Source organism: Cololabis saira, chromosome 9 (assembly GCF_033807715.1).
Source record: "Cololabis saira isolate AMF1-May2022 chromosome 9, fColSai1.1, whole genome shotgun sequence".
NCBI lineage: Eukaryota > Metazoa > Chordata > Actinopteri > Beloniformes > Belonidae > Cololabis > Cololabis saira.
This window is the reverse complement of record NC_084595.1, coordinates 8,938,983-9,000,091: the sequence shown is the minus strand read 5'-3', so window position 1 is coordinate 9,000,091 and position 61,109 is coordinate 8,938,983. Positions and strand designations below refer to the sequence as shown.

The 61,109-nt window shown below is 36.6% G+C and overlaps 4 protein-coding genes across 4 annotated transcripts; 2 read left to right on the top strand and 2 right to left on the bottom strand.

Annotated features, from left to right (window-relative positions):
- Positions 1-10,547: 10,547 nt before the first annotated feature.
- Positions 10,548-13,935, bottom strand: LOC133450915 (cytochrome c oxidase subunit 6A, mitochondrial-like). Its single transcript, XM_061729814.1, has 3 exons — positions 13,818-13,935; positions 10,940-11,082; positions 10,548-10,832 (listed from the first exon to the last, which is right to left on the bottom strand). The coding sequence occupies exons 1-3, from the start codon at positions 13,918-13,920 to the stop codon at positions 10,743-10,745; spliced, it is 336 nt and encodes a 111-aa protein (XP_061585798.1). The 5' UTR covers positions 13,921-13,935; the 3' UTR covers positions 10,548-10,742.
- Positions 13,936-19,751: 5,816 nt separating this feature from the next.
- LOC133450857 (hepatic lectin-like) lies at positions 19,752-24,409 on the top strand. Its single transcript, XM_061729760.1, has 7 exons — positions 19,752-19,862; positions 19,958-20,038; positions 21,943-22,035; positions 22,637-22,745; positions 22,913-23,114; positions 23,762-23,877; positions 23,981-24,409. Exons 2-7 carry the CDS (start codon positions 19,960-19,962, stop codon positions 24,132-24,134), a joined length of 753 nt encoding a protein of 250 aa, XP_061585744.1. The 5' UTR covers positions 19,752-19,862; positions 19,958-19,959; the 3' UTR covers positions 24,135-24,409.
- Positions 24,410-29,806: 5,397 nt separating this feature from the next.
- LOC133450914 (phospholipase A2, minor isoenzyme-like) lies at positions 29,807-32,376 on the top strand. Its single transcript, XM_061729813.1, has 5 exons — positions 29,807-29,952; positions 30,599-30,691; positions 30,809-30,965; positions 31,053-31,180; positions 32,213-32,376. Exons 2-5 carry the CDS (start codon positions 30,625-30,627, stop codon positions 32,335-32,337), a joined length of 477 nt encoding a protein of 158 aa, XP_061585797.1. The 5' UTR covers positions 29,807-29,952; positions 30,599-30,624; the 3' UTR covers positions 32,338-32,376.
- Positions 32,377-38,989: 6,613 nt separating this feature from the next.
- On the bottom strand, positions 38,990-48,188 carry LOC133450913 (5'-AMP-activated protein kinase subunit beta-1-like). Its single transcript, XM_061729812.1, has 8 exons — positions 47,890-48,188; positions 46,081-46,304; positions 44,722-44,891; positions 43,805-43,898; positions 43,599-43,713; positions 41,170-41,303; positions 40,982-41,050; positions 38,990-39,892 (listed from the first exon to the last, which is right to left on the bottom strand). The coding sequence occupies exons 2-8, from the start codon at positions 46,216-46,218 to the stop codon at positions 39,815-39,817; spliced, it is 798 nt and encodes a 265-aa protein (XP_061585796.1). The 5' UTR covers positions 46,219-46,304; positions 47,890-48,188; the 3' UTR covers positions 38,990-39,814.
- Between the last annotated feature and the right edge of the window lie 12,921 nt (positions 48,189-61,109).

The window sequence follows — 61,109 nt, the reverse complement described above, 5'->3', positions numbered from 1 at the left end:
GGCAGATTTTTCTACTTATTTAAAGTGAAAATGTACTTGAAACAGGTGAAAATTGTCAAATAAGTTATTTTTCTGGTGATGACTCTAAATGTTGAAATAGCAGTAAAACCACATTCATTGATGAAATGACATAAGGGATGGAAAGGGGGGATGGCAGTTTTACAGGGGGGATGACTTGGGCCGTTTTTATTTCAGGGGGGGATGCCTTCCCCCCTCATCCCCCTCAACTCCAGTTCTGCATGTAACAGCCAGAGTGACTGATCCTCCTCTCGTCGCTCGACTCATCATGGCTGCGTAAACGGACCGTGGACGCGCACATCTCCTTGAGAAGCTGCTGCTGCAAAGACGCTCCAGCCTGCAGTCATTTAGTGGTTACGGGGTTTTCTTTACGTCCCTGCAGGACCAGACCCGGCGGTGTCCGGCCGCAGCTCCGCGCGTCCCCGCAGGCCGGCCTGCGGCGCCGGGCCTCCGGGGCCGGGGACGCGCAGGGGGATTACGGATGTCTGGACACCTGTCTGTCTGTCTGTCTGTCTGGACACCTGTCTGTCTGGACACCTGTCTGTCTGCAATCAAACGTAGATTAAAAACTCGTCTCTTTGGTCTGGCTTTTATGTAGCATCAAATTTTATAGTTTTATTCTGTTTAACATTTTTTAGAGGTATATGTTTTATTTATTTATCTATTTCTTCTAATGTGTTTATTATTATATTTTATTGTTATGGACTGATTATTTTTCAACCTTAATCCTTGAACATTTATCATTATTTCATTTTAATTAACTATATTGTATGTCAGTGTGCATTGGTCTCCCAGTTTTTATTTTTGTTTTTATTATGCTTATTTTTCAGTCAAAATGTCAAAGCACATTGTATTTCATGTACCTGGATGAAAGGTGCTATACAAATAAAATTTGATTGATTAATTGATTGATCACTCCCGCAACCAGTCAGCTATTACAGTGCATCCGGGGAGTATTCACAGCGCTTCTAACCACATTTTGTTATGTTACAGCCTTATTCCAAAATTGCTGATTATGTCTTACAGTTTAAGATTAAGATTCCCAGAATATTCAAATTTTTTGAGATAGGATATTCAAGTTTTCTTAAGCTGTAAGCCATGATCAGAAATATTTAAAAAAAAAATAAAAGGCTTGCAATATTTCAGTGGATTTGTAATGAATCCAGAATGTATGACATTTTTGCATTACAGAAAATAAAGGACTTTATCACAATATTCTAATTTTCTGAGACAGTCCTGTATGTACATATGATGTCTTTGTTTTTTATTTTTAATAAATTTGCAAAAATCTAAAAAAAAACTTTTTCCACATTGTCATTATGGGGTGTTGTGTGTAGAATTTTTGAGGAAAAAAATTAATTTAATTAAATTAAGAATAAGGCTGTAACATAGCAAAATGTGGAAAAAGTGAAGCGTGAATACTTTCCGGATGCACTGTATGTTCGTGCTTCAGACCCAGAAAAGACATGTCTAAAATAAATCTGCCACCATCAACATGTTTGCAGGTCACACTGTTATTACAGTAGACTGGGCTGATTCATGTTTTTATTGTTTTATTGTGTTTTTTTTGTTATTTTAACAAATTATTTTGTTGTAGTGCATATAAAAGTCATGACAAAATGAAATGCAAACCATCAGTTTCAGTTACAACTCATAAATATGTCAAAATGCATATAAAAATAAAACAGCGCTATATTGACCTTAAATATGACTAGTTTTGAACAATGCAACAGATTCATTTGAAGTTTGATCATAAAATCAAAGATTTAAAACAGATTATAGATAATTATAACCTCTTTTTACAGACAAAAGAAACAAAAGTGATCAGATGTTTACACTGGTGTCTAAATCAAATAGACCATTAGAAGAATTTAGCAGAAAGGCTGCTACCATGTTAATGTTCAGGAACCGCATGTTGCTGCTGCGGGACATCTGCTTATGACCACGTATTTACCTGCAACGTCACACCTGACGACAAATGTCCAACCAGAGTTACTGTATCCACACCGTACAGCAAGTTTAGCAAAAACCGATCATGGCCAATCAATTTGTTAACTTGATATTATTCCAACTGACCATGTTTCACTTTCTGGAAAGGAAAAAAAAGCCTCTGAAATATGCAAGAAGTCAATGTGAAAAGAGTCTGATATGAAATTTAAAAAAAGGTTTGCATAACTATGCAGATACTGTCCTCTATAGTTGGAGAAATGTGTCCACGCTTGTAAAACAGCTCAACAGTGACTATCTGGGGTTGGTTTATTTGCTCTGTGACTAAACACAGCGGAGGTATTTCATTGTTGCTTGTGTGTTTGTCGGCAAATTATGGCAAAAATTGCAGTCAGACACCCTGAAACATAGAGGAGAAGTGGAAAACTGAGAAGAAAGCTGGAGCAGAGCCAGCTAACTTTCTTTAAAACTACACAGAAGGAACATCAGCGTTGGTGGAGGATTGGTCCTCCAGCTGCCCCCGTGGTTGTTTCTTTGTCTAAATTCATATCTTGAATTAAGAACCCAGTGTGACCAAAAAGTGTCAATGCACCATGTGGTGCATAAATCTGCTCCACCTGAACACCTCGATGAGAACATCTGCTCCAAAAATACACATATATACATACAGTAATATATATATATATATATATATATATATATATATATATATATATATATATATATATATATATATATATATACATACACATACACATACAGGACTGTCTCAGAAAGTTAGAATATTGTGATAAAGTTCTTTATTTTCTGTAATGCAATTAAAAAAAAACAAAAATGTCATACATTCTGGATTCATTACAAATCAACTGAAATATTGCAAGCCTTTTATTATTTTAATATTGCTGATTATGGTTTACAGTTTAAGATTTCCTAGAACAGTGTCTCCCAACCTGGGGTCCGGGCCCCCCCTGGGGGGGCACCAGAGATCTCTGGGGGTGCGCGAAACTTTGTCTGCTTTGAAATTATGCAGTTGTAAAAATTATATTTGCGAATGAGTCATTCATAAGACATTGTTAGGAATAATTTATGAATGTCTTGAATATTTTTTGTTTTTTATACACTGGTGACAAACACAGGAAATTATTTCATTCCTTATTATTATATCATTACTCAACATTTAATCTACTCCGACAGGTTGTTAAAGGAAAAATGTTAAAAAATGTTGGTCTCATATTAAAAGAGACATTTTTCAGAAATATTTTTATGTCCTTTTATGTCCTTTTGTGCGTATTTTATACATTGGTGACATTGGAGAAAAACAAAGTCATATATGTATACAGAGTAAACCAAAGAGAAATGTATCAAAAAAAACATAATTAATGTTTATTTTTTCAATTAAAGACTACTTTGGTGCTAGTTCGTACGGGTCGGGGGGCCTGGCTGGTCTTAGACACAAGTAGGGGGGAAAAAAGGAAAAAAGGTTGGGAACCACTGCCCTAGAATATTCTAGTTTTTTGAGATAGGATATTTGAGTTTTCTTAAGCTGTAAGCCATGATCAGCAATATTAAAATAATAAAAGGCTTGCAATATTTCAGTTGATTTGTAATGAATCCAGAATGTATGACATTTTTGTTTTTGTAATTGCATTACAGAAAATCACAATATTCAAATTTTCTGAGACAGTCCTGTATATATACATACAGTAATATATATATATATATATATATATATATATATATATATATATATATATATATATATATATATATATATATATATGTGTGTGTATTATTAAAACAAAAACCAATCAGAAAGGCTCCATCACATGTTGCGGGCCTGACCAACCTCCTGTCAGAGCAGAAAGCTGGAGTTTACCACGGCCAACACCTGCTGCTGCAAACAACATATCAGGTTATGATTCTAGTGAGTGGAGGAGGTCACTACTGCTATCTAATTGCTGCTCGTCGCTTTATAACAGTATAAGATTGTATGTGCAATTGTACAATCACACAAGCTGCTTATCAAGTAAAAGGATCTCTTTTTCCAGCTTCCTCATTTTCAGTGCTCTGTATGCCATCTCCTGGTCCCGGCTCTCCATCTCCTTTTTGAGGTAGGAGCAGTAAAGCGCCCGCACGTCTTCTGGCTGCTTCTGTAAAATAAAAAATAAAACAACTCATGCACTTCTGCTGTTCTTCTCAGTCGTCACATCTCAGTGCTGAGTGGTGAACCTCACCTTTGCACCTCTACCAACAGCTGCAGCCCCCACGGAGCCCCCTACCGAGTCATTCCCCTCCTGGAAAGTGCTATTCATATCCTATGAGGGAAGGGAGGAAAAAAAGTATAAATCAAATGTCAACTGCTACAAAAGAGGTCCACTTAAACAAGGTTCATGCACATTTTAACCAACAAATTTCCATGACTTGGCAGCAAGTTTCCATGACTATACACAACCTCCAAAACAGTGGTCCTCAACCTTTTTTCAGCCCTGTGAAATATTCTTTCAGTCAAGTACCCCCTAACCAGCGCAAAGCACTTTTGGTTGTAAAAAAAAGACCTAAAACAGAGCACTGTGCCATCAGTAACTGATTTATTAAACATAAAAATATTGCTGCTACGCTTCAACTACGACTCCATCGTTGGTCCAAGTGATTGACAGGTGAAGCCAGGTGATTGACAGGTTAGGTGGAACCATCCAGGTGTGGGGGATACTCTGGGGTTTTAGGATAATAAGTTGAATAGCCTACTCCTGAAGATAAAATTCATTTTATGAATTTAGACTTATATTTTCCTCAATTATTTATGAAATATTTATTTTTAAAGGATTTTTGCATGGATACTACTTTTTAAATATATGTATATTTTAAAATCTCACGTACCCCCTGTAGTGCCTTCATGTACCCCCAGGGGTACGCGTACCCCCATTTGAGAACTGATCTAAAACATCAATGTATGAATGAAATATAGGAATAAAACTATGTAAAAAGTCACCACAGTGGAGATCTAATGACAATTATGGTTTTATACAAAAATCTGTTTAAACTAACACTCATATACCAGCAATATGTTGTAGTATATGTAGTATATGTTTTATAGTAATCAAATATAACTGTAACTGTAATAATAAGTGTTGGAGAATATGGTCACTCGATCCGATCTGCATGATGTGCAAGATGCTACAGTAGGGACATCACACGTGAGAAGACTTTTCGATACGAAATATTTATTGATCAATTTTAAATCTACCTTATAGGCTGTTATTACTTTATTTATTACTTTTATTATAAAAATAAATTCCATTACTTTTCCAAAACTTTTGGGGTGAACTTATGTTTCCAAAACTTTTCCAGCCCTTGAAAATTACATTTTCAAATTCCATGACTTTTCCAGGTTTTTTCAAAACGTACGAACCCTGTTTAAAGGTACTCACCCCTTCAAAGTGAGTGTCGCTGATATCCGTCTCGTCCCCGCTCAAACTCTCCGGTTCCGTCTTTGTTACAGGCAGGAGGAGGACGGGATGGCCCGACACTGGAATGGTTGGGGCAACATTAAAATGCAGAGGTGTCAAAAGTATTCACATTCATTACTCAGGTAGAAGTTTAAATACTTTAGATACTAGAGTTTAAAAATACTCCTGTAGAATTTGAAGTATCAACTCAAGTTTTTTACTCAAGTAAAAGTATAAAAGTACTGGTTTCAAAACTACTTAAAGTATAAAAGTAAAAGTAATTTAAGGGGGAAAAAAGCCATTAAGGACAAAAGCCATTGAAAATGAATGTATCTTAGTATAATGCAAATATATTAAAGAACCATATATGTGTACTATTGAGCATTAACATGTGTTTCAGAGAGCAGGAGATATGATGACTAGTTGCCTATAAGTATTGTAATGGTGCAAAAAGTCAAACTTCAGAGGCATGTTATCATTTATCCTAACCTTTATTGGAATGTACATCCAAGTTTAGTTGCAGGAATCTGAGGGAACGGATGTAAGAACAAAACTGGACAAGAACATCTGAAAGAACCACAACCAAATTCACTCTATCCGGATGGAGCAATTTAACTGGATAGGTTTTATTTTCAAGGCCGAAATTAAATAGAGTAACAAGGCTGTTTTTAAAATGTAAGGAGTAAAAAGTACAGATAATTGCGTGAAAATGTAAGGAGTAAAGGTAAAAAGTCATCTGAAAAATAATTACTCCACTGAAGTATAAATAACCAAAATTTCTACTTAAGTAAGGTAATTAAGTATTTGTACTTCGTTACTTGACACCTCTGTTAAAATGAGCAGCGGGTAAACGTCAGAGTGGCTGTTATCACACGTGAACACGGCTTACCGCTCATGAAAGAGCTGTCAGATCCCCCTATGGGCCCGATACAGGCTCCTCCAGGTAACACCAGTGAGTTGTCCCGGTGATGCAGCACGTCGTCCTCCGCAGACGTGAGGGACGGGGTCGCCGACCCCCCCTCGTTCCTCATCACCTCCGCCCTTTTTCTTTTTGCTGCATGGAAACGATTTGATAATTCACTGTAATTCAGATCAACACTTAAGAATACGTCACTGTCCGGTTAGAATACCTGTTTGGACTATGTTCTTGTGCTTGACCTTCACTTGCTGCCACGTCCTTTTGTAGCCACTGTCAGAAACTCTGGGAATCACCAAAAAAAAAGAGATTTTATGACTGTTTTTTATATCTGCAATGCTAGACTGAGAGAAATGGTGACATTTCATTGGGAGGAAAACTGATGGGTGTCATATAAATGTCTCTCCTTACGCGTTTATTTTGTCGGCTATCCTCTGCCAGGCTTCCTCTCTCAGTTTGGAGGCACTGGTGGTGTTGGATTTAGCTGTTAGGATCTCTCGCTCTTCTTCGTACAACTTCAAAATAAGTTCCTGCTCTTTAGAGCTGAAGAAATGTGCCCTCTCCTGTTTTCTAAGAATCTGGAAGTCTATAAACAACAAGTGAGATGTGCATTTAATGTGGCAGCCATATGTCATTCAGATTCAGATTCAGACAACTTTATATTAACCCCTATGGGAGGTTCCCACATCTCTATTTCACTCACTCAGCACTGTCATATACAAATAAAACACCACAAAAACCAAACACCCATATAAAGATAAAAAGATCAATAGAATTATATGAATACAAAAAGAAAAGAAATGGGGAAAAAAAATAGAAGAAAAATATATGTGCAAATATATGTGCATACACTGGAAACATGTATAATATAACATACAGGACTGTCTCAGAAAATTAGAATATTGTGATTTTCTGTAATGCAATTACAAAAACAAAAATGTCATACATTCTGGATTCATTACAAATCAACTGTTTTATTATTTTAATATTGCTGATCATGGCTTACAGTTTAAGAAAACTCAAATATCCTATCTCAAAAAATTAGAATGTTCTGGGAATCTTAAACTGTAAGCCATAATCAGCAATATTAAAATAATAAAAGGCTTGCAATATTTCAGTTGATTTGTAATGAATCCAGAATGTATGACATTTTTGTTTTTTTAATTGCATTACAGAAAATAAAGAACTTTATCACAATATTCTAATTTTCTGAGACAGTCCTGTATATATATATATATATATATATATATATATATATATATATATATATATATATATATAAATATAATATATATTATATATACATATATATATATATATATATATATATATATATATATATATAAATATAATATATATTATATATACCGGTGTATATATATATATAACAATTCTTACAATTTATAAGTAATACAAAAGCCAAAAAGACAGATCGTATGATAGAAGGTAATAATAGCAATATATAATTTACTCAGAATGCTATAGTTATATATATTAGTAGTGTAATATAATATGATACATGTTTTCTGCACACTACAATATCTGTTATGAAAATATTGCACAAAGTTATTGCACAGTCCAGTTTGTTTGTTGGTCAGACTGACTGACTGACCCCTGGTTTGGTTATGGTTTGTATTTTTGTTCTTTGTTTTAATGTTTCTTGTTTTATACACCTGTACAGTGTACAGTGTGCTCTGTGCTCTCCTCACCTCTGTCCTGGCTCATCATTGTGATCCGTGTCTCTGCGAGCGACTGCTCTCCCTGCGCGGCGGCGCGGGTGCGCGCAGTTATCCGAGATGTTTCAATGCTAGATTTACTAATCAAATCGTAACCTTACGATCGCGAGGAGAGACAAAACCCGAGCCGAGCAGATGCCACAGTGGGATCCAGCGGACGACACGCTTTCTGTAACGGTCCAAATAAAAGCAAACGGAGGGGAAATAAGCGGTGTTCTCAGACAGAATATCGACAGGCTTTTGTTAACCCAGGATTTTCTAATTCGGCTTAAAGCGCGTTCACGTGGAAGAGGTGGAGACTGTAACAAAAGCGAGTCACATGTCACAACTCGTCACCCGCACCAGTATCTGCCCTATCTGGGATGAGGAGACCCGACTTTGGTTCATTGTTTCCCTCTTTTCTCCTCCTTGCAGCAGCTGCAGCTGAAAAGCTGCGTTTAATAAGACACAACACGGTGGAAGCATCATGCACCGTCGCCATGGTTACCACCTCTTATCCATCTCTGCATCCAGTAGTCCTTCATACTAAGGAAGAGTATTAGGGCCATGCAAGAGAAAAAACATTTGAGAGTGGAAGATTTTTTTTTATTGTGCACTTCGAGACAAAAGTCTAGATCAGGAGTCGGCAACCCAAAATGTTGAAAGAGCCATATTGGACCAAAAACACAAAAAACAAATATGTCTGGGGCCGCAAAAAATGAAAAGTCTAGTATAAGGCTTAGAATGAAGGCAACAAAGCTGCATGTAGCTATATAAGTTATTATTGGGGGAAGTTTTTTTTTCATTATGCACTTCGAGAAAAAAGTCAAAATGTTGAGAAAAAAGTCGAAATTAATGTTGAAGTACAATCTCGAGAAAAAAGTTGAAATGTCGAGCAAAAAGTTGATATTTCGAGAAAAAAGTCGAAATTTCAAGATTAATATTGAAGTACAATCTTGAGAAAAAAGTCAAAATGTTGAGAAAAAAGTCCAAATGTCGAGAAAAAGTCCAAATGTCGAGAAAAAGGTCAAAATTTCGAGAAAAAAGTTGAAATGTCGAGATTAAAAAAGGAAAAAGGAAGAAAAAAAGAGAAAAAAGGAAAAAAAGAAAAAAATAAGAAAAAAAAGAAATAAAAAGAGAAAAAAAGAAAGAAAAAAGAAGAAAAAAAGGAAAAAAAAGGTCAAACATTTTTGAAAAAGCTCCAAGAGCCACTAGGGCGGCTCTAGAGCCGCGGGTTGCCGACCCCTGGTCTAGATTAATGTTGAAATACAATTTCGAGAAATAAGTCGAAATTTCGTGAATAAAGTCGAAATTTCGCCTTTTTTCTCCACATTTCAACTTTATTCACGAAATTTTGACTTTTTTTTTCGAAATTCTACTTCAACATTAATCTCGACTTTTCGACTTTTTTCTCGCCATTTGGACTTTATTCACGATATTTTGACTTTTTTTCTCAACATTTACACTTTTTCTCGACATTTCGACTTTTTTCTTCAACATTTCGACTTCTCTCGAAATTCTACTTCAACATTAATCTCGACTTTTCTCTCAAAGTGCATAATGAAGAAAAAAATCTTCCTCCTCTAAAATATAATTTTTATTTTTCTCCTGCCTGGCCCTAATACTCTCCCGTATTCATACAGTTTTGTAGCTAAAGGTTGTTTTTTCTTTTGTTGTGAAATTGTCAGATTATAGCTGAAAAATCGAAAATGTTCATGTGGCTGAATCCTCAGTTCACATGGCATCAACTGGGTTCTTGTGTCGTGACAACACAAAAAATGTATCTATCTTTTTGCTTCCTCAAATCTAAACCACGGTAAATTTGGTGGTTAATCACATTCACCGAATCCCTTTTCATTTCTTGCAGACTCTCCGGTAGCCTGACACCTAAAGGCTCAGTTAAACCAAGGACAAACTAAACAGAAACCCTCACCCCCCTTAAATACTGATACTTGCTTCTTAGTGCTATAAATGTTGGCATGCCTGAATTTAGGTTTACTGAACTCAATTTATATATAAATAAAATATGAGAGATGTCAACAGAAGCTGGAATTAAAGTAAAATGAAGCAGGAGTAAAGTTCAGACATATATTTTTTTTTTAAATGTAAAATTTTGCTTAAAAAGGTGACAGCATGCAACACCATAACCATTTAATAAGTCATTTAAGGTATCCGTTAATCCAAAAATACCAGCACCTTTTAAACTGCACTCATGCAGCATCAAGTCTTAAAAAGGTTCACCACAGGTGTTTCTGACACCAGTTATGCGCCTTATATGTTGTAAGTATGCAATGACACCAACAATAATCTAACATATTCAACAATTATCAGACTAAGTACACAAGCGCAGTTCAGTTCTCTGTAATTTCACCACATAAACCTGAGCATTTCCTATAGTGAGGTGCCATCAACTTCTCGGGGAGATAAAACATTTTCTATAAAACATTAACTGGAAATTGAAAAACTTGGAGCACAACATCACAGGAACCAGACAGAAAAACGAACTGAGGTAATAGTTACTTTATTTATGTTAAGCTCACATTGTGTTTTCATGGTCCGGAGCATTGGAATTATTAGATCAGGTGCCCCATGTGAAGAGCACTGGGGTAGAGTAAAGAGAAAGTAAACTGTAAATGAGTGTGTGGTCCAGAAAGAAATGCTGAGAGAGGACTTGAGCCAGTTGTGACACGTGGAAGAGGTTTAGTCCTCATGTCCCTCGTAACCATTAGGAAGGGCATTCAAATGTGGGTTGTGGAAGAGGGATTTGTTGCCATCTCCCCAGGGGAAACGCTGAAGGGGAAACAAAGATCAGGAAAACAGAATTAAGTAATTCATTATCAAAAGCTGGCAATTAAAACAGTGTTGAATGTGCATATTTTATAGTTAAAGTGTCAGACCTTGGAGCGAATGCGAAGGTGGGAGTATGGGACAAATTCTGGCTGCTCGTGGCTATGCTGCTGCTCTTTCAGATACATGTTCAACATGCATACCGCCACGCCAGGCAGGGCAATGACAAAAGTGAGGATTTTCCATGTTTTAGCTGGGGAGAAAAAAATATATTTAATTAATAAACAAAACCAGTTATCTGCTCAAACAAAAATAGATATTATCCCACTGATACTGGCATCTGGAAGTATCAGCTGCACCATGAATTAAAAATCACAGATTACAAACAAGTCAGAGGAGTGAGAAATGTGGATTTTCATGTCACTTTTGAAGAAAACACCTAAGATATTTTTCTTATGTTACCCTCAAGCTGGGATGGACATGGGTCAGAGAATACAAGGCTCTTACTGACAGGTTTGGGGTGTAAAGACTTATCTGTGAACCTCTTTCAACAAAAGGACCATTAGTCAGAAGCTACAATAAATAATTTCAGCATAGGTCAATAATAATGTCCATCATGTTCTGTTCGGCACTGAGAATTAAAGTAGTATTGAACTGAATACACACAGCTTAACCTCAGCGGGGTGTACAAACAGCATCATTAAAATGTATGGTCGCAACTTGTTATCTCATTGTAAACTCAACTATTATTAAAACAAAACAAAGAAAAAAAAACACATTTTTGCATTATAATCTTATACTTTATGTGTGTGCATTTTTCATTCTCAATTTTGGTATAAAACACAAAACATTTATACTGTCCTGGTAAAATATCTTGTATGTTTATTCTAACACATTGTCTTTAATGGCCATTTATCATTTTAGAGGAAACCTTATCCCAATTTTTTCCTCCTCAAAAAGTTACACAAATTTCCTAAGGTCTTAAATAAAACATCTGCGGCATGTTTTGGGCAAAATATCAGGAGAGACGGCGCAATAGTTTCATTTTAGTCATGTCTTTGTTCATCTCAGCCAATCTTAGGGATGTAATCAATGAATTAACCTGGAACCACCGCTCCATGCAGATGTAGATCTTTAGAAATTAATGTTTTAGTCTTGTCCTGCCAGTTTCAAAGAAACAGGAAATACTGCAAGATATGAACCTGCATGGACGAAGATATTATTAAACTGGATATTTCTACGCTGACCTTGGTCTGCCCAATGAATAGCGATATTTTTAGATTCAGGTTGCTCATAGTTCAGTGACAGGCTTGTGGTATGTTTGGGTTTTTGATTTGGTAGTCTCTTAAGTGAGTCAAAGGATGCTGCTAGGATAGAGTTAATGGTCTTGGACCAAAATACATGCTGGATCTGTTAGTTCCCTATGAAGCTCCCAGACCCCTGAGCTTCATCTGGATCTGGTTTGTTGTGGTTCCAGAACCAGAACCAAGCAAGGTGAGGCAGCGTTCAGTTATTCTGCTCCTCACCGGTGGAACAAACTTCCTGTAGACCTGAGGTCTGCTCCAACTGTAGATCCTTTAAATCAGGACAAAAATATTACTGTTCACTGAAGCGTACTCTTAAATTAAATACTTACCTGCTGTACTCTACTGCCCTTACTTTTTAACAACTTGTGCTTTTTATTATTTTACCTATTTTCTCATCATTTTATTTTATTTGTTATTTACTGTTTAATTCTGTCTTGCTGCTTTTAATGTTCATGTAAAGCACCTTGAATTACCTTGTGTTGAATTGTGCTATACAAATAAACCTGCCTTTCCTTAAGCTCAGTAAACAACGTATTAAATGTATATTACTTGCCCTTTAGTGTTTATCATTACATGCCTTGCTTCTAACATACAAGTAACCTTGTTATATAGTGTTTCAAAGTTTCCTTTTCCCCGTGTATCTTGCACTTTCCTAACAGTCCTATCCAAATCATCCCCCCCTGAAATAAAAACGGTCAAAATCATCCCCCCTGTAAAACTGCCATCCCCCCTTTCCATCCCTTATGTCATTTCATCAATGAATGTGGTTTTACTGCTATTTCAACATTTAGAGTCATCACCAGAAAAATAACACCAGAGAAATAACTTATTTGACAATTTTCACCTGTTTCAGGTAAATTTCACTTGAAATAAGTAAAAAAATCTGCCAGTGGGACAAGATTTATCTTCATATTACAAGCAAAAAAAATCTTGTTCCACTGGCAGATTTTTCTACTTATTTCAAGTGAAAATTTACTTGAAACAGGTGAAAATTGTTTTTTCCAGTGATGATTCTTGTTTTAAGTGTAATGAGATTTTTTTTTACTTAAATGAGACATTTTAACTAGAAATAAGAAATATTCTTGTTAAGATTTTGAGTTTTTGCAGTGATCCATTTTACTTATCCTGTGAAGGACAGAGTCATATTGATAAGTTCAGAAAACTGTTTTTTATTGTTGTGTTTTGATGTATTTGATGTAAGCCCAGTGGATATTTAAAGCTTACAGAAGGCTGCATTTAATTGCTGCTATGTCATTCCTGCAGTATTTCTGCAGGTGTTTTGGTCAGAGCTATTATTTGTAATACATTATATTATTTGTAATCAGCACAAATTATCTCTCCCCATATGATAAAATCAAGGTATATATATATATATATATATATATATATATATATATATATGTATTAACTGACCTCGGGGGACACCGACACCGCTGCTACTTTAAAGTCAAGGTACTTCAAATGATGAAATACAAGTTAAAAGAGTCTCCGTCCCGTGTGTGATTGAGTTCAGGTTTGAAAGAAACGACTTTCTGCGTCAGAAACTCGTTTTAAATAAACGTCTCTGACTCGAAGCTGCTCCTGGAGGAGCTAACTTTAGCCCAGCAAGGTCACACTCAAAACACCGCGTTAATCACACCTAAAGAGACCGGTCACACCGGGGACCGGGGGGCACTGGTACCTGCTTGCTCGCCGTGCTCTGCTGCCACGGCAGAAAGCTGACGCCGAGTCTGGGCCAGAGGAGACCGGAGCAGGAGCTGAGAGACGCGTCCGAGAGCCGCCATGTTGCTTTCTGGGAGACGAGACACCGGAAGCTGGGAGATCACGTGACCGCGCAGGCGCAGTAACGACAGCAACAGTATTTTTTGTTTTTTTAAACTTTATTGAACAAAATTCTGTAGGGTATACAATAAAGGGCACATGAAACAAAAAAGACATCGTTTCCAAGGGCGTAGGTTTGCATAGGGACGGTAGGGACATAACACTACCAACTTACAGGAGGCTCAAATTGTCCCCACCAACTTTTAAGCAACTTTATTTGCATTATATAATGAGTTCAGATATATAGGTAATTTAGATTCTTCCCAAATGTTGTAAGGATAGAATTGACCCTACAATTATGAATTATTTTAAAGCAATGTATTACTCTTGTGGTGAAGGACAATGTAGGCTAACATGTAGTTCCATATATAGGTTAAGTAGTAGTTAAGAGATTTATGTTCAAATATTGCAATTTAAATTGCTAATAAAATCCTAGAATATTCTGGAAGTTTTCAAAATGTTTCTTTAGTAGTTTTTTGAAAACAAAGGTTTGAATCGAACCGTGTATCAGGTGAATCAATACACATGAAAGTTAGTATAAGTCAATAAGATTTAATTTGCATTGATCATTTATCAATTAATTAGGTTCATATTCGTGACAAATGTAGCCCTGACCCCCATTCACCCAATCTGTTTGGTCTTATTAATGTCCCGTCCCCAGCAAAAAGTGTACATGCAGGTTATGCCGTTATATCGTCCCTACCAATGTTGAGACCAAACCTACGCCCTTGATCGTTTCATATAAGCTTTTGGCAATATGATTTTTTTCACCCATCAGTTTAAGAGACGCAAAGTACAGTTTACATTCATTTTTCAGAGGGACAATGGAGGGTTTGCTGTTATTCCATTTGCATTTATGTATGTGATATTTACCTAGTAAAATAACTATGTTGACCATGTTTGATATATTTCTTGGAAGATTATCCATATAAATTAAGATTTAGTTGGAGTCAAAAGATGTGTTGTCAATCCCACTGTTTTCCTGCCAGAATTTTAATGGGATTGGGCAAGAGTAGAAACAACAGCAACAGGTGCTTCCCTTCCTTTTAATTAGTTAGTTAATTAGTTAGTTAGTTGTGTTTCTGATCTCCTTTCCTTCTTCTTACTTCGAAAATAAAGGAAATCTGAAAACCTAAATTATGTCAGTCTGCTACAATTATTAGTATTTTCCCCGTAAATTTCCCGTTTTATATTATAATAATTTTTCAAAAGCATTCCTGTGCCTCTCCAAACTGAATTGTCACTAGCTTTATTTATTAGTGGGAGCAACGGGAACAAACTCGGAACAACAACTCAGATGGAGGATGTATCAGAGAAGACATTTCTGCCAAAAAAGCTAAGACTTCGTTTAAATATCTTTAAAAATGGGATACCAAAGCAGGATGGGGCAGAGAGCCACATGAGTTAAAATACAGAGGTGTATAATCCAGGTGCCATAAATTAAAAACGCTGCCATGTTTCTGGATCAGCCTGTACATTTAGAACAGGGGTTTTCACCATGGATCTATAGGTTTTCACTAACGACCATCTACCTGCAGAGGAGCTGCTTTAGTGATTGGTTGGAACAACTGCTGGACTGGATTTTTACTTTATGGCACCTGGATTATACACCTCTGCTAAAATGACACATTAAAAGAAAATGTAAATGTTTCACTTGAAGACAATCAATGTGTATATTAATTGAAAATATTTAAAATAAATAAATGTGCTTTAATTCCCTTTAGTGGTTTCATTTGGGCTCTATTATATAAAAACAAGAATGTCCACAGCATTTCAGTGTCAACAAAGGTCACTATCAGATTCTGAGCACATAATTGTAGTTTTTAAGTAGTTGAGGGGTAGTTATTTTAGATTTCTTGTAAATCTGTCTTAAAATGTAATACTGGACCTCGGTTGGGCTGGTGGGGCGGCTGGTAGTGGAAAATGTCCCTTATTTTTAAATCCAAACCTTGACAGGTATGGCCTGGACATTAGAGGAAGCCTAAGGCATCTCTTAGTGACGCATGTTTCTCTTTAAAAGGGAGATGGTTTTGTCAGCATGTGTGACATAGAAGTATGTGCAAAGTTTTAGGTCTCTTAAACACATTAGTGGGGAAAAGAAAGAACCTGTACACCTCATAGTCATTTCTTCAACCCTGGTCCTCAAGGCCTCTGTTCTGCATGTTTCAGATTTGGCCAAATCACAATCAGACATGGTCTATAAACTAGTCTGTCAATGGTCCACAAGTTTGAGCCAGGCAACAGAGTGTGCCTTTTTTCCCCTCACATAAGATTTTCACACCGTTTTGACAAGAGTGTAGGAGTGCGGTGGATGTAGGCAGAGAAACGACGGAGATTAATTCCTCTTTGGAGAGCACTCTGCCCAACTGTTGGATTTGTTCCTGACAATCTAGATCGGGGATCAGAAACCCGCGGCTCGCATGCGCCTCTTTAGCGCCGCCGTAGTGGCTCCCTGGAGCTTTTTCAAAAATGTTTGACCTTGTTTTTCTTTTTTTTTCTCTTTTCTTTTTCTTTTTTTCTTCTTTTTTTCTCTTTTTCTTCCTTTTTAATCTCAAAATTTCGACTTTTTTCTCGAAATTTTGACTTTTTTCTCTACATTTCGACTTTTTTCTCAACATTTCGACTTTTTTCTCGACATTTTGATTTTTTTCTTGAGATTGTACTTCTACATTAATCTCGACATTGACATTTTTCTCAAAATCTTGACTTTTTTCTCTACATTTTGACTTTTTTCTCAACATTTCGACTTTTTTCTCAACATTTCGACTTTTTTCTCGACATTTTGATTTTTTTCTTGAGATTGTACTTCTACATTAATCTCGACATTGACATTTTTCTCAAAATCTTGACTTTTTTCTCTACATTTTGACTTTTTTCTCAACATTTCGACTTTTTTCTCAACATTTCGACTTTTTTCTCGACATTTTGATTTTTTTCTTGAGATTGTACTTCTACATTAATCTCGACATTGACATTTTTCTCAAAATCTTGACTTTTTTCTCTACATTTTGACTTTTTTCTCAACATTTCGACTTTTTTCTCGACATTTCGACTTTTTTCTCGAAGTGCATAATGAAAAAAAAATCTTCCCCCAGTTACAGAGGTGGACAGAGTACTCAACCCCAGTACTTGAGTAAGAGTACAAATACTACTGGTCAAAATTTACTCCGTTACAAGTAAAAGTAGCTCAGTCAAAATATTACTCGAGTAAGAGTAGAAAAGTACTTGCTTTTAAAGGTACTTAAGTATCCAAAAGTAAATGCTTTTAAATTTACTTTAAGTAAAAGTAAGAGTAAGAGTAAATTTCTTATTTTCCACATCAGTAAATTACTATATTTTTTCTAAATTAATTTAAGGATCTTTTAACTCTTGTTTCTGAGAATTCGATGTTGAGTTGTTGAAAGCAGAGAGGTAGTTCTGCTTCGGCAGACACAATAAACATTTAAAAATAAATGTCTGTGTTTTGTCTGTGCCCTCGTTTTTTACTCGGTCGAACTCAAACATTGAGTTAAGATACAGCCAAGGATTTTGTGAAAGTCTGGCTCATTATCAGACTCAGACGACTCAGCGGATTGTCTTTCTTCTCCTGACGCAGGCGTAGCCATTGTTGTCTTGACTTGTTGCGGCTCTGTCTTGACAAACGCAGGCTACTTTGGCGGTATCGTTTTGAGGAGGCTTGATGTATTTCCGCTTTACGTACATCCCAGTGGAGAGCGTGCACTGTGATAGGTCTCCTCCTTTGATAAAAACAGCTTGTGTCCAATAGGATTTTAGGGAAGAAGAAAAAAGAGCAGACCTGAAAGTAACGAGTACTTTTCTGCCTTCCTAGAAATTTACTCGAGTAAAAGTAAAAATATTTGTCTTGGAAATGTATTCAAGTAAGAGTAATAAGTACCAAAGAAATCTAATACTCAAGTAAAGTACAAATCCTCTGGATATGTAGTTAAGTACAGTACTCAAGTAAATTTACTCCGTTACTGTCCACCACTGCCCCGTTATAACTAATATAGATAAATGCAGCATGTGTTACCTTCATTCTAAGGCTTATACAAGACTTTTCATTTTTTGCGGCTCCAGACATATTGTTTTTTTGTGTTTTTGGTCCAATATGGCTCTTTCAACACTTTGGGTTGCCGACTCCTGATCTAGATGGTCCTTGTTGTTTCTGGGTTGGAGCATACAATGTCAATTTCTTCCAAAGAGATCTTGGATACTGATTTGTCTGTGCAGAATAAATGTTTCCATGGTGTAATATCCATCCCAAATGCCTCAGAACGTAGAAATGTCAACACTGCTTCAGGACAAGGCTAGAAAAATGCATCTTATTGCACAGAAGGTTCTAAATGGGAACTATGAATGTTGAACCATCTTGTCGGAGTAATCCCTTGCACGTGTAATTTAATCAGCTGTCATGCGATAGTTCTTGATGCAGTGCTTCTTGAATGATTTATTGATCTTATGTATTATAGATGGAGAAGATTAAAATCCCGTCCTGATCTTTCTTTGAGGGCCACTGTTTCACATTTCAATTATTTTTTTTCACAAATTTGTTGACATAGTGGAGCTCTTCTGCCCATCACTACTTCTTAGGAAAGTCAACGGATATTTGCTTTAGTACCTGCTGTTATTCCCTGTTGGAAATAGCATTACCATATTTTTATTCCACCTCTGGCACTAAATTGTCCCTATACCAGCTTTCTTTAGAAAGTGTTGCATGCCTGATGTTTATGAATGAAATTATATTAACAAATGAAATAAAGTTAGAAGGGAAACAAATGAAATATCTTGGAGTCACACTGTCTGCAAACAAATTAAAAAATCTAATTAGATTTCAGAATTACTGGGTTATTTTCATCATTGCATTTCTCATTTATTCCATCTTTTTCTGAATTGGGATTGGACCTCCTGATAACTATCACCCCACTGTGGGGCTTTCTGGAAGAAATTGCTGAAGGTTTTTTGAAAATCACAAGAAAGAGTGACCGATTTATAGTTTCAGTCTATTTCACTATCTTCATGGATAACAGCAACAACCGTGAAACACTCCTGATTAGTTCCTTATATAAAAGGTCACATTATTCCCAAATTTTCGAACATATTCCAGTTAAAAATGTCCTCGATGTTTGTTTCTGATCACGACTGGAGACTTCCATTAATTTGCTTCTCTGTAGCAATCGACTCATCAACAAAGACAAACATTGCAGACATAAAGTCACTTGTGGGTCTACATATGAATATTGTCATCCACGTTGGACAATATTTCTATTATCATGTCTTATGTCATCCATATACAGGACTGTCTCAGAAAATTAGAATATTGTGATTTTGTGTAATGCAATTACAAAAACAAAAATGTCATACATTCTGGATTCATTACAAATCAACTGAAATATTGCAAGCCTTTTATTATTTTAATATTGCTGATCATGGTTTACAGCTTAAGAAAACTCAAATATCCTATCTCAAAAAATTTGAATATTCTGGGAATCTTAATCTTAAACTGTAAGCCATAATTAAAATAATAAAAGGCTTGCAATATTTCAGTTGATTTGTAATGAATCCAGAATGTATGACATTTTTGTTTTTTTATTTGCATTACAGAAAATAAAGAACTTCATCACAATATTCAAATTTTCTGAGACAGTCCTGTATTATCACTATATATCAACATGTCAAAGTAAATGACAATCCTTGCATATTAAATTCACAGCTTTGGAAGCACGAGGCTTAAAGTTGGCGAGACGTACTGAGCCATTAATGGTTAACATTTGTTGCTTGAAACCAAACAAAAGGGATTTCATTGACCTCTTATCAGCTACTGCACTTGGAATTTGGGACCAAGTGTATTCTGTGCTGAATACACTGATTATCAAGATAAACCCTGAAAACGGCAGGATTAACACCGGTAAGAACATTGTAATGACTGATTTTAAAAGTGAGAAGTAAAAAGAAAAAAAAATTATGATACAAGTCAATTTTTTATTGCTGAATGATTTTCAGTCATGGAAAGTCAGTATCACCACTTTGGACAGGACGATGGCCAGTCTGTACGGGGAGAGCACAACATCAGCACACAAACAGGTAAAATCACAACCCCAAAACTATATTGTCAATGTATGGAAAATATGCAAGAAAGATGTAATGATTTTTAGCTTTAACTCTAACTTTTATTTCACGTGCAACAATTTCTATAGACATTCCAAAATAAAATAAAAATAATTGGGAATATAAGACTTTTCCACTTTTAAATCTTCGTGTCTTGTAACATTTAGATTTTCTAAAAATTAAACTACAAGAAGAATCATGCAGAAGTAATTTCTCCGGAAACAGTTGCTGTCTGAAGTTATTGCAGCGGTCAAAATGATCTCCCATGCCGGCTTTTACTGCAGCAGAGCTGAAGAAGCCTCGGACTGAAGACATGTTTCATCAGTGTCGAGTGTAAAAGGGAGGGAGGTCATCCAGTTTGTTCAACAACTCATGAAACATTTTCTTTGACACAATCACCATCAGGGGCTTCATTACAGTCCTTGGCATAGAGCCACACGTCCAGGGTTGCCACCCGTCCCTTAAAATACGGAATCTTTACGTAATTGGGAATTAAAAGTTGCGTTCCGTATTGAACCTATACGGACATATATTATGCTCTTGTTTATTGATGTCATAATATACAGGTGAAGGTCTGAAAATTTGAATATATTGCAAAACTTAATTCGTAGTAAATTCATCTAAAGGTGAAACAAATATATTATTTCCCACTACATGCAAAGTGAGATATTTCAAGGCTTTATTTGTTATAATGTTGATGATTATGACTCACAGTTTATGAAAACCCCAAATAAAAAATCTCAAAAAATTAGAATATTTTATGAAATCAATAAACAATTCAATCATCATAAATTATAACAAATAAAGGTTTAACATATTTACCTTTGCATGTAATGCAACATTGAAAACGGCATTTTAAGTTGAATTATTGAAATAAATTAACTTTTACACCATTTTCTTCACCTGTAGCTTTATTCTAGGCTGATGTGGACGTACGTAACATAGGAGAATATTTCAGTTGTATGGTTGTCTGTATGTACAGTCATGCAAGTTCAATGCTATTAAAGCACTTTAAACTTTAAATCAAAGCGTTTTGTTTTTTCATATAAAATAAACACATTTCTATGCAGTTTAGAAGTTTTGGGGCTGCTGAAATTGGGGTGTCCCTTATTTCTATTTGTGAAAGGTGGCAACCCTAGCTGCTGACCAATCAGTCAGACTCAATAAACCCCAAACTCTGATGTGTTTGTCAGCTAACTAATTAATCGTGATTGTGGAGGTATCAGGCTGTGGCTTTTTTGGGAATTTGTTACATAACAGTGGAGGATAAATCATGACAAATGCGCTGGAGAAATCAAAGAATCTGTGCTCACAGTGCTGCCTGCTTTGTCCAGGTGAGGGTGAGATTACTGAAGCAGGTGTACGATGGCGTCAACTTCAATCCCATCAGAGTGAATGCTTTCCACATTAACTGTCAAATACTGGACTGTCTCAGAAAAATAGAATATTGTGATAAAGTTCTTTATTTTCTGTAATGCAATTAAAAAAACTAAAAATTAAAGCTTAAGATTAAGATTCCCAGAATATTCAAATTTTTTGAGATAGGATATTTGAGTTTTTTTGAGCTATAAGCCATGATCATCAATATTAAAATAATAAAAGGCTTGCAATATTTCAGTTGATTTGTAATGAATCCAGAATGTATGACATTTTTGTTTTTGTAATTGCTTAACAGAAAATCACAGTATTCAAATTTTCTGTGACAGTCCTGTATACAGTCAACATACTGTCAATACTGACTTCAAAATCAAAGTAAATGTAAAAGTCCATGAGGCTATTTTCTTTATTCTAATTCTTTGGTCTTGACCTTTTTTATTAATATTTGTGCAATTAAGTGCAATAATTCAGATATCATCATAAAATGATGAAATGTTTGTCAGTGTTTTCAGGTATGAAGAGGATGGGGATGTATATCCTTTACATCATCCTGGTGCTGCTGCTGCTGATTCTGCTGATGGTTACAGGGATAAAATGTGAGTCTTTAAACACATCGCGGTAAAGAAAATTGAGTGTAATGACATTACATTATTGGATTGATACTGCTGACAGAGTTGTGGTTTAAATTACCAGAGCAAAACACAACTGTATTTGGATGTTGTGTTTTTATTTTTTACAGTTTTGTAAACATAATCCAGTGATTCATTCATTTGAAGCAGGAGCAGGAAAAAATAAATCATCTGAAACATGCAGGGTGGTTAGTCCCAGAGATTTTGATTGAAGAACACAGTCTTTTAGGGTTTAAACATCCCCACTGCTCTAGAGTTTGAGTTTCCTCAGCAGCTAATCAAGCTTGTGCATCTTACTTGACTGTGATCTCATGCACAGACAATCAAGGGAAGAAATAGTTCAAACTTCTTCCTTTTTTACTTTCAGTTTTGCTGCTTTTCTACATAAACAGTTTCTCCCTTAACCTCTTTGGTCCATTGTCATGGTGGCTCACCATAGCAGAAGTTAACAGTTACAAGAATTTCCTGCAGTAATCCGTTTAGCTTTATTACATTCAAAAGTGATCAATCGTTCAATAATTGTATGACTGTTTCTTGTTGTTTTCTTTTTTTTTTATTAATGTCCCAGTTTCCCAGATAAACAGAGAAATCACTGAAGTCAAAGTTTACCTTCAGACCATCAGAAACAACGGAAAAGCTCCACTGTCTCCACTGTCTCCCACCGGTAAGAAAGAAATGTTTCCTAGTCAAAATATAGTGATGCAACCAAATCTGCATCCATGTAGCGACTGATGTCTTTCACCGGTTTTCAAAAATAAAGCTGAACCCACGGTGGAGGAGGTCATTTTGAAGAAACTTATCCCAGAGAGAGGTAAAAGTGAATACTTTGATATCTAATAATCAGAAGTCAGTATTTCCAGCCCAGTCAAACCGTCTGTACTTTTCTGTATCCCCATAAAACGCGAGGACGATGTAGGGCAGGATGGGTGAGCTTCCAGGGAAGCTGCTACCTGCTCTCCCTCACCAGCATCACCTGGAGCAAAGCAGAGGCTCAGTGCGTATCACAGAGGGGACACCTGCTGGTGGTGAACGGCGCAGAGGAGCTGGTGAGCTTCATTTTCCTCCAGTTTAGCTCGGCCCGAAATCTACGGAAGAGTATTAGGGCCAGGCAGGAGAAAAAATATTTGAGAGGGGAAGATTTTTTTTTATTGTGCACTTCCAGAAAAAAGTCGAAATGTCGAGAAAAAAGTCGAAATGTCGAGATTAATGTTGAAGTAATAAAAAAATACAATTTCAAGAATAAAGTAAAAATTTCGCCTTTTCTCTCGACATTTCAACTTTATTCACGAAATTGTACTTCAACATTATTCTCAACATTTCGACTTTTTTCTCGAAATTGTACTTCAACATTATTCTCAACATTTCGACTTTTTTCTCCTCAATATTTCGACTTTTTTCTCAAAATTATGCTTCAACATTAATCTTGACATTTCGACTTTTTTCTCATCATTTCGACTTTTTTCTCGAAATTATATTTCAACATTAATCTCGACATTTTGACTTTTTTCTCGAAGTGCACAATAAAAAAATCTTCCCCTCTCAAATATTTTTTCTCCTGTTTGGCCCTAATACTCCTCCGTAGAAATCAGCTTGCTGCTGTGAGGAAAATGCTAACAAAGGACTTAACATATAAAAAAACACTGAATACAATTCACAAAGGCTTGTTTGCTTTTCTATTTATTTGAAATTTTAGGACTTCATTTCAAAAATAGTTGAAATCAGATATAACTACTGGATTGGACTTGTGGAGCGACATAATGAGGGACAATGGAGCTGGGTGGATGGAACTGACTTCCACTCAACCCCAACGTAAGACGAGTACGAAGGTCTAACAGTGAAACAAGAAGGCAATTACCGTAGAACAAATATCAAGTGTAATATTTTCCTTTCTCCTCCTCATGTTGGTGTTCAGTTTCTGGGACAAAGGTCAACCTGACAACTGGGACTACAGAGAGAACGGAGAAGATTGCGGGCAGATTCACGCCTCTGCAATTCGCAAACGCAAGCTGTGGAACGATGCAGACTGTAACCTGGTGTACAGATACATCTGTGAAGCCAAGGCATAATGTTGTCAAAGAGAGACATCCCATGAATGATGATCCCTCACCTGTCAGATCTCTTAAAGTGGGAAAAGATGGCTAAAATGCAAACAGATGGAAACATGCATGCACTGTAAATCTTTGAGGGTTTCAATGAAATGATGGCCTGGGTTCTTTTTAAATGAATTTCAATAAAGACACTTTCAGTGTTGAAGATTCTTCTGACTCTGCATTTATGTTGCTTGAAGAGAAAATGTGGCTGTATTCATCTTGTCTGCAAGAACGAAAAACACTAGAAAATCCTGTGATTTCCATAATGTAATTTATTGCCATTAATTTCCCCTCGATGATCAATAAAGTATTTCTTGTATTGAATTTCATGTTGATTAATATCAAAATATTTAATTTCTGTAAGCCTTTGTCAGAACCACACACACACACACACACACACACACACACACACACATATACAGATATAACATATCATATACAGAGGGGAAAATAAGTATTTGATGGAGAGATCGGTCATTTTCATGGTAGACTTCAACTGGCAAAATACAAAGAAAAACACATTGGTTTTTAAATAATTGATTTGCATTTTATCACATGAAATAATCTGATCATCCACCCACCAGCAAGATCTCTGCCTCTGACAGACCTGTTAGTTCGTCCTCCTGTCTTCCACGCATTACCTGTATAAAAGACACCTGTCCACTCCATCAATCAGCCTCCAACCTTTCCACCAAGGGCAAGACCAGAGCGCTGTCTCAGGACACCAGGGACAAAATTGTGGACCTGCACAATGCTTGGATGGGCTAGAGCAGTGTTTCCCAACCTTTTTTCCTTGGACCCCCCCTACTTGTGTCTAAGACCAGCCGGGCCCCCCGCCCCGTACGTACTAGCAGCAAAAGAGTAAAGTTATTCGTTACAAATCTTTAATTGAAAAAATGAACATTAATTATGTTTTTTTGATACATTTCTCTTTGGTTTACCCTGTACTTTGTTTTTCTCACCTTTCTTTTGTGTCACCAATGTATAAAATACGCACTAAAAATAATTTCAAGGACATAAAAATATTTCTGAAAAATTTCTATTTTAATATGAGAGCAACATTTTTTAACATTTTTCCTTTAACAACCTGTCGGAGTAGTAGTATGATTAAATGTTGAATAATGATATAATAATACGTTTTTATCCTGATAAATAACTTTTTTACATTTTAAAATGACCAAAATATATTTCTACGTGTGTTTATACAGACTTGGAATACTGTATTCCATTAGGTGTGTTATTATGATTATTTATTTAACATGTGTAAATATAATTTTTACAACTGCATATCCTCAAAGCAGACAAAGTTTTGCGCCCCCCCAGAGATCTCTGGCGCCCCCCAGGGGGGGCCCGGACCCCAGGTTGGGAGACACTGGTCTAGAGGACCATGAGCGGCTTGGTGAGAAGGGAACAATTGTTGGCGCAATTATTAGAAAATGGAAGAAGCTCAAGATGACGGGCTGAGGCTCAGGGCAAGATCTCACCTCATGGAGTATCATTGATAGGGAGGGATCTGTGACAGGCTCACAAGGGGGAACCCAAGAGCGAGACAGTGGTGGAGTGAAGAATTAATTTATTGTAGGGAAGGGGAAAAAGGGGGTCCGGTTAGGGCAGAAGTGGTTGCTGGCACGGGGAATGGCTGGCGTGGGGAGGAGAGGACAATGGAGGGCTGAGTGGAAGCCAGGGGTACCGGTAGCTTGGAGCTGGAGGGTGGCTAGGAGAACAGACTGGTTGGTAGCTGGCAGATGAGAACGGTCCTGGGGGAACAGCAGAAAAAGCAGTCAGTAAACAAGCTCAAAAACAACATGAAGATTTCGTAAGGGTTTCACTTGGATTGGCCTGAAGTGCGCACCACGGAGGTTTGACAACAATCTGGCAAGGAGTGGTGGAAAACCCAGTGTAGAAATACTGCAGTGGAGCTGAGCTGATGGATGGCAGGTGTGGGGGAATCCAGGAGCTGAGAGTGAGTGGCAGATGACCACACCCACGCCAGCACACAAAAAGAACACAGGGAGAGACACAAGGAAACACAAGGGAGGGGAGAACACAGGGAAACAAAGGGGAAGAGGGAGGTACAGCCATGGCTGTAATACTACCCCCCCCTCAACGGGCGCCACCAGGCGACCCACCAGGCTTGTCAGGGTGTTTACGGTGGAAGTCCCGGACCAGGGGCGCATCAAAAATATCCCGAATCCCAGTCAATCAGATACTGGAAGCCCCTGCTGCGGCGGCGCACGTCCAACAACCGCCGGACAGTGTAGGCCGGATGGTCATTGATGATGCGGGGAGGTGGGGGGGGATCCAGGAGCGCTGGAGGAGACAGTGGGGTAGTGGAGACAGGCTTCAACTGGGAGACGTGAAGTGCAGGGTGAACCCTCATGTGAGGAGGAAGCTTGAGCTTGACAATGATGGGATTTATGATAGAAAGTATCTCATATGGGCCAACATAACGGGGTGTGAGTTTCTTGGAAGAGGTTTGCAAAGGGAGATCGTTAGAAGAGAGCCACACCTTCTGACCTGGTTTGTAGTTAGGGGCCGGTGTCCGATGGCGGTCAGCAATGCGGCGATTGCGGTCAGCATTTCGGAGCAAGGCAGCACGGGCATCCTTCCAGACCTTGCGGCAATGGCGAAGATGGGCTTGGACTGAAGGGACTGAGATGTCCTCTTCCAAGGCTGGGTCTGGCTGAGCCTGTTGAGCATCCCTGACGATGGATTCGATCTCCCATGTAACTGCTGCCACCACACATGTCTCAGGAAGGATGGTGTCTGGAATGGAGGGCGCTTCCGCCGGGGAAAACTGGCGGGAGAGGGCACGTTGTTTGCTGAAGTGTTCACCCAAATCATGATGAACAGCTGGGACTGCTGACAGATCTGGGGGTTCTGCGGTAGGAGGGGAAACAATGGCCTCTACTGGGGCAAGAGCAGACTGCAAGCAGGTTGAATGACAAAAGGGACTCCAGCTAACCAATTTGCCAACAGACCAGTCGATACGGGGATTGTGTTTCCGGCACTCTCCAGCTTGCATTCTCCTCTGACGCTCCGTTGGGGAGAGATGAGCCCGACCCAGCTACATGGGTTCTTCAGGGGGTAGAGGAAAGGAGGAGCCACTGGAGCGGGACCTGGCACAGGGGAAGGCTCGGGGAGCTAAGCTAGGTTGAGGCACAGGCAGAGGCAGAGGACGTGATATGGGAATTTGTGGACGGCCTGATTTCTAAGGGAGGAAATAAGGGAGTCCAAATCCTCTGTTTCATCCCTTGCTGCTAGCTCATCCTTGATGTAATCCGCCAATCCATTCATACTGTATATGCTCCCTGCAAACGTAGCTCTCCCCACCCACTTTCTGCTGCCAATATCCTGAACTCCAATGGAATAGTCCGCAACAGACCTGGAGCCTTGACGGAATGAGAAAAGCTTGCTAGAAGTCTCTTTGCCTTGGATGGGACAGTCAAAAACTTTCTTTACCTCGACCACAAACTGAGGGTAGGAATAGAGCATGGGGGAGGCTCTATCCCACAGCGCTTTAACCCACTGAGCTGCTCTCCCGGAAAGCAAACCCATAATAAAGTCAATGCGTGACTGATCTGAGCTATATGTTGCTGGTTGCTGCTGAAACACTAGAGCACACTGGAACAAAAACTGTCCACAAGCTCCCGGCTCACCAGAGTATGGCTCCAGGGTCAGGATGTGAGGTTCCCGGGAAGGCGGAGCTGGAGTGGCCTGAGCTGGGGGTGAATCAGGGTGAGCAGCGTCTGAAGGAGCAGTGAGTTGGGAAACACTGGTAGGTAATGCCTGTAGTGACTCCCCTACTTCACGAAGAAGCTTGTCATGTTGTCCAAGCAGGGTCCCCTGGGAAGCCAGAGCACGACAGAGTGAATCCACGTCCGCTGGGTCCATACTGGCCAGATTGTTCTGTGACAGGCTCACAAGGGGGAACCCAAGAGCAAGACAGTGGTGGAGTGAAGAATTAATTTATTGTAGGGAAGGAGAAAAAGGGGGTCCGGTTAGGGCAGAGGTGGTTGCTGGCACGGGGAATGGCTGGCGTGGGGAGGAGAGGACAATGGAGGGCTGAGTGGTAGCCAGGGGTAGCTTGGAGCTGGAGGGTGGCTAAGAGAACAGACTGGTTGTTAGCTGGCAGATGAGAACGGTCCTGGGGGAACAGCAGAAAAAGCAGTCAGTAAACGAGCTCAAAAACAACAAGAAGATTTAGTTAGGGTTTCACTTGGATCGGCCTGAAGTGTGCACCACGGAGGTTTGACAACAATCTGGCAAGGAGTGGTGGAAAAGCCAGTGTAGAAATACTGCAGTGGAGATGAGTTGATGGATGGCAGGTGTGGAGACTGAGGGAGCTGATGGCAGGCAGGTGTGGGGGAATCCAGGAGCTGAGAGTGAGTGGCAATGACCACACCCACACCAGCACACAAAACAAAACACAGGGAGAGACACAAGGAAACACAAGAGAGGGGAGAACACAGGGAAACAAAGGGGAAGAGGGAGGTACAGCCATGGCTGTAACAGCATCTGCCTAGAACTACACGGGAGGACCTGGTCAATGACCAGAACAGAGCTGGGACCGCAGCCTCAAAGGGAACCATTGGTAACCCACTACATCAGTGGTTCCCAAACTGGGGGCGCGCCCCCTAGGGGGGGCGCGGAGCTATTGCAGGGGGGGCGCGGCGAGGTTGGAAGGTAGATTAATCAATTTATTTATTTTTTGTAAGATTTGAAGGAAGGAGAGGAGAAAAACAGGAAGGAATGTACGAGGGGAGGAAAGAAGGAAGGGAGAAGGAAGGAGAGATCAGGAGGAAAGAAAGAACAGGAGAATTAGGTCATTTTGACCCAAAGACAGTACCAGGGTTAAGGCAAGTTTGTGTTATGTTGATGGTCAGTTGATATACTGTACAGTAGGTTTGGTAAGGGAGAAGTGACCCAGACACACATGTGATGAATTGAAGCTGTGTAAATACGGAAGTTTCTGGACCACCCCGGTGTCGCTGTGCAGCGCACTGCACAGAGCGATTGCCTTTTTTGTAGTGCCGTCCAGATATGTAGGGAGAATTCATGAACTCTGTACATCCCGTACCGCACTATGAAAAGTCATGAACTGTCACAGCCAGCAGCGACCTGTTGTTTCATCTGTGCCACAGCAATAACACACACCAACAAGAAAACTTAGAGACACGAGAAGATGAAGAGTACCCCAAACCCACGAGAGGACTGTAGTTACTAGATGACTAATGACTAACAACAAGCAGGTGTGTAACAGAGAAAAGAGGAAAGACCGCGAGACACAGACAGGTAACGCCAGTTTTCCAAATTAAAACAGGAAATAACAAAAGCGTCTGTGAGAGACAACACGACCAAATTAATACATAACACGTTCTTAGCTTACTTGAAATTAAACCACCACTTGTGGTTTAATTTCATGTTAATATTTAAACATTATGAGGTAATGTGCAGTGGGAAGTGCTGGGAACTGCAGCAAATGCCAGCTGTTTGTACAGCTGTGTGATGGGGGTTATATCTCATTTAAGTTTGAAGAACACAAACCTCGACTTCAAGGTCGAAAGATTACAAAGTGTATATTAGGAAGTACTTCAAAAGTCAAATATTAAACGGCGTAATCCCTGTCCGGCACAGGCTGTGCCGGACCGGAGAGAGCTAGATAAACGAGTTAACATGTCTTTCCTGTAAAATCTGCCTGACTTAGGTCTTCCTGTGCTTTTTTTATGGGGCTAGTTTTTGTGCAATCTTTCTTTTTCTCACAGATTCATATCGGTTTTCATAACAATACTACGTAAGTAGCTGTGCACGTGTGTGTTGGGGCGCATTTTTACTGTTTTCCATCATCATTATAGCTTCTTATTAACTTATTTGTATTATGTAAAGCACTTTGCATTACTATTGTATGAAAAATAATATATAAATAAAGTTTGATTTGATTTGATTCTGATCTGAAAAGTAATATATAAATAAAGTTTGATTTGATTTGATTCTGATCTGAAAATTACTATATAAATAAAATTTGATTTTATTTGATTCTGATTTGAAAAGTACTATATAAATAAAATTTGATTTTATTTGATTCTGATCTGAAAAGTACTATAAAAATAAAGTTTGATTTGATTTGATTCTGATCTGAAAAGTACTATATAAATAAAATTTGATTTTATTTGATTCTGATCTGAAAATTACTATATAACTAAAGTTTGATTTGTTTTGATTCTGATCTTGCATGCTTTCAAAAGAAAACAGATATATCTTTGAAATACATATACAATTCAAAATCATAAAGTTAAAATACTCAAAAAAAAAGGTTATCTTAAATGACGTCATTCAGTAAATGCTGCTGATAATTCACTCATTAGCAGCGAGAAATGCCTCCTTAAATTCCCACCCTTCTGGTTTCTCTTATCTTACTTTTTTTTCCTTTTTTCCGTTAGATGACCTTTAAAGAGCAGGCTGTCACATGCTCTGTGTCCATCTGACTGCAACCATGAACGTGACGGCCCCCCTGCTGCTGCTGCTTCTCACTGGTGAGTCTGAATTAACCGAGAGGGTTCAGCACGAGGACGAGCAGCAATCACTCTCATCTTTCATATTGTCTGGATCCATTCATTAAAAGCTTGTCTGCCTCACGCGTCTTTTTCCAGCTTGTGTGGTCAGTGCAGCCACGCCGCCCAGAGCTTTATGGCAGTTTGGGAAAATGATCAGCTGTGCTCAGCCTGGTGTTAATCCTCTCAAATACAATGATTACGGCTGCTGGTGTGGCTTCGGAGGTAGAGGGACTCCAGTGGACGAAGTGGACACGTAGGGAGCCATTCATTACTTATTCATGAATTCTGGTGAAATTAAAACCTTCTCTCAAACGTCTCTCTTTCGTGGTGTAATTCTCAGGTGCTGTAAAGCTCATGATAAATGTTACCAAAGCAGCAAAGCAAAACCTGGATGCACAGGCCTTATGGACCTTCCCTATATCCTTGCTTATGACTACACCTGTTCAAATAATCAGGTGAACTGTTCAGGTGAGATTGTCTCTTTGTCTATTCTCATTGTGCAATTGTGACCAAAATTCTAAAAATATTGTTTCTGCCAACTTTGCTGCTTCAGCGTTTGGTTTCTATGAAATACTAACATTTACAAGAGAGGATACAGTATATATATATATATATATATATATATATATATATATATATATATATATATATATATATATATATATATATATATATATATATACATACATATATATATATACATATATATATATATATATATATATATATATACAGGACTGTCTCAGAAAATCAGAATATTGTGATTTTCTGTAATGCAATTACAAAAACAAAAAATGTCATACATTCTGGATTCATTACAAATCAACTGAAATATTGCAAGCCTTTTATTATTTTAATATTGCTGATCATGGCTTACAGCTTAAGAAAACTCAAATATCCTAACTCAAAAAATTTGAATATTCTGGGAATCTTAATCTTAAACTGTAAACCATAATCAGCAATATTAAAATAATAAAAGGCTTGCAATATTTCAGTTGATTTGTAATGAATCCAGAATGTATGACATTTTTGTTTTTTTAATTGCATTACAGAAAATAAAGAAATTTATCACAATATTTATTGTATTGTATTGTATATTATATTTATTCACTTCTTCTTGTTTTTTTCCGTGGAACATTTATAAGCCCTTCATAAATTGGAAGGAATTTTTTTTGTGTGTAAAAAATTAAAAACATATTCTGCTCAAATAAGATTAAGGGAAAACATAACTCTTTCCCAAAGAGCTGGAAGAGAATTTCATCTGAGAAAATTATTATGACCAGTCTTGACTGGAAAATTAAGGAAAATTAAAGTACAGGTGAAGTCAGACGACCACGAATCCTTTAACATGCCAGCATTTACACGTCCTGAGATAAAGTAATAACCAAGTGGCTCAGAATTCATGGCTTTGAAATTCTGGATCCGTGGACAGGAAACAACATGTTTGGTTATCGTCAACAAGCTCTCCGTTCATTTACCGACTCTGGTCTGTCTCCACAGGTACCAACAATAAGTGCCAAGCTGCCGTGTGTGAGTGCGATCGAGTGGCAGCTAACTGCTTTGCTCAGGCCAAATACATACCTGAAAACAAGAACCTGGATCCTGATGTACACTGTATCAACTGAATCAGAAATCAGATAAAAGAATAAAACACATTACATACATCTTTGAAGTCTCTTTGACTTTTTGAAATCATTTTTTCTTCAGTACTGGCATTGCTACATAGGGCGGCTTTAAGAGTTCATGCAAGCTTCACCGATATCTGTGAGACCAGGCTGATATAACTATAGATATTATGAGGTAAGTCAGGCTAGAAGGAGCTCAGCTTTGTCAAATTGGTAAAAAAAAAAAAGGAAAAAGTAGAAAGAAAGTTTTGAAAAAACTCTTAATCTGATGTGAGGAAAAGATTTGACCCCTTTTTGCATGAAAAAAATACAGACAGCAGCTGTACTGTAGCAACAAACATTTTTTGATTTGATTTGATTAATTTTATTTTTGTACATGTAAAAAAAACAACACTTAATCAGAAGTTTAAGAAAACAAAACAACAAAACAAAGAATTTCCTCCTTTAAACTTGCTATCTTCATTTACATGTGCCAAAAAAGGAGTAGGAAGAAGTATTCGCACACTGTACTCACACTGCTAAATAACAGTATTATTATTATTATTGTTATTATTATTATTATTATGACATACTGTAATTATACTCACACACATACTTATACATGCATACAATCAATGTCCTATGTCATGTAATTGTCCTATGTGTACTGCTCTTATGATTTTTACTCATGTAAAGCTTCTTTGAGTGCCTAGAAAAGCGCTATACAAATAAAATGTATTATTATTATTATTACAAACATACCCATAGTTGAATATTTCTATATATTTGTACACACATGCCCATATAAATATTTATATAAATATATTTATTTACACTATACTGTATCTGCTTTATATCTATGTATATATCTACTTACACCATACCATCAACATGGTTGAGAGGATTGACAATGACCCTGTTGTCATTTCAAAATAAGAGTCTGGTATATCGCATTGTACAGTAGAGTGGTCACGCACTTCTTTTAGTATGGATGTGTATTACGCCGAGAACCATCAACTCATCTGAAACATAGTTAAAAGATTCTTAAAGACACTTGATGATCACCTTGCTTACATCTAATCATTTCTTCTTATTAAAATTTGAACTCATTTTAATATTATTTTACTTGCTTTCTAAATATGTTTTATTAAATAAGCATAATGGCAACTATGTTTGAGTACGTGTCATAGTTGGGATGAGTAGGACCCAGATGCAGGAGACGGAGGTGGAAGGACTCCCAAAAACATGGTTTATTAAATTCAAACAAAAAGCGCTGCTGAGCAGGATTTAAAATGTAAAACGTCAAAACATGACAGGAAACACGGATCCGCAGGGATGAAGGTAAAGACAAGACAACATATACACAGAGGGCTTGACGAGACAGAGGTACACATGATCAGGGCAGACGGGAACAAGGGAAGTCGAGACAAAACTTAAACACAAAGACATGGGTTTTCAAAATAAAACATGACCCTAAATACAAAACCCAAAAACCGTGACAGTACTCACATACAGGACTGTCTCAGAAAATTAGAATATTGTGATTTTCTGTAATGCAATTACAAAAACAAAAATGTCATACATTCTGGATTCATTACAAATCAACTGAAATATTGCAAACCTTTTATTATTTTAATTTTGTTGATCATGGTTTACAGTTTAAGAAAACTCAAATATCCGATCTAAAAAAATTTGAATATTCTGGAAATCTTAATCTTAAACTGTAAACCATAATCAGCAATATTAAAATAATAAAAGGCTTGCAATATTTCAGTTGATTTGTAATGAATCTAGAATGTATGACATTTTTTTTTTTTTTTTTTTTTTAAATTGCATTACAGAAAATAAAGAACTTTATCACAATATTCTAATTTTCTGAGACAGTCCTGTACATGAAGACAAAGAAAAATGAAAATCCCCCTTTTTTTGTAAAACTCGTGTGATTTTTCGTATGATGTGTATGAACTCTAAAATAACTGACACTCAGAGGTGGACAGAGTATTCGACCCCAGTACTTGAGTAAGAGTACAAATACTACTGGTCAAAATTTACTCCGTTACAAGTAAAAGTAGCTCAGTCAAAATATTACTCGAGTAAGAGTAGAAAAGTACTTGCTTTTAAAGGTTCTTAAGTATCCAAAAGTAAATGCTTTTAAATTTACTTTAAGTAAAAGTAAGAGTAAGAGTAAATTTCTTATTTTCCACATCAGTAAATTACTATATTTTTTCTAAATTAATTTAAGGATCTTTTAACTCTTGTTTCTGAGAATTAACTCTTTGAAACCAGCTGCACTGATGTGCTGCTTATAGAACCACAATGTTATATAAAACCTGCAGAAACACCAAAAACAAATCAAATGAATGGGATCATAAGAGGACAGCAGATGATGCAGAGTTTATTAACAATCATGAACTGAAACCAAATGAACCTGCACCATCCAACTAAGTCTGGATCCCCCTCAAAGACCACTGCTTTACGAAAAACTACATCTCTGCTTTCAATAACTCAAATTCAATAACTCTGTCTTGACAAACGCAGGCTACTTTGGCGGTATCGTTTTGAGGAGGCTTGACGTATTTCCGCTTTACGTACATCCCAGTGGAGAGCGTGCACTGTGATAGATCTCCTCCTTTGACAAAAACAGCTTGTGTCCAATAGGATTTTAGGGAAGAAGAAAAAAGAGCAGACCTGAAAGTAACGAGTACTTTTCAGCCTTCCTAGAAATTTACTCGAGTAAAAGTAAAAATATTTGTCTTGGAAATGTATTCAAGTAAGAGTAATAAGTACCAAAGAAATCTAATACTCAAGTAAAGTATAAATCCTCTGGATATGTACTTAAGTACAGTACTCAAGTAAATTTACTCCGTTACTGTCCACCACTGCTGACACTGAAGGGACGTCCAAAGACGAGGAGTCTTCTCCTAATCTACTGCAGCCCTCAGTAATGGGCTAAAATAAGAAGTTGTATGATTTGGACTGATATCATAGACATCCTGTTGATAGTCGCCAGGGGGAGGGGGGATTATAAATGTCTGGAGGAACAAAGAAAAGATCTCATGACTCTTTATTAAATGATACTTTTGTGTCTTCTCACAAATGCATACATTACTACATAACCTTTACTCATAAAGCTGGTGCCACCGGCATCTTACCGCTAGAATTAAGACTCTGACTGAGATGAATACTGGAAAACACAATGAGGACATTACTGATTAAAAAAGCAAAAAAGACCTTAGTCCTTTTTATAATTGTTTTTTACAGTTTATCTCAGGGATCTAATATTGGACAGAATGACGAATCCTGAGAAGTCTGGCAGCTTCGCTGAATGTTCTGAGCTTGTGAATAACCTTTCTCTCGGTACAATATTGAGCTCCAGACGGTTTGGAAATTGTTTTAAAAACATGTTCATATTATTATTCAAAATCATTTCACTTCTGTAGGACCCATTGCTTATTTCTTTCCCCATTAGCATTGTGTTTACACACCCCAGACCAACAAATGTCTGCTGTTAAGGATTTTGCCCATGACTGCACATGACATGTTGCTCTTATTCTGTGTTAACATTTAAACATCACGTGGGAACGGCAGCGAGGGCCAGTTGTTTGCTCAGCTGTATTTTGGAAAACTATTTTTAGTTTAAGTTTGCAAAAACCTGTGCAAGTTCACACTTCACAAAACAAAGAACAAATGGGACAATTCTCAGTTTTTAAAAAGTATCTTAAATGATGAATATAAAATAGGAGAATGCCTGACTAGACATTGATAAATTAGTCCACATGTAAAAAAAGTGTTGCAGCTGGAAGAGCTGAGTGGCATCACTCTGTCATGTTTCATACACACATATATATAGAGAACTGTCTCAGAAAATTAGAATATTGTGATTTTCTGTAATGCAATTACAAAAACAAAAATGTCATACATTCTGGATTCATTACAAATCAACTGTTCTATTATTTTCATATTGCTGATCATGTCTTACAGCTTAAGAAAACTCAAATATCCTATCTCAAAAAATTAGAATATTCTGGGAATCTTAATCTTAAACTGAAAACCATGATCAGCAATATTAAAATAATAAAAGGCTTGCAATATTTCAGTTGATTTGTAATGAATCCAGAATGTATGACATTTTTGTTTTTTTTAAATTGCATTACAGAAAATAAAGAACTTTATCACAATATTATATATATATATATATATATATATATATATATATATATATATATATATAAATTCTACTAACAATATGAATAATTATTATAATGATAAGACTCCTTGTTACTCCCTTGCGTTTAGTCCCACCAGGACAGCGTTTGGCTCCATCTGACTGTAAAAATGAACATTACAGCCTCTCTCCTTCTGCTTGTTAGAGGTAAGATTATGAGTCATGTTCAATGTGATATTGTTAAGTATAAAACAGTCTTTAAATATCTTTTAAAATGATCTTCATACTGTCTTGTCTGCTGCACCACGTACTTTCCAGCTTGTGTGGTCAGAGGAGTCGGGCTCTCTAAAGTCCTGGCAGCTCTGGAAGATGCTCACTGCTCGTTGGCCTGGTGTGAGTGCTGGTGTCGGTGCTGGTTAAATTGTTGCTATGGTAGCTGATATATACCTGGTAGTGTTGGAAACCAGGTGTGGGCAATAGACTTGTAGTTCTCGAGACCAATCTTGGTCTCAAGACCACTTTTTTATGGTCTTGGTCTTGTCTCATCCTCGACAGTCTCAGTCTTGTCTCGGTCTCAGATAATTGAGATGCCGTTGCACCAAGGTCTTGCTCTTGTTAATGTACATCTTTTTTTTTTTTTCATTTGATTGAATTTTTTGGGTGCATCTGCATGTGTCTGTATTTTATTACAGTATTGTGTTAATAACAGCCTTTTTTGAATAAATACATGAATAATATTTGCATATCGTTGTGATTGATTAAGCATTAGGTCTATGCCATTTCAGTGATGCTGATATACGGTGTAATTTGGCTACTATAATGGTAAATAATGCAATTTCAAGTCGATAATTGTGTGTATCGTTAATATTTAAAATTCAAGTTTCATCTACAAAGTAGGTACAATTTAAATCAGTAACATTTACTATTCATTAAACTTTTCTAGGTGTTGGAGGCTGGTTATTTTGCTAATGACTTTGGGTTTAGTTAATAGTCATGTCATGTCATGTCAATCCTTAAAAGTACTCGAGTTAATCCTCAAATAGTGCAGAAATAGTGGTGGTGCAGTTGCCAACTTATTTGATCTCAGCTGATTGATGAAAACTTTTATAGTGAGTTCAGAGAGAAGACATCCCCTGTCTGTTTTATTGTGCTGCAGTTGAATACAAGCTCATATGTAAAGTAAGCAGCTGAACCAGGACGGTGCTGATGTTCTACAACTCACACAAGAGGACTAAATAACTAGGTTTTTTTTTGGTCTCGGTCTTTGTCTTGGTCTTAAGTCTCTGGTCTGGGTAATGTCTTGGTCTCGGTTTAGGCGGTCTTGACTACAAGTCTATAGTGGGCAATGAGGAGAAGGCCGTTTTTGAACCTGGCGTGGCAGCGTGGCAGGAGAATAAGTGTTTTGTGAGTTTGAGATAGAGGTTTAACATTTAACAGTTGTCATTTTTGGAGTAATATACTTATTTTTGCCTCAATATGCAAATAAATGGATTGACATATCCAAAAAGAAATAATTCTGGACATTGAAGTTCATGGACATGCACGCATCAAACCTTTAGGACAAGCTTGTTGCTCCTCGCAGTAGAGCTACAGGTACAGGATCTACAATAAGGCTTCTTTTTTCTTTTGGCACGGCCAAGTTTGAAGCAGTATTCGTGATTGTGGCAGTGTACTCCAGAAAATCAAAGATGATCACCACTGTGAATTGTACGCTAAAGCTGGCTTGCCTTCTCTGAATGTTAGACGATTTACACACTGGATGACTCTGATTTATAAGGCTCTTCTTGGCTTGGTTCCTGTTTATTTATGTTTATTTCTCCAGAGAACTAAAAGCCATTATGCTTTAAGATCGCCATGACACTTTGCACCTGGCTGTTCCTCGTGTTCGGACTAACTTGGGGAAAAAAGCTTTTAGTTTCTCTGCACCCTCTGCGTGGAACACTCTCCAACTTGAACTGAAAATGCCTGAAATTGTTTCTTTTGAAGCCTTTCACTCACTTCTTAAAAACCGACAATGAGAATCCTTTCGGCAGTGCCTGTGTTTTTAAACTACATGTGCCCGTGTTCTTAAATTTTGAATTATCTCTGAAGTGGTTGTTTTTTTTTTACATATTATTGAAGTCACCACTATTTCACTTTATTTGCTAAACAGTTTGCATTCTCATTTTAATGTTTATTACGTGATTCCTGTTATTTGTGTGTGGACGTGTGCTGCTGCCTTCCTTGGCCAGGTCACCCTTGTAAAAGAGGTCTTGACCTCAATGGGTCTTTTTTATCTGGTTAAATAAAGGTGAAATAAAATCAGCTTATAAGCCTGTAACTGTTGTCATTCATCAGCTTTTCATTCATGTCTCATTTCTGTCTCCGTAGCTGAGAACAGTAAGTCCCAGGCTGATGCATCGCGGCAGTGAACTGCTTTGCTCCGACCAAACACAAGCCCCAAAAACAACGACTGGATCCCAACGCCCACCTTGTATTGACCGAGTCAAAAAAAAACAAACAGAAAAGTTAAATTACAACAATCTTTTACACTTTAATGACCTTTTGGTTTATGAAATATGGCGTAAAGGAAGTTTGATTTTATACTTGCAAAGCAAGGCTTTACGGTTCATCTCCAGCTTCTCAGCTTCCTTGTGTTTGTTGGCACAAATGTGGAGACACTTTATACAGCAGTTGAGGCTTCGAGCAGCTTTGCACAAATACCTAAAACCACATCTTTGGGCTTTGACCCTGTTCACACAACCAGGGTGAGAAGTAAACGTCTCCCCCCTTTTTTACTTTTACTCGCCCTTCACCACAGACGTACTGCACATGGAAACCCATTTAGCTACCTTGATCAAGTGAGGTGGTTTAAACATTCAAAAAAAGAAGACATTTCTATTTTCAAAGACAGAAAGGAATGGTGAAGTTAAGGTTATAAAAAGTATATTAGACTTGGTTCAACTGGTTAGTTCAATTTAGACAAAAAGCTACTTGTAGTTACAGAAAAGAAACATTATTTATAAAGTAAGCCGAGTGAACTTCCATAAACAAATCTTGGTCAAGTGATCATAAAAATAAAAACAATTAAAAACATCCAATGGGATTTTGTTTGATTTGGATCATTAAGATCATTTTTCCCCTCACAGAAAACATTACTACGTACGTTGAACTAAAGTAATCTCAGCACAATCAGAGTGGATCAAAACAAACTTGAGACTTTGGTGACATTTGACTCCGATTTCAGGAGCAGATTTAAGTCCTTCTTCAAAAAAAACAGAACAAATAGCAGCCGTGTAGAATAATACATGTGTTATTATTTCAAAACAAGAGTGTAGATTGTGCTTCTTTGGGTTATATGGGCTTGTACAGTAGCGTGGTCACATACTTCTTTTTGTAGCGGTGCGTCGCGCTGAGAACCATCACCCCGTCCTGGAACACACAAATGTCGTCAAACAGGTTTTTCACAACAGCATGCAAAGTTTTAATGAGGGAAACAGCCAAGGGTGTAGGTTTGGTCTCAACATTGGTAGGGACGATAAAACGGCATAAACTGCATGTACTTTTTGCTGGGGACGTGACATTAATAAGACCAAACAGATTAGGTGAACGGGGGTCAGGGCTACATTTGTCACAAATATGAACCTAATTAATTGATAGGCTAAATGATCAATGCAAAATAAATCTGTATTGACTTATACTAACTTTCATGTGTATTGGTTCACCTGATACACGGTTCGATTCAAATCTTTGTTTTCAAAAACTACTAAAGAAACATTTTTTAAACTTCCAGAATATTCCAGGATTTTATTAGCAATTTAAATTGCAATATTTGGACATAACTTAAATTATATTTACATACATAATAAATACAAACGTATTAATAATCTCTTAACTATGCAGAATGCAAAAAATAAACATTTGTCTTAACACCACTCAACATTGTCTGTCTAATTAAATAAATTAAATATAACTGAAAAAACAAAAATAAATAAAAATGGAACCTTCCCTCAGGTTAAACACAACTACTTTTGTCCACAAGCACTGCCAAACTCAACAAAAAGTTCAAGCTCCTTTGGGCTGCTTTAAGACCACATAAATAAAATACAAATGAAAATTGGGGAGAAGGGGGTTTGATTTCTTATCTATTTTTTCTCTCAGGTCATCAGCCAATCAAACGTGCGTTTGAGGAAAAAAAAATGTACCGGCACATTCAGCAAGTGAAAAGGGGTAAATGTAAGTCTGAACATAATGAAAATAATTCACTTAATAATGGTAGGGTCAATTCTATCCTTACAACATTTGGGAAGAAAATCTAAATTACCTTTATATCTGAACTCATAATGCAAATAAGATTGCTTAAAAGTTGGTGGGGACAATTTGAGGCCCCTGAAAAGTTGGTAGTGTTATGTCCCTACCGTCCCTATGCAAACCTACGCCCTTGGAAACAGCGTCAGAATACTGTTCAAACTACAGTTAACGTGATTTATTTAGTGATTTGGGACGTTTCCCGGCCGGTACCTTGATGGAGAGGGCGTACAGGTGATTGAGCATGACATGGTTGGGCTCTGGCAGCAGCGTCGGGTCACACTGTGGGGACATTCAAAAGAACAGTTCATTTATGCTCCATTCCAGACACGAGTTGTCCGTTTCTGGCGTGAAAATTATCAGCAGACGAGCTTGTGTAACAGAAGCGAGTCCCGACTTACAGAGATGCCGGTGTCTTTGTTGAGCAGCACTTGCAGAAGGTGTGGCGGTAAGATAGGAGGCTGTTTGATCTTGTCGTCTGGCTTGATTGCATAAGCTTCCTGCAGGTAGGGCCCCGGCGGGGAACTGGATAAATCTGGGGTGGGGTTGAGCAAATTCATTATTAAATATAGTCCTCGGGCATTTCAAATTAAATTAAAATCACATTTCGATGAACTAATAATAGCATTCTAACAACTGTCTTTCATTTTTCCAGGTAAAAAACTACAAATAAATAAATTATTTACTACAAATAAATTTTCTAATAAACACAGGATGTTTTTAAAAAATCACATATAAATGTTGAATTTGTTTATCCATTTAAATGATTTCATTTAATGAGCACAAGATTTTACTGACAACATGTGCTGTATTTGGACGATACAGACAAGACTAAAACTGTCCTCCCAAAATCTTTGTCTGTTTTTAAATCTCTTCTCAAAACCCACCTTTTCTCCTTGGCTTTTAACACCTAGCAAGACAGTTGAGTTTATTTTATCCTTTTATTATTTTATCTTCTATTCTATCCTTTTTATTCACTTAACTTATCATGATTGTTTTATTTATGTGCCTTGTGTTTTATGGTGTTTTGTCTTCCATTTGCCTGTCCAGCACTTTGGACCATGTTGGTGTTTTTAAAGTGCTTTATAAATAAAGTTGACTTGACTTGAATGAAAAGGAAAAAAATAAAGTTTGTGGAGAAGCAAAGAAAAGACATAAAACTGAATAATTACACAAGTCGTGCGATCTTTAAAGAGCTGATTAACTGATTACAGGTGAGAATAACAGGATTTGGTAACAAATGAGCCTCCACGCTGTTAAGCTTTACAAGGTCACACTCAGCGGAAAAGAAAAGTCAAATCAAATAAACAATAATAATAATAATAATAATAATAATAATAATAACTTTCAAAGCAAAATTAAAGAGAACCTCTGTTGAGCCACCTACAGTGCAAATTATTGTTAAAAGAGTCAGATTCTGGGAAACGTCCGAGTGCAAAAGCGGAGGAAAGAAGCTCCTCTTGGATAACCCATACCTTCGAGCAGGCGAGGAAACTATCAAGCAACCATGATCAGTATAACCACATGAGCCGGGGGTGCAAGGGGAAAAGATCTGCATCTACATCTACAAAACTCACTGCTGCAGACAATCACTGTCTCTATAACTGGAGACCTCGATAGCAGAAATAACACCTCATGGAGACAGATGATTTTACAACACATGAAGTAATGGCTAGATTAACATTTACAGCACAACGATTTCCTTAATTGTAGCTTATTTAAAGCTTATTGACCTACATAATTCATTTTTTATAGCTCCAATCAATCAACCTGCATACAAAAGGGAACTGTTCAAAACAAGTGTTTAAATGTATCTGCATATTGTGAAAATAACAGATCATATAAGGCATTAACATTGTAAAGTGTGATAATGACAGGTGATATTTTAAAGCACTACTTATTTACAGAGGCTCCACACACGGTCGGAGACAAGAGCAGGGTTAAAGTTCAGCTATTGCACAAAATCGTTCTGCTCAACTCTCACAAACGAGGTCCAAAGTGTGTGTGCTAACCGGGCTTGCCTGCCGCACAGATCAGTCTTATACGTTGAAATATATGTTGCATCATGAGTAGGAGAATAGATATTGATGAGCACGGGCTGCTGAGCAGCTGAAGTGTTTTGTTAAATGAGCCGTGTAACCCAACGTGCCTGTTACTTTGCTGGATGTATCGCTGCCATCAAGTTAAAGATAATTTATATTTTCTATCTAAAATGGATTTGGTCATTTTCTACGGAAGAGTATTAGGGCCATGCAGGAGAAAAAATATTTGAGAGGGGAAGATTTTTTTTATTATGCACTTTGAAAAAAAAGTCGATATTTCGACTTTTTTCTCGACATTTCAACTTTTTTCTCGACATTTCGACTTTATTCTCGAAATTGTACTTCAACATTAATCTCGACATTTTAAACTTTTATCTCGGCATTTCAACTTTTTTCTCGACATTGACTTTATTCTCGAAATTGTACTTCAACATTAATCTCGACATTTTGACTTTTTTCTCGACATTGACTTTTTTCTAGACATTGACTTTATTCTCGAACTTGTACTTCAACATTAATCTCGACATTTTGACTTTTTTCTCAACATTTCGACTTTTTTCTCAAAGCGCATAATGAAAAAAAAAAAAAAATCTTCCTCCTCTAAATTATTATTTTTATTTTTCCCCTGCGTGGCCCTAATACTCTTCCGTAATTTTCCTTCCTATATGTCAGAATAATTAATATAATGCAGATTTCGTTTTTTGAGACGCATTTGAAAAACCTTTCAACTTTTCTGGAGGTGCAGTTTGTCCTGAGTAATCACAAGTCAAAGATGCAGGTACCATTACCGTAAACATCTGCTGAGTCCTCCGAGTCGATCCTGAGGGCGTCAAAAACCTCAAAGTCAGTTCTTTTCACCTGCAAGATGTTGTTGACTGTTCCAGTTTTGGTCGTGGTTACGGGCTGGGAGAAAGCATAAGCAGAAATGTGATACAGTCGACTGCATGACCAGGAATAATCACTTTGTCTGAGGATGGATAGTTTTCTTACTTACCCCAGTTGGATCCAAAGTCCACTGTCCATCTACGCAAAACTTGTACTGGTGCTCTCCCTCGGGCAGATCCATAATGGCCACAAAGTTCTGCTTACTATGTTAGAGAGATAACAAGTACTCGAGTTGTAAAAAAAACAAATCAGGGGGGATGGTGGATTTTATCATATGGGGACAGATAATTTGTGCTGATTACAAATAATATAATATATTACAAATAATAGCACTGACCAAAACACCTGCAGAAATACTGCAGTAATGACATAGCAGCAGTTAAATGCAGCCTTCTGTAAGCTTTAAATATCCACTGGGCTTACATCAAGTACATCAAAACACAACAATAAAAAAACAGTTTTCTGAACTTATCAATATGACTCTGTCTTTCACAGGATAAGTAACATGGATCACTGCAAAAACTAAAAATCTTAACGAGAATAATTGTCTTATTTCTAGATAAAATGTCTAATTTTAGTAAAAAAAAAATCTCATTACACTTAAAACAAGACTCATCACTGGAAAAAACAACAATTCTCACCTGTTTCAAGTAGATTTTCACTTGAAATAAATAGAAAAATCTGCCAGTGGAACAAGATTTTTTTTTGCTTGTGATGAGAAGATAAATCTTGTCCCACTGGCAGATTTTCCTACTTATTTCAAGTGAAAATTTACTTGAAACAGGTGAAAATTGTCAAATAAGTTATTTTTCTGGTGTTATTTTTATGGTGATGACTCTAAATGTTGAAATAGCAGTAAAACCACATTCATTGATGAAATGACATAAGGGATGGAAAGGGGGGGATGGCAGTTTTACAGGGGGGATGATTTGGACCGCCTCAACTCCAGTACTGGAGATAACCCCGTGTCACGTTCTAGAGAGCTTAAAACAGCTGCTAGAGCAGAGGTCTCAGGGGTCACGGTACCTTCTGTTGAGAGGGATCTTTGTGGCCCAGTTGTTGAAGGAGCCGGACACGTAGACTTCTTTGGCGACCCCCGTCCACCTGAACACAGTCGGTCTGGCCTGCGTTGGACTTTTAGCGTCACAGTCCAGGTCTTGCTGCCATGCAAGAAATTCCTGTATTTCCTGTGGAGCCTGGGCAGAATGATACAGCTTCAATGTTACCCAACGATACCACCCTAACGCTTCAGAAACGCTTCAGAAAACTGCACAGAATCTTTATAAGCCTACATTTCTCTGATTCAATTGTAGTTTTTATGATTGAACACATATTTTCAGTATCTTGCAAAGCAACCAGAAAACTTGTGGATATTATACTATTTGCTTACCAACTTAGAAAAGTCCCTGTTGCTAACAATTAGGATCATGTAATCAGATTACACAAAATAAGTAACTCTTTGAAAGAAAACTAAATATTTTGCAACAGACATCAAAGTAAGTTTCTCCTCTTAAACATCTTTTAACAGCGACAGCAGCCAAAAGCCATGTATGTTTTTGCTAGACATTTATACAAAAATAATGAGAAATTGTGGAACACTATAGTGTCATTATAAGGAAATCGGTACTCTTTTCAAAAGTTGACAGTTAATTGAGGTATTGGAGGTATACAATGTACAAATAAAGTGCATTTGTATATATTTGCCTCACTGCCTCCTAGGCTTGTAAATGTAAACACTGAACAGCTGGACTAATTAAAGTGCATGAACATTAATAACATGTTTTATATAAACCAGGACAGTGCACTGCTTTGTTTCTAATACTGAAAAGTCAGTAAGCAACTTCATTTAGCATAGTTCCTCACTGACTCCTAGGCTTGTAAATGTAAACTCTGTACAGCTGGACTAATTAAACTGCATGAACAATAGTGCGGTGACAACCGCGTAAATCCATTATGTGTGTTGTAATAAAATATCTATATTTGCCGTGAGTTTATCGATTACTTATTGCGACAGAGAGCGCTAATGCAACGTGCTACTGCATTCACTGCAACGTGCAATTATGTAAATATCCATCTATAAATATCCGTCTGTTCTTTTTTTAATATACCAGTATTTCTTATTATTTATTTTTCTTATTATTATTATTATTATTGTATATACCAGTTTACTGTTTATAGTGTGTTATTATTACTGTGTTATTACTATTTCTATTGATGCCTCTTATTTTTGCACTATCCCCTTTGCTGCTGTAAACTGCAAATTTCCCCTCTGTGGGACTATTAAAGGATTATCTTATCTTATCTTACAACATATTGCAATATGGATTTTTATTCCCCACCACTAATATATATCCCCTTTAGAGAAGCCGTAGAATCTTGGGTCACCTTGGCGTCTCCTCTCTGGAACAAGTCTGCGTCGTCCGTGCTGTCCAGCATGATGTTGGGCCGGGCGTCCTTCCCCCCCGGCGCTGCGTCCCTGAACGACCTCTCCCCGCCAGACCTGTCGCTGTTGCTGTTGCCCATCCTGATCCTGCTGGCATCAAACCCCCGGGACTCCAACCGGCCACTCTTCACGCGCAGGTCCTGCGATCCCGGCCTAGGGTTGCCACCTTTCACAAATAGAAATAAGGGACACCCCAATTTCAGCAACGCAGGCGCCAAAAAAAAAAAAAGGGGACATCCCAAAAACTTCTAAAGTGCATAGAAATGTGTTTATTTTATATGAGAAAACAAAACGCTTTGATTTAAAGTTTAAAGTGCTTTAATAGCATTGAACTTGCATGACTGTACATACAGACAACCATACAACTGGAATAGCCTCCTATGCTACAGGACTGTCTCAGAAAATTAGAATATTGTGATTTTCTGTAATGCAATTACAAAAACCAAAATGTCATACATTCTGGATTCATTACAAATCAACTGAAATATTGCAAGCCTTTTATTTTAATATTGCTGATCATGGTTTACAGCTTAAGAAAAACTCAAATATCATATCTCAAAAAATTTGAATATTCTGGGAATCTTAATCTTAAACTGTAAATAATAAAAGGCTTGCAATATTTCAGTTGATTTGTAATGACAGAATGAATGACATTTTTTTTTTTTTTTTTTTTTTTTTTTTTTTTTTTTAAATTGCATTACAGAAAATAAAGAACTTTATCACAATATTGTAATTTTCTGAGACAGTCCTGTACGTCCACATCAGCCAAGATGCAGGATATACCTACAGGTGAAGAATATGGTGTAAAAGTTAATTTATTTCAATAATTCAACTTAAAAGGTGAAACTTACATATTACATAGTCTCATTACATGCAAAGCTAAATATGTTAAACCTTTATTTGTTATAATTTTGATGATTGAATTGTTTATTGATTTCATAAAATATTCTATTTTTTTTAGATTTTTTTATTTGGAGTTTTCATAAACTGTGAGTCATAATCATCAACATTATAGCAAATAAAGTCTTGAAATATCTCACTTTGCATGTAGTGGGAAATAATACAGGACTGTCTCAGAAAATTAGAATATTGTGATAAAGTTCTTTATTTTCTGTAATGCAATTAAAAAAACAAAAATATCATACATTCTGGATTCATTACAAATTAACTGAAATATTGCAAGCCTTTTATTATTTTAATATTGCTGATTATGGTTTACAGTTCAAGATTAAGATTCCCAGAATATTCTAATTTTTTGAGATAGGATATTTGAGTTTTCTTAAGCTGTAAGCCATGATCAGCAATATTAAAATAATAAAAGGCTTGCAATATTTCAGTTGATTTGTAATGAATCCAGAATGTATGACATTTTTGCATTACAGAATATTCTAATTTTCTGAGACAGTCCTGTATGTCCGTATTGGTTCAATACGGAACGCAACTTTTAATTCCCAATTACATAAAGATTCCGTATTTTAAGGGACGGGTGGCGACCCTGGATCCCGCACAAAACCAACAAACAAGGCTGATTTATGGTTCCGCGTTACACCAACGCAGAGCCTACGGCGTATAGTACGCGGCGACGCACACCGTAAGGTGTGCGTCGCCGCGTAACCTACGCCGTAGGCTACGCCGTAACCTGGTTCCTTGGTTCTGCGTCGATTTAACGCGGATCAATAATTCAGGCTTTTCTGCAACTCAGGACTCGGATCACTGAAACTGAAAGGAGGTGGGAAAAAAGTGAAACCCACCGAGGTGTCCCCGGGTCCGGTGGAGCGGAGCAGCCTGGTTTCCAGCTGTTTGCAGATGTTTACATGTGTTTGCAGTGTTTTGGTCGCAGGAAGGTTGAAGTCCTCGCTGTTTCCTCTTTGAGCGACAGAAGTGAATCCCGATGAAAACACTCCCGGCTGAGCCCTCGCCTGCTTTCACCTGCACTTTTCTTTATTTTAGCAGCACGGGGGTTCCTCTTTTGTTCAAGTCGGATTTTTTCGTCCTCCCGTTTTTAGCCGTCTTTCGTATATTTTCGCCATTCGGTGGAAATGTGAGTGTGACTGGAGGGCGGAGAGGAAACCCGCCTCTTCCGCCTGCCAGCCCGCTGTCGGGGAAACGTTAACCCTTCACAGCCCGAGAGATCCATAGGTATATTATATAAAGGCCTTTATATATATCTATGATTAGAGCCATGCAGGAGAAAACATATCTGAGAGGGGAAGATTGTTCAATATTGTGAAAAAAGTCGAAATGTCGAGAAAAAAGTCGAAATGTCGAGATTAATGTTGAAGTACAATTTGGAGAAAAAAGTTGAAATGTTGAGAAAAAAGTCAAAATTTCGTGAATAAAGTTGAAATGTTGAGAAAGAAGTCGAAATGTTGAGGAAAAAAGTCAAAATGTCAAGGAAAAAAGTTGAAATGTTGAGAAAAAAGGCGAAATGTCGAGAGAAAAGTCGAAATGTCGAGGAAAAAAGTCGAAATGTCGAGAGTAATGTTGAAGTACAATTTCTAGAAAAAAGTCGAAATGTTGAGAAAAAAGTCGAAATGTCGAGAAAAAAAGTTGAAATGTCGAGAAAAAAGTCGAAATGTCGAGAAAAAAGTTGAAATGTTCGACATTTCGAATTTTTTCTCGAAGTGTATAATGAAAAAAATAATTCCTCCTCTAAAATATTATTTTTATTTTTCTCCTGCCTGGCCCTAATACTCTTTCGTAGCAGGTAAACTAGGGCTGGGGGGTAAAACCCATAGACATATAAACGTCTATATATACGTATATATGTCTATGGTAAAACTTGTCCTCTAAGTATTTAACCCATAATATGCTGCGACACTGACGCTCATGCTTTCAAATGTTGAATTGAAGTTCAACAATAATGATATTAGTGGGGCTGGATTTTCACACTGAAAGAGTGTGAGAGTGGATTTGGGTTTCTTGATATTTTAACTTGTACTTGTACTTGTAAGGTCATAGAGCCTTTAAGGTCTTTTGACTGTGACTTTGAAACAGATTGGTGCGAGACATTTTCATTAGTGCTGCCTGGAGGCCGAGCAAATGCCAACTAGAGAGGGAGCTTTGTTTGGATGATACTTCCATTTTAAAATGACGCAACGAAATAGACATTGAATCTACAAATATTTCATTCAAAGTAAATATGACGGGCTAAAAAAAACAACTGGCGCCCCCTACTGGCGAATTGGTTTTTAACATTTCCGAGATTCCTTCCAGCTGATATTTTTCATGACCACTGGTTATTCACATATGTTAACATCGTTCTCCGAAATTCAAGTAGTTTCTATAGAATTTAAAAGTATTAAATAAACTATTTAAATAGACTAGTCTGTCACGTCATCCGTGGGTTTTCAGAGACACGGTTTTGAAGTTTTATATTAGTCAGTTGGTTACCAGACTGCCAATCTTATGTCCCCATATACAGACAGATTTACTGCTTTATATAAATGCACTTGATGTATCTCAGTTTGTTGACTCCTAAAGGGAAAAGAAGACAACACAGTACCATTAGATCCACGCCAAAGAGCACTGAGGCAACAAGTTCGGTTGGCATGTAGCTATGAATTGATCGTCCCATCAAAATTAATCAATAGGTTTTTCCATTTTTGTGGTCAGAGGAAGCCCTATGAATGTCATGAAAATTGGTTTAATGGTCACAGATTAGTTTGTTTTAGTTTCACTTTATTTTTATTTTTATATGTATAATCATGGAGACATGTTTTAATGTCTAAGGCATGTATAAGTATGTGTGTGAGTATAATTACAGTATATAATAATAATAATAATAATAATAATAATAATAATAATAATAATAATAATAATAATAATAATAATAATAATAATAATACTGTTACTTAGCAGTGTGACTACAGTGTGTGAATATTTATAAATACAGGTTAAATGATCTATTCCTTTTTTCGGCACATGTAAATCAAGATAGCCAGTTTTAAAGTATGAAATTCTTTGTTTTGTTGTTGTTTTCTTAAACTTCTCATGAAGTGTTGTTTCTTTTTTTTACTTGTACAAAAATAAAATAATTCAAATCAAAATCAAATCAAATCAATGTCGGAAATTGGTAATTATTCATTATTCTGCCCTAAAAAACACTTTTAGGGCAGAATAATGCAACACCAAATCAGTTTTATTTATTCTTTCTAAAGAGTTTTGTTTCCCCATTTGTTGTTGACAGCTGTATATTTCTGGACCTCAGCAGTCTCTATTTCACAGTCCATCAGTGTCCTCTAAGACAATCTCACGGCTATCCAGTTTCAGGGTGTTACTGTATGCACTCAGATAACGATGAGCAGTGTCATCAGTATTCAGGTAGAAGTCGCCCAGTCCTGTCAGGTCCATCAGTAAAGCTCCAACGCACACAGTCAAACTTTAACGCATCATTTGCTCATTTCTTTCTTCCTCATCCATAATCTTTTTTTTTTTTTTTTACTAAATGGTGCCAAATTTAACAACTTTTCTTTGCTGCAGTACAACTCTAAAGCTTTTATGCTATAAAACTGTAGTATTCATATTAAACACATCAGCATATTTTGCCTAATTGGTCACTATAGAAAACAGTGACATTGTTCCCTTGGAGGTAAAATAAATAGTTTAAAATGCATTGTGAAGTCAATCAACTGTTTCACACTTCCTGTCAGAAAAAGGTTAATTTCTCAACTCCTACTACCACTTGTTGATTATGCAGATATTGTTTATCAAAATACTCCAGATACCCATCTTAAACCTCTGACTGTATTATTTAATTCATTATGTATATTTGTGTTACATTGTCCTTTCAGAACACGTCATTATTTTATGTTTGATTCATTGAACTGGTTTCAACCCAAATCTCGACTGCAATTTCACTGGCTTCACTTCCTTTTTAAATGTGTTTATTTTCACTGTCCTCCATATTTAAAAGAACTCATGATTCCATGTAACTCTCCATACTCACTCAGGCATATGAATTTTCCTTTTTTCTTTGTTCCTAGAATTTTAAAAGAGGTTGGTAAAAGATCATTTTATTTTAAAACTCCATCAGATTGGAATAATCTTCCCCTCTTTTTGCGTTCTATTACCTCTTTTCATTGTTTTAAGTTAACAAATTGCCTATGTTTTTAATTTATTTATGTATTTTTTTGTCCTTTTTTCTATTTATTTATTTTTATTTATTTATTTATTTTTATATATTTTTTTTCTTTTCTCTCTGTTATGTTTTATTTATCTCATTGTTTCGGTTATTCAATTAGTCTACTTTGTAACTAGACTAATATGGGTAGAGGTTGTGTGTGGGAGGGAGTGTGTTTGTTTTATGTCATGTATGTCTGTACTGTAATGTGCTAATTATAATGTTGTATGTTTTATGGGACCCCCTTGAAAATGAGATGTTACATCTCAAGGGGGTATCCTTTAATAAATTCTACTTAGTTCTACTTACTATAGATACAGTGACATTGTTCCCTTAGAGGTAAAATAAATGGTTTAAAATGCATTGTGAGTGTGTTAGTATCCATGGAGCAGGAAACAGGCGAGCCAAAGAAGACAGGAGCCTTAAATTTGTGAGCACTGATGAATATGAAACAACACAAATTATAGTGAGGCTATGCAAATGTATTCTTATTATAGGTTTACTTTTCACACACAAAGGTAAGTCAAACATACAGGTAATAGATGAATATATAAAGAAGGAAAGAAGCTATTGCAACAATATTCAGATAAACATTTTTTTTCAAAAACTGGTTAATTAATTATAATTTGTCAAGAAAAGACAACACTACCGAAGCGTAGAACTGCCACCATCTTTTAAAGAAAATTAGAGCCCCATCACGTTATATTGTGCAATGTTTACGGTCTAACAATATATTTTTTACATTTGTACAATATCCTATCACTCTATTACAATATATCTTTCATGTTTGAATAATATATCATTATCTTTTTAGAACATAATATTTTATTGTAATAAAATGGTCAAATATTGTAAATGTATATTGTAATAACCTGATATCATATTGTTCAAACATGAAATACAATATTGTAATTACGTGATAACATATTGTATAAACTTGAAAAAGATATTGTTTATGCGTTACATTATCACGTTATATTGTGATCATTAAGTTTTTTTTTATTTTATACAAATAATAAGAAGACTTCAGTTGTAAATACGACCTACAGAGGGCAGCATTATTCCTAAAAGGAATTTCAACTTCTTTTGAGTTAAAATCAGAAACTTCCAACTGATAACTTTTCACATTTAAACAAAATAAACATGTTCGTAAAATAATTTAGACTCAGGGAGGTTTTACACTGTACATGAGGCTTAAATTCAACAGAGGGATCCAAGGTTATGACCTGTATTCTCTCTTCCTGGTGCTTGTAAGTGTCCCAGCAGCTTTTACAGTTAGTTGCAAATCTCAAAGATTTTAAAGCAAGTAAAAGCATAATATGATCTCTTGCAAAAACTGCAAAAACACTGAACTTTAGATTTCAGATTTTGATTACAATTTTATTTTACTGGCAATTGAACTTTATTAAGATGGAATTCTGTGTAGTTTTGCTGTAAAAGTGGTTTTAAATTTGAATTTTTTTTTTTGTTTTTTTTTTTGTTAAAGCTAAAGAAACAAAAACAATTCTGGACTATTCCACCAACATTTTCTTCTCATTTGGCATGACTTGTTTTCAGAGCCCCGGCTACATAGAAAAGGTCAAAGATGGTGATTGAAATGCTTCACAGACTCTCCCTGTCTCTACAACAGACTGGCGATTAAAGTTCATTCATTCATTCATTATCTTACCCGCTTTATCCCTTGCGGGGTCACGGGGGTCTGCTGGAGCCTATCCCAGCTCATTTTAGGTGAGAGGCAGGGGTTACACCCTGGACAGATCACCAGTCCATCACAGGGCAACATATAGACACACAAACCATGCTCACAATCACACTCACGCTCACACCTACGGGCAATTTAGAATCATCAATTAACCTAATATGCATGTTTTTGGACTGTGGGAGGAAGCCGGAGTACCCGGAGAAAACCCACGCAAGCACGGGGAGAACATGCGATTAAAGTTATATGTTCTTTTTAATTAGTGCAGTGAATCCCCATCCCTGCAGATTAGATGCCTATATTTTTAGACTTTTAACAGTGGTGACGATCCCATATCAAAATTGTGGGCATGTGTGAGCGGTTGAGTGAAATCCAAACCAAAGTAGCACTAAGAATAAAAATCCAGATGCTTTGAAGAGGAAATGACTTTTCTTGATCATCACAGGGGATGTGAGGTCTAATGACAAATTAAAGAAAAAGGAAGCATCAGTTTGGAGTGCAAGCGCAAAGACACAGTTTTATATTGCAAACTTGTTATGAACACCAGCACTTCTTTATCCAGATTTCTCTTTATGAGGGGCAGAAAGAGATTCCAGGCAGAGAATTACAATCTCAATTCCAAAAAAGCTGACACACTGTGTAAAATGTGAATAATAAATAAATAAAAAACAGAATGCAGTGATTTTCAAATCTCATAAACGCACATTTAAATCCGAACAGAACATAGATGTTCAAACTGAGACATTTTGCCATGTCTTGGAAAGTATTAGTTTATTTTGAATTAAATGGTGTTTATGCTCTATTGGGAATTAAATATTGGAATATTATGGAATTTCCAAATATTGTGTATTCTGTTTTTGTTTACATTTTACACAATGTATCTACTGTTTTTCATAAATGAGGGTGTGTAAAGGAGGAGGAACTGCAGTGCTTGTCAGATGGATTCACTTCTGAACATGTGGCTGTGAAGGAGCGATTCGGCACTTGGATATTGAACTTTTGGCGATGAATTTCCATTCATGTTGTCTATGGAAAACCCTGCATTTGAATTCAGCTCATTTGCTTTTTTATTTTCCCTTTTGGGGATTAAGTATTATTCAATTCAATTCAGTTCAATTGAGTTCACAGGTGTGTAGTTACAAAAAATACATGACTGTATTAAATTATACTACTAAGTCCTTTTTTTGGGGGGAGAAATGATTATTTTATGCCCAGACATGGTGCACTTTAAACCAAAGTCCATCCAGGGCTGAGGTGAGACTCCATCAACTCCAGACCTGCTGCTGACGAGTAAGAGCAGCTCTTTCTTGCATCCGTCTCTCCAACGCAGCCTCACTTTATCACCATTTCTACTCCACTTCAGCAGATCCAACCACATGCTGCAGAGAACAAAAATATCTGAAAATCTTTCTTCCTGACGTTTGCAGCATCACATATCTATTGGACACATACTGTACTGCACTGTAAAACCTAACAGTACCTCTTAATAACAGAAGTGAGTTGAAATAACTTAAACTTTGGAAAAAGTTTTGGTCACTCATTGCCATCAGTTAAGATTACTCAAAAATGAATTAAATAAATGTTTGAAGCTGGTATAAGATGTCTGTACTTGCATTGTGTTAAAGCAACTTAAAGTTGAGTTATGACAACTAAAATGGTTTAAGGCAATCGGTTTCCTAAAATGAATTGAGGAGCTAGAAGTTGTGACCACTAGAATGTGATAATTTAATTTAGAGGAATAAAACTGAGTAACTTGAACTTAAGTTCTAACATTTATCTAAAGAACATTCAATTACGTTAGTCTGGCTTGATGCAAATTATTACAATCAACACTTTTTAAATAAGTCAGAATCAGAATCAGAATCAGAATACTTTATTATCAATGTACCTGGGTACTGTGAGATTAGAGGTAGCATCACCTCTCCAGTGCAAGATAAATAGCAGTAGTGCAAACAATAAGAAATACAAGAAATATAAGTAATATAAAAAATATAAAAAAGGTTAAGGTGCATTTGAATCGTTTTTTTTTTTTTTTTTTTTTTACAGATGACCGTATATACATGTGTAGAATATTGTAGAATATTGCACAGAGTCCGGAGTCTGAAGGAAATACTACATATGAGAAAACTCAAATATCCTATCTCAAAAAATTAGAATATTCTGGGACTCTTAATCTTAAACTGTAAGCCATAATCAGCTATATTAAAATAATAAAATGCTTGCAATATTTCAGTTGATTTGTAATGAATCCAGAATGTATGACATTTTTGTTTTTTTTAATTGCATTACAGAAAATAAAGAACTTTATCACAATATTCTAATTTTCTGAGACAGTCCTGTAATTTATAATGGGTCTTTATGGAGAAGGATTAGACTGGAGGAAACATGACCCAGAGTGACAGCAGGCGTCAAAATGTAGTATTTCGGATTCAGGCTCAATATGTAGGAACATGTATGATCTGTCCCCAATATGTCTCTCAAAGCTATGTGATTTACTGAACTTGAGATATGTGCCTCAGAAAGACACAAACTCCTTCTGTCAGGGTATACTCTCCATAGAAAAGGCTCAGTCATTGGTGTTTTTAAGATTTTTTTTAACTGAAAATAAAAAATACATCAGTGTTCTCCTGTCTCCAGTGAAATTCAGTGTCAAAATGATTGTGATAGGATCAACGGTTTTCCTACAGCATTAAAACGTTTTTACTGCAGCTTTCTAGTGTACATGTCTGACAACAGACAGGTAGATCCATGTTACCATGACTGACCACCAGGTAGAGCCAATTGTACAGTATCATGTTGCCTTCTGCTCCCTATTAGAAATATTTCCTAATGTCCCCCCCAAGGTTGTATATTTTAATAAGTTTATCATGTATTGCTAGTGTATGTGGGTTCTGGTTTGAGTCCAGTCATGCACAATATCAGGTGAGGCTCAAGCACTCAATGTATGTTCATGCCCATCATATACTAGGCAATCCTTTTTATTAGTTCTGCAACTCATTTTAAAATTTACACTCTTTATACCTTTGTTCCACCATCAGATTTTGCTGATGTACGCTAATTGCATACAGGACTGTCTCAGAAAATTAAAATATTGTGATAAAGTCCTTTATTTTCTGTAATGCAAAAATGTCATACATTCTGGATTCATTACAAATCAACTGAAATATTGCAAGCCTTTTATTATTTTAATATTGCTGATCATGGCTTACAGCTTAAGAAAACTCAAATATCCTATCTAAAAAAATTAGAATATTCTGGGAATCTTAATCTTAAACTGTAAGACATAATCAGCAATATTAAAATAATAAAAGGCTTGCAATATTTCAGTTGATTTGTAATGAATCCAGAATGTATGACATTTTTGTTTTTTTAATTGCATTACAGAAAAATAAAAAACTTTATCACAATATTCTAATTTTCTGAGACAGTCCTGTATATCATGTCCGCATTTTGTTGAAGTGTTCAGCATTTTTCTGTACATTTTGTGGCTGTTTTCAGCAGCTTTTTCAACAGAATTCAACAGTTCTTTTCTAGCGTTATGGCAGACTGATCATTCAGCATACGGTACTTTCAGCTAGAGAGACACCATTCACACTTTATAAAGACTCACAACAATACCTTAAACTCTAACCATTGAATTCAGCTTTTTTTTAAATGTTTTGTAGTTTTTGAAATATTACAATTAAAGTTTAATGAAAAGTTCAACATTCACATCAGATCTCAGATGCAGAATGTTCAGCATCCCAGAATGTTCAGCACAGAGAGCTATGAGCTCATACACATGCTGCTCCCTGGTTACCGTGGCAACGGGACCCCCTCCATTCTCTGTTCTATAATTACATTAGCCGGCGGTGTAGGTGCTGTGATTGACAGCTGGAGCTCACATATACTTTTTAATGTACTCATTGTCCTTGATGAGACTTCTAATAGCAGAGTTATGTGTATCCTCCATCCTACTTCCATCTTTCTCCGTGTGTCTTGATGTTTCTATAGCTCGACCGGCTTCATAAATGTCCATCTGTCCATAATATCCATCCCCTCGTCAGGTGACCGGTCTGCTCTCATTCAGCTAATCTTCCCGTCTTTAGCTTATCTTCTTCTCTTTAGTTAATCTTTTTCTTTTCATCCAATCTTCTTATATTCTGCTTCTCTTCTCTTCATGTCACCCCCTTTTAGCTGATGTTCCCATCTTGAAGTCATACTTAATCTTCACCTCATCCTCCCGTCTTCAGCTGATTTTATTCTCTTCAGCTAATCTTCCTCTTTTCAGTGTCTCATCCTATCTTTTACTTCTCATTCTCTTCTTCCTATAGTTTTCAAATGTCTGAGCTAAATTTGACCATTTTCTTCACATTTTCGCCTGATTTCAGCAGTTTCTTTACTTTTCAGTAGAGTTCAGCTGATTATTCAGCAGACTGGCTCTCATTCAACTCCCTTACAGCATCTCTCTCAATCACTCTTTGTGAGTAAAACAGCTGTTAATCCATAAACACTGAGACTCACACACAAACACAGATATACACAGTACTTGATTTGAGGGGGGATGAGGGGGGATGACATCCCCCCCTGAAATAAAAACGGTCCAAATCATCCCCCCTTTCCATCCCTTATGTCATTTCATCAATGAATGTGGTTTTACTGCTATTTCAACATTTAGAGTCATCAACAGAAAAATAACACCAGAAAAATAACAATTTTCACCTGTTTCAAGTACATTTTCACTTGAAATAAGTAGGAAAATCTGCCAGTGGGACAAAATGTATCTTCTTATTACAGGCAAAAAAATCACTGGCAGATTTTTCTACTTATTTCAAGTGAAAAACTACTTGAAACAGGTGAAAATTGTTGTTTTTTCCAGTGATGAGTCTTGTTTTAAGTGTAATGAGATTTTTTTACTAAAATGAGACATTTTAACTAGAAATAAGACGAATATTCTTGTTAAGATTTTGAGTTTTTGTAGTGATCCATGTTACTTATCCTGTGAAGGACAGAGTCATATTGATAAGTTCAGAAAAGTGTTTTTTATTGTTGTGTTTTGATGTATTTGATGTAAGCCCAGTGGATATTTAAAGCTTACAGAAGGCTGCATTTAACTGCTGCTATGTCATTCCTGCAGTATTTCTGCAGGTGTTTTGGTCAGTGCTATTATTTGTAATATATTATATTATTTGTAATCAGCAAAAATTATCTGTCCCCATATGATAAAATCCACCATCCCCCCTGATTTTTAGTACTGGATATACATGAACATAAACACCAGATTTTTACCATTTAAATTCTGGTTTCACATGATAACAGGCAGAGACAGATAGGAAATTGTTTAATTATAACATTTCTGTCACTCAGTCTTCTGTCCTCTCCTCTTCTTCCTCAAATTTTGCTCCTTTCTACTTCACCCTCTCCTTCCCTTTATTCCCCCTTCTTCTTCTTTCCCTTAATCTTTATTTGGATGAATTTCAAGGTTTTAGCAATTCAAAAGGTTTTTCATCTTCATATAAGTCCAAGAATTTTATTTTTTCTTTTACGGCTTTCAGTCACTTGCTAAATTCTGCTGAATTTGATCAATCGGCAAGAGTTTTGCTAAATTCTTCAGCTGATCATCCTCGACTTCTTTCTTCAGCCAATCTTTTTCTCTTCAACTCATCTTGCTGCCTTGAGGTTATTCTTCTTCATTTCAGTCTGTTTTCCCGTCTTCAGCTCTCATTCTCCTTTTCAGCTGATCTTCCACTTTTGAGGTCAACTTTTTGTCTAAAAGCTCATCTTTCTTCAGCTGATCTTAGTGTCTGAAGCCCATCTTCTTCTTCCCTTTAGCAAACGTTCCCTTTAGCTCCTTTTTCTCCTTTCTCTTCTTCCATTTTCCATTTTTACCATTTTCTTCACATTTTCAGCAGTTCAGCTGTATTAACAGCAGAGGTGTCAAGTAACAAAGTACAAATACTTTGTTACCTTACTTAAGTAGAAATTTTGGTTATCTATACTTCACTGGAGTAATTATTTTTCAGACGACTTTTTACTTTTACTCCTTACATTTTCACGCAATTATCTGTACTTTTTACTCCTTACATTTTAAAAACAGCCTCGTTACTCTATTTCATTTCGGCCTTTAAAAAAAAACTATCCAGTTAAATTGCTCCATCCGGATAGAGTGAATTTGGTTGTGGTTGTTTCAGATGTTCTTGTCCAGTTTTGTTCTTACATCCGTTCCCTCAGATTCCTGCAACTAAACTTGGATGTACATTCCAATAAAGGTTAGGATAAATGATAACACGCCTCTGAAGTTTGACTTTTTGCACCATTACAATACTTATAGGCAACTAGTCATCATATCTCCTGCTCTCTGAAACACATGTTAATGCTCAATAGTACACATATATGGTTCTTTAATGTATTTGCATTATACTAAGATACATTCATTTTCAATGGCTTTTGTCCTTAATGGCTTTTTTCCCCCTTACATTACTTTTACTTTTATACTTTAAGTAGTTTTGAAACCAGTACTTTTATACTTTTACTTGAGTAAAAAACTTGAGTTGATACTTCAACTTCTACAGGAGTATTTTTAAACTCTAGTGTCTATACTTCTACCTGAGTAATGAATGTGAATACTTTTGACACCTCTGCTAAAGCCCATCTTCTTCACTTTAGCGAACGTTCCCTTTAGCTCCTCTTTCTCCTTTCTCTTCTTCCATTTTTTACCATTTTCTTCACATTTTCAGCAGTTCAGCTGTATTAACAGCAATGTTCGGCTCTCGTTCATCATCTCAGATTTCAACTCTGCATTTTCAAAGGAAAAACAGCCTTTTCTAGTTTGTATTTGTATTTTGGTAAGTGTTTCCACACAGGATAAAAAGTAGATGGCTGTCCTTGCATGCCTCATCTTGTTACCCACAACAATGCAGCAGCTGCTGCTGCCGGCATGTCGGCTCAGCTCCGTTCCCTTGGAAGTCTCAAAGACTTGAAACAAATCTAAATGCGTTGCTCCTTTGCTAATGCTTGAAAGTGTTTGGACCTTGGTCCCCCCTACAGTGGGAACCAGAGAGCTGCAGGAATGGACATGGACTTGGGCAGTCTACAAATTACACGTACATTTTGATCTTAGCAGGACAGCAGAGGGCTTTGTTAATTATGAGAATTCAGGCCAAATAAATATGAAGTGCACTGAAAAAAATAAATCTAAACGCATGTAAATATAACATATTTAAATCTGTGATATTAACAATTAAAAATGAAGTTTGTTGCTTTACATGAATACATCTAGTTTTGAACTTAATCTGCATTTGTTCAAAAAACAAGACATTGTGCATTTTGTTTCATTAACAAGCAGTATTTATGTGAATCCCAGTAATCTTTTCATTTACACACAAACAACAAGCAGTGATCTTGTTGTATTTTTCCTTTAACAATTTTAATCTATTGGGCAGAGTAGAACAACCAAAGTAAAAAAATATCTTGCTTGATCTACTTTAAAACAATTAAGGCGACTTTTTCGCATGAGATTTTTATGTAGATCAAGAAAGACTAGTCTTTGTATAAACTACTTAATTTTTAATATGTACAAAATTCATTTGCAAGTAAAGTCAACTTAATTTTGATAAATAAAGAAAAACTTAACACAATTTAGTTGACTGTACTTGCAAAATGTATTATTTACATACATAAAATTAAGTAGTTTATACAAAGACTAGTCTTTCTTGATCTACATAATAATCTAACGCAAAAAGTTGACTTATTTTTTTCAAGCACAATATTTGTATCAGTGTGATACAGATGTAAATTCACATAATAAACAGTAAAACAAATCAAAACATCCCATTCAGTATTTTGTCCTAAAGCCGATTGATTACAGTTTAATAGTTAGGTTTTTTGACTTTAGAACCATCATAGCTCACCAGAACAGAGAAGACCAGCGATACTGATGAGCAGGTGAGCACGGCGAGGCAGAGGTAGCTCCTCTTAGGGGGAATCTCCTGAGCCTCCCAGTTTTCCAAAAAGAAATTAAAGCTTCCATCCGGTGTGGGTTTGGTATTCATAACAATCTGCTTCATCCCGCTGAGCAGCAAAAGCAGGGTGGACTCCACGGTGCCGAGACTCTGGGAGACTGGGAGGGGAGGCAGCGGAGCAGTGATGATGGAAGAGAGAAATCAGTTCAC

Coding starts and splice junctions, on each gene's coding strand:
- LOC133450915 (XM_061729814.1), bottom strand. CDS start 13,920: ATGGCGGCTCTCGGACGCGTCTCTCAGCTCCTGCTCCGGTCTCCTCTG. Junction 11,083..13,817: donor AGAGCACGGCGAGCAAGCAG/GTACCAGTGCCC, acceptor TTTTCTCCCCAG/CTAAAACATGGAAAATCCTC. Junction 10,833..10,939: donor ACCTTCGCATTCGCTCCAAG/GTCTGACACTTT, acceptor TTTCCCCTTCAG/CGTTTCCCCTGGGGAGATGG.
- LOC133450857 (XM_061729760.1), top strand. CDS start 19,960: ATGGAAAGTCAGTATCACCACTTTGGACAGGACGATGGCCAGTCTGTA. Junction 20,039..21,942: donor CAACATCAGCACACAAACAG/GTAAAATCACAA, acceptor AATGTTTGTCAG/TGTTTTCAGGTATGAAGAGG. Junction 22,036..22,636: donor GATGGTTACAGGGATAAAAT/GTGAGTCTTTAA, acceptor TTAATGTCCCAG/TTTCCCAGATAAACAGAGAA.
- LOC133450914 (XM_061729813.1), top strand. CDS start 30,625: ATGCTCTGTGTCCATCTGACTGCAACCATGAACGTGACGGCCCCCCTG. Junction 30,966..31,052: donor CCAGTGGACGAAGTGGACAC/GTAGGGAGCCAT, acceptor TGTAATTCTCAG/GTGCTGTAAAGCTCATGATA. Junction 31,181..32,212: donor TAATCAGGTGAACTGTTCAG/GTGAGATTGTCT, acceptor CTGTCTCCACAG/GTACCAACAATAAGTGCCAA.
- LOC133450913 (XM_061729812.1), bottom strand. CDS start 46,218: ATGGGCAACAGCAACAGCGACAGGTCTGGCGGGGAGAGGTCGTTCAGG. Junction 41,304..43,598: donor GGACTCAGCAGATGTTTACG/GTAATGGTACCT, acceptor ACCCCACCCCAG/ATTTATCCAGTTCCCCGCCG. Junction 39,893..40,981: donor TGTACGCCCTCTCCATCAAG/GTACCGGCCGGG, acceptor TGTGTGTTCCAG/GACGGGGTGATGGTTCTCAG.